Source organism: Motacilla alba, chromosome 28 (assembly GCF_015832195.1).
Source record: "Motacilla alba alba isolate MOTALB_02 chromosome 28, Motacilla_alba_V1.0_pri, whole genome shotgun sequence".
Taxonomy (NCBI): domain Eukaryota; kingdom Metazoa; phylum Chordata; class Aves; order Passeriformes; family Motacillidae; genus Motacilla; species Motacilla alba.
The window spans coordinates 2,998,164-3,064,075 of NC_052043.1; the positions used below are offsets into that span (position 1 = coordinate 2,998,164).

The 65,912-nt window shown below is 47.2% G+C and overlaps 1 protein-coding gene across 5 annotated transcripts; it reads right to left on the bottom strand.

Annotated features, from left to right (window-relative positions):
• Positions 1-711: 711 nt before the first annotated feature.
• Positions 712-33,728, bottom strand: RFX2 (regulatory factor X2). Of its 5 annotated transcripts, none has more exons than XM_038164004.1 (17): positions 33,511-33,728; positions 29,466-29,555; positions 28,436-28,515; positions 26,353-26,455; positions 21,500-21,574; positions 15,112-15,293; positions 11,743-11,862; positions 11,123-11,238; positions 9,851-9,969; positions 9,464-9,576; positions 6,920-7,071; positions 5,885-5,982; positions 4,768-4,917; positions 3,074-3,282; positions 2,627-2,780; positions 1,053-1,095; positions 712-903 (listed from the first exon to the last, which is right to left on the bottom strand). In XM_038164004.1, the coding sequence occupies exons 1-17, from the start codon at positions 33,613-33,615 to the stop codon at positions 809-811; spliced, it is 2,004 nt and encodes a 667-aa protein (XP_038019932.1). In that variant the 5' UTR covers positions 33,616-33,728; the 3' UTR covers positions 712-808. The 5 variants fall into 5 exon arrangements, with proteins under 5 accessions (XP_038019932.1, XP_038019928.1, XP_038019930.1 ...); XM_038164000.1 differs by having other exon boundaries at positions 26,179-26,455; XM_038164002.1 differs by lacking the exon at positions 33,511-33,728 and adding an exon at positions 30,714-30,909 and having other exon boundaries at positions 26,179-26,455.
• Between the last annotated feature and the right edge of the window lie 32,184 nt (positions 33,729-65,912).

The window sequence follows — 65,912 nt, forward strand, 5'->3', positions numbered from 1 at the left end:
GACAGCTTGTCTGGAAAGGCTGCAGGAGAAGGGCTGGGTGTTTTTCCTTCTTCTTGGGCACTGATTGGTTCAAGTTTGTATCACAGTGAAGTCTGAGACGTGAGGAAGGAACCCAAAGCACCTTCCCTGACCGAGAAAGCCTCGTTCGTGCTTCAGCAGGAGAGCCAGGACAGCTCCTCCAGCCAGGCACATCCCACCTGCTGCTGGCCACAGAGCCGTCCATCCCTTGGGAGCAGACTCTGGAGCTTCTCCCTCCCCTCTGGAGGGACACTGGCAGCCAAACCGGCCCAGCCCATCCTCAAACACAAGTAAACATAAAGAGAAACTAAGAGGCACTATAATAACGCAGATCCGGGGAGGCCCGGGCTTGGCACGCCCCGCCTGGCTGCGGATGGATGGCTCGGCCCAGCCCCGGTCAGATGTCCTGCAGGGAGTGGCCAGGTGCAGCCCGGGTCAGATGTCCTGCAGGAGTAGCCAGGTGCAGCCCGGGTCAGATGTCCTGCAGGAGTGGCCAGGTGCAGCCCGGGTCAGATGTCCTGCAGGAGTGGCCAGGTGCAGGAGTGGCCAGGTCCAGCCCCGGCTCAGATGTCCTGCAGGAGTGGCCGGGTGCAGCCCCGGGTCAGATGTCCTGCAGGAGTAGCCAGGTCCAGCCCCGGCTCAGATGTCCTGCAGGAGTGGCCGGGTGCAGCCCCGGGTCAGATGTCCTGCAGGAGTGGCCGGGTGCAGCCCCGGCTCAGATGTCCTGCAGGAGTGGCCAGGTGCAGCCCGGGTCAGATGTCCTGCAGGAGTGGCCAGGTGCAGCCCTGGCTCAGATGTCCTGCAGGGAGTGGCCGGGCTCGCTGCGCTCCCGTTTGACCAGCGGCTCCCCCGGGTCCCCCTCCGTGCCCAGCTCGCTGATGTCATCTGCAAAGGACAGGGCTCAGAGCAGGGCACAGGGCCACTGGGGCTGCTTGCCAGCAGAGCAGGCTGCAAGAGGCAGCACGAGGCTCCCCAACCCTCCCACAGCCATCCCACCCTGAGCAGCAGAGCTCCCCGGCAGGCAGGGCAGGTACCTTTGTCCAGCAGTGTCGGGGACAGGGATGTGAGGTCACCAAACTGAAAGAAAAAGGAGTTATGGGGTCAGCGAGGCTTTGGGGAGCTGAGGTGCCAGACAATTTCAACCACCCAGGAGAGATGGAGCACCAGTGCTGGTGGTAGAGAGCAGAAATGAAAACCAACCACAGCTTTTGGGAGAAAAGCCTTTTGTTGCCATTTAAACCTCTGGGCAAACACCACACACAACAACCCAGGGCAGGATTTAGCTCTGGAATGAAGGGAGAATGAAAGGATGGAAATTTTTCCATCTCCCAGGTGACGACCAAGCGCTGCCACAGGCCAAGGTGGTGCCTTTTCTCCAGCCCTTTCCACCTCCCAGGCATTTCCCCTGTCCTGGTCTCCACCTTCACCCCTCTGCAAAGCCTTTGCAGCGATGTCTGAGAGAGCTGGGCCAGCCAGGCCGTGGTGCCAAGTGGAACCAGAGAGCTCCTTGGCTCTGGAGTTGTGGTGTCCCTCTCAGTGACGAGGCCTGAGACACCAAATTGCTGCAACAACAACGCTGGAAAGTCATGGAAAGCTGGGCAGGAGCTGAGGAGAGTGGGAATTGCAGAGTTCAGTGGGAGTGGGAGGATGCTTCATCCTTTGCTGGGAAGAATCAGCCTCCTCCTGGAGACCAGGAACATTGCAAGGCTTGAATGAAGGAAAAGCCTGAGGGATGGGAGCCTCCCCCAGCTGGGCTCTGCTGGGAGCCAGTCTCTGCCTTTCCTGTTCCTTTAATATCACTGAAGGTGGAGGTTTTGCAGGGAATAGTGGGAACTCAGCACTGCAGCTGGAGCAGTGTGGGAGGGCGAGGGAAGGCAGAACCAACAGGCTTTGGTTTGCCTGACTCCTTGCATGAGCTCTGTGGAAGCTTCAAGGAGCAAATGAGATCAGTGTTGAGCACGTGGGCTCAGTTTTAAACTCGCAGTAGTTCCAGCATTGCTGTCACAGGTTCATCTGGGGCTTTTAACTCTGTATTTCAGAGGGAAAAACTGGATGTGGCCTCAGCTAGGCAGGACAGGACCTGCCTGCACGCCAGGCACCAGCCTTACTGTGAACAAAAAAACCCCAAACCCTCACAAACAGCCCAAACAACACCATCATCCTCTTCTTCACCTCAAAAATGGAGGGAGTGGCTGACTGTGTGTGTAATGCTGGAGCTTGTAAAGGCCTGCAGAAGTTCAGTTGCTGAAAGCAACTTCTGGACCGTTTTTGCTCGGTTTTGATGGACTTTGCCCTGTCCATCACTCCCACTTTGCCTTTTGGGGGTCTCAAAGTCAGGGCTGGCAGTCCCAGGTGGTGCAGAGAAGGGGGGAGATCCTTCCCTCCCTCCTGCAGGCCTCCAAAGCCCAAATGATGCTCAACCCCCCCAAACCCCAAGCCCCCCAGCACAGGGAAGATGCTCCATGAGCTCTATCCTTGTGCCAAAACAACTCAATAAATAATTTTTGTTGTAAAACAAGCCGAGGGTGCAGTGCGCTTTGTGAACCAGCGGTGTCTTTTGAGGAGCTGCTTCTTTTGGGTTGGTTTGTGGGGAACAAAGGGCTCTCACCTCTCCCATGACAGCAATTGGGGTCTCCCCTGTTGCCTGGGCCACACGATGCTCCACCAGGTAGAACATGTACTCGTCGTAGAGCAGGCGGATCAGGTGGAAGGAGCCAAAGCTGGCGGCGCTGCGCAGGGTGAGGTCCCGGATCACCATGGAGCTGGGAATGGGCAGCAAGCAGAAATTTGGGGTCAGTTTTACACCTGTGATGTGAGTTCTGGACCCTGGTGATACTGTGGGATCCAAAACTGTCTCTGCCTCTGACCCGAAAGTACCAGAACACTTTAAGAAATTGGTTTATGGAGCATCCTATCCCCATCCTGAAAGGACACCAGAAGCACACTTAAACAGAGTTTAATGGGAGAAAAGAACTTGGCCTTGGCTTTTCAAGGAGCTCCTTACATGCCCCAAGCCTGATGCAGAAATACCCCCAAAATGGGAAAGAAGATGTACCTGTAGAAAGACCACTTCAATAGGAACTGCCTGGCTGCCTTGGGGAAGCTGGGGCTGCCCTCGTGATGCTTCAGCACTTGAGTGACCACATTGTCCAGCCAGCTGGCCCACTGGTCCAGGGAGCTCTGCTGCTGCAGAGTCAGCTTGAAATCCTGCTCCAGCTTCTGTACCATGCCCTCCTCACACTGGCACACCCACGAGGCCTGCTCCTGCTCGGGAGGAAGGGCTCACAGTTACTCATGCTCTGCTCCTGCTTGGAACAAGGGCTGACAGTTACTCATGCTCTGCTCCTGCTTGCAGGAAGGGCTCACAGTTACTCAGGCCCTGCTCCTGCTTGCAGGAAGGGCTCACAGTTACTCAGGCCCTGCTCCTGCTTGGAGGAAGGGCTCACAGTTACTCAGGCCCTGCTCCTGCTCGGGAGCAAGGGCTCACAGTTACTCAGGCCCTGCTCCTGCTTGGAGGAAGGGCTCACAGTTACTCAGGCCCTGCTCCTGCTCGGGAGGAAGGGCTCACAGTTACTCAGGCCCTGCTCCTGCTTGGAGGAAGGGCTCACAGTTACTCAGGCCCTGCTCCTGCTTGGAACAAGGGCTCACAGTTACTCAAGCCCTGCTCCTGCTTGGAGGAAGGGCTCACAGTTACTCATGCTCTGCTCCTGCTCGGGAGGAAGGGCTCACAGTTACTCAGGCCATGCTCCTGCTCGAGAGGAAGGGCTCACAGTTACTCAGGCCCTGCTCCTGCTTGGAACAAGGGCTCACAGTTACTCAAGCCCTGCTCCTGCTTGGAGGAAGGGCTCACAGTTACTCATGCCCTGCCCCTGCTTGGAGGAAGGGCTCACAGTTACTCCTGCCAGGCCTGCGTGGTGTTGTACCCCAACCCAGGAATTAATTTCTAGCAGGCAAGGGCTGCAAACCCTGTGAATCATGGCCCCTCTGATTGGTCTGGACCACAATATTTTTAGAACTCCATAATTGTTGGTAGCACTTGATTCTTCACTGGAAAAGTGGTGAAGCATTGGAATGGGGTGCCCAGGGAAGTGGTGGAGTCACCACTCCTGGAAATGTTCAAAAAATGAGCGGACATGGCGAGGTTCAGCTGAAGGCTGGACTGGATGGTCTTGGAGGTCGTTTCCAGCCTTAATGATCTGTGAATCTTACAGAAGCTCCTTTTCCACAGTGAGGTGGAAAATTCACCTGGCAAAGCAACACCAAGCCCATCACCTTGTTCACAGCATTCCCAGAATCACTGGGTTGGGAGAGACCTTCAAGGTCATCGAGTCCAGCCCAGCCCCAGCACCTCAACTCAACCCTGGCACCCAGTGCCACATCCAGGCTGTGTTAAACACACCCAGGGATGGTGACTCCACCACCTCCCCGGGCAGAACATTGCAGAACTTTGCCACCCTTTCTGTAAAAAACCTTTTCCCCAATATCCAACCTAAATTTCCCTTGGGGCAGCTCGAGGCTGTGTGCTCTGGCTCTGTCAGTGCTGCCTGGAGAAAGAGCCCAGCCCCAGCTGAGCACAGGCACCTTCCAGGAGCTGTAGAGAGTGATAAGGGCACCCCTGAGTCTCCTTTTCTCCAGGCTGAGCACCCCCAGCTCCTTCAGCTGGGGATTGACCAGTGGCTGCCAGCAGAGAGCCTGGCTGTGGAGCCCCACCTGTGGGGCAGGTGAGGAGCAGGGGGGGTCCGTGGTTACCTGCACGTTGGCGAAGTCCACGCGGTTGAGGTCGCTGAGCATCTGGTTGATCTGGGACGTGTTCTGCAGCACGGCGCGCGCCGCCTGCGCCAGGTGGTTCAGGGACGTGTACCTGCGCAGGGTCTGGGCAAAGGCACTCACCACCCCCACCTGCAACACAGCACAGGGGCTGCAGGGCACGCTCTGCTCCCTGCCCAGCCCTGCACCCACCAGCACGGGCAGCGCTGCAGTGACCAGCCGTGGAAGAGCTCAAAAAACGTCTGGAGGTGGCATTTGGGAACATGTTTTAGTGGTGGCCTGGGCAGTGCTGGGCTTGTGGTTGGACTCAAATCATCTTAAAGGTCATTTCCAGCTTAATGCTTGTGCCAGGCGCTTGGAATAACTCAGTCAGTCCTTGGGCACAGGTGGTTGTAACACATATTGAGGACACGGAATGGTTTCTGAACCAATGGTGTCTCTTTAGGTGCTGCTCAGTTTGGGTTGGGTTGCAGGGAATGAAGGATTCTGACCTCTCCCATTGCATCTCCCTGGTTGCCTGGGCCACACAATGCTCCACCAGGCAGAACAGCAGTGGAAGGACCTAAACCTGAAGCTACCAGGTTTTCACACTCTGCCTCCAGCAGAGACCAGCAAGGTGGGAAGAGGCAGCAGGAATCCCTGGCTTTAGGAAAGCAGGAGCCTTGGGGCAATGCTACTCCTGTGCTTTCCAGGAGGACAGCCTCATTCCAGGGCAGAGATAACAGGGAATGCTCCCGGCCCCAAGGCTGCCAGAGCTCCAGGAGGGTTTGGACACTGCTCCAAGGGATGCTCAGAGGGGATTGTTGGGGTGTCTGTGCAGGGCCAGGGGTTTGTGATGATCCCTGTGGGTCCTTTTCGGCTCAGGATGTTCTGTGGCTCAATGATTTTCTCCCACAAAGCTTTATCTGCAATTTCAGGGCACGGGAAAGGCTCCATGGACAGAGCACCATCAGCTCCTGGTACAAAGGAACTGCCCCCCCCGTCCTCCCACTCCTGGCTGATTTGGGGTCACAATCAACCAGTGCACCATGCCAGGTGGCCAAACCCCAGCAGGAGCTTCTGCAAGATGCAGACACACACTGGGCCCATCTCTGCTCACCTTGGTCTGCACGACCTGCGGGGGGAAGTCACTCATGGCGTTCATCAGCCACCCTTCCAAGCTCTTGGCAAAGTTCCGGATTGCCTGGGTCAGCGTGCCTGCAAAGAAGGCTGCAAAGTCAGAAAGGCTGCTCTGTAGCATTTTTGGCTAGCATTTTCTAGCTTAGGACTGCTGGCAAAGCTCAGCCTGTGCTCTGGTTAGCTGAGATGTCAACTCAGCATCAAGGAAATCAGCTGGGTTGATGCACCCAAATTATTCTTGGATGTTATTACTCAAACTCTTCTTATTAATCTTTTTCTTCTTCTTTTTCATTTTTCTTTTTCTTTTTTTTATTCTTACTCTTACTCTTACTCTTATCCTTACTCTTATCCTTTCTCTTATTCTTATTCATTCTTATTCTTACTCTTATTCTTATTCTTACTCTTATTCTTACTCTTATTCTTGTCTTACTCTTACCCTTATGACAATTGGACTTAATGATCTTAGAGGTCTTTCCCAACCTAAACATTTCTATGTTTTTTAAAATTATTTTTATTTTCTTTCATCCTTTTCTTACTCATGGCTCTTCTGAACATTTTTCAAGCATTGAAATTTGCTCTTCAGAGACGCCCTCGTGCCCCAGCTTGTGACAGCCCTCAGAGGGACATTTGGGAATCTAAATCAAGAGAGAAAACTCTCAATATCCCATTATTAATCTCCCAAAAAGTTGACCCCAAATTTCCATGACTGCAGTCAGGGACAGAATGGTCCTGTGCAAACAAAGACCTCTGAGGAGCCACATCCCAAAGAGCTCCCATATCCAAACTCCTGGCCAAAATCAGGAGATGTGAAATGCAGCACACCAGATTTAAAAGGCAGGGGAATTCCCAGGGGGTACAAAATGTCCCCCCAGGGCAATGCTGCAGGAGGAACACTGCTGTTGCCATTATATTTCAGCCAAGACCAACACCTCCAAGTGGGATTTTACAGTGGGAATCTTTGTGGCAAGCGGTAGCCAGAGTGAGATCAGACCCAGCTGGGGCTGTGGGTACTCACTGGGCACGGGCCTGAGCACGTCAGGGATGAGGATCTCCACCAGGGCCTGGTACAGGATGTGGTCACAGCTCCTCATCCACTTGAGGATGGGCTCGTACTTGCACAGGGTGATCAGTTTGTCCTTTGGGAGGCTCCCTTCGGGTTCCTCTTCACTGCAGGAGGAGGAGGGAGGAGACAGAGTTAGCAGCAGGTTTGCATTCAGTGCTTTCCCCCTCTCTTTGCATTTCTAACTCAAATTTTCAGCAAAAAAAACCATGTTTGTGCGCCTTGCAAAAGGAAATGTTTGACTGCTCGTACAGGTCTTGTCTCTGCCAGCACCTCCCTGTCCTCGGGGCCAGAGCTTGGAGCAGTTTTCCTTCAAATCCACACTCCTGGTGCTCGGCCTGCCTTTCCCTCTTCCCTTTTTAACTGCACAGCCTCTCACAGCCCCTGCTCACGCGGGAGCTGAGCTCCAGCTCTGCCATCTCAGCCAGCAGAGGCTCGGCTGGATCCTCCCTACAGCCCCAGCTGTTCCCAAACCTTCCCTCTCCTCTCTCCTCTCTCTCACCCTCCTGGGCCACAGCACTGGGGACAAAACCTTTGCAGCCACTGCAGGGGCAGGTGAGCTGACATGGAGAAGTTTTCAAGGTGTTTAACCCCTCCAAATGCTGAATGTTTCCAGAAGGAAGGGACTGAATGGATGAGAACAGAACATATTGTCTGTAACTGACTGGGGTCAATCCAGTCCCGTTATTTCACTTTGCAGATGTGCAAAGGCACAAGGTAATTGTTACACAGCAAGCAGAAAGAGCTGAAACCTGAATTCACTGCCAGAGCATCACAGCAGAGCTGCTCACCCACACATTATGCTGGGAATTGGGAATTTGGAAGAGTCTTTCTCCATGAAAAGAGTGGTTTTGCCCATGAAAATCATTAAAGCCAAGCCTTGGACGTGCTCTAAAGGGAACTTTGAGCCTCAGCCTGCAGAATGTTAGTGGTGAACTCCATGGGCATAACTCCTGGAAAATCCCACATGGAGAAAGGTCAGGAAACCTGCTGTGAAGTTCATCCATGTTCTGCATCTTCTCATGCTTTCAGTGTGCCACCTCCCTAATGTCTGGGGTTTGTATTTACATTTATATATTAAGAAGGGGAGGGAGTGTGTTATTTACCTTTCTGGGTTAGTGGCAGAGGTGTGAGAGCCCTGCACAAAAAACTGCCTCCAGTTTCCCCTGTGTACCTGGAAACAGCTCCTGGGGTGTTGCAATCTGCCTGGGAGCTGTTCCCTCAAAAAAAATGAGATTTTAAACCAAGCAAACACAGCTGCAGTGACTCCTTGCAGGAAAATACCCCCTGGGCAACATCTAGAGGGCCATATTTTACTGATTTTTGAGGGTTTTTCCTTATTACTCAATGTTTTACCATTTTTCTTCTGAATAAAAAACCTTCATTTTTATAGCCTCGGTAAGACTGGACAGATTTGTGATAGAAATTTTAAGAAGAAACCTTCACTTTTTCAATTTTCTCTGTTTTCACTGATTTCCATTCTCCTGGCAGCAGCTCCCAATGCATAAAGGACGAAGAAGAGGCACAGCAACGAGCCAGGCAGGAGTGAAAAGATTAAAGCAGCTTTGTTTGCAATGATCTGCCTCAAAACATGAGGCACTGACAGGTCTGGGCAGCCAGGCAAGGCAGAGAGTCAGTCTGGATATCCCAAAAACCTCAGAGAGTCCCTAAAATCTGAGCAAGGAATCAGCACTGGGGAAAGCAGGAGGTGCAATGTCCAGCCTCAGGATGAGAGAAATCAGCCCCAAGTCACCCCAGGGGAGGTTTAGATTGGATATGAGGGAAAATTTCTTCACTGAAAGAGTGGTCAGGCATTGGAACAGGTTGTGGTGGAGTCACCATCCCTGGAAGTGTCCAAAAAAGGTGTGGATGTGGCATTTGGGGACGTGGCTGAGTGGTGACCAGGGCAGCGCTGGGTTGATGGATGGACTCAGAGAATTCACAGAATTCACAGAATGAGCAGGTTGGAAGAGACTTTAAAGATCAACAAGTCCAACCCAGCCTCAACATCTCAAGACTGATGATCCTGGAGGGCTTTTCCAACCTCAGTGACCCCACAGTTCTCTAATCAGAGCAGAGCCTTCCCCAGAGCTGCTCTGAACTTTGCATTACAATATTGAACACTGCCAGCTCTCTTTGTCACAGCTCTGCAGGGCAGAAAATACTCCCAGATTCTCCAAAGCACTCATTTATGCTGATTTTCTGCTAGTTTATTTTCAGATTCCAGCAGGTGTTTTGGAATAGCAAGTACACAATCCTATAGCTTGCTTTTCTTTTTATTTGGTCTGTCTAAAAAACGCAATGACTGAACATCTCAGAGAGGATTTTCTCCCCACAGTAAGTTTCACTCGAAGGGCATAGATTTGTACCTGTAGGATCATCTACCTAAAATCTTGGCACTGAAGAAAAACAGGCTTTAGGTTCACAAAGACTGAAAAAACTTCATGCACGTTAAAAAGAGATCATCTGCAAGAAGTGGAGCAGGGAAGAGGGGAGTACCTGGAGGGCAGAGCAGTGGGGCCATCACTAGGGGGTGCCTTGGGACTCCAGAAGGATTGCCACAGCTTCTCGATGTAGTGGAACTGGAGGTGCATCACGACATCCAAAGTGGCCTGACAGCAAAGAACAGCACGGGGTGAGCACTCAGCTCGAGTGCTGCCACTCACAGTAAATAATTTACATGAAAAACAACGGAATTGGCACTGTTGTAGTGACCAACTTAACATAAAACTGATCACACGGTGGAAAAAAATCAATATTTGAGTTGTAATTCCTGGCAAATGAAGCACTCCCAGCTTTTCCTAAGAGCTGGGAACTTGAATGGTGTCCCATGTCAGTTAATAAATCAATTACAAATAATCCCCAACGAATAGTGCAAACAATCACCTCACAGTGCCTCCTGTAGAGAACCTGCAGAGTTTTCACGTCGTTCAAGGTGAAACCTTCTTGTAAGAGGACATTGCCAAGATCAGGGGCTGGGAACTCAGGAAAGACATGGGTTACATCTGGGAACAGAAATTGGGAGAGATGGTGAGGGTTAGGAAAGCTCAGAGTACAGGTGAGCACAAGGTGCTGCCGTCACTGGAGGCTCTTCCATGCTCCAGCTGGGATGAGAGAGGAAAAATGAGATAATTCAGTCCTTTCCCTGATTTGTGCTGATACTGAGAAAAAGCAAACCACCACAGCCCAGTGGGTTCAGTGGGGAAAGGACAATGGTTCCTTTCTGTTTGTAACAAAAGAAATAAGAAAATATCATCCTCATCTACCATCCATTAGAATTTCCCTGGAAATGTCTCTCTGGTATTTAAGGAGTACAGTGGGGAACAGAATTGGGGAGCAGAGGTGTCAGGAGCTGGGATTTGTGATGGAGACACAGATCCAGGACCAGCAAATCCAGAGGGTCTGCTCCACAAGGAGAAGGCCAATATGGATCATCTGCACCCAGGTCCCCACTGCAGCCTTGGCAAGGAAGGGAATTGCTTCCCCCCTCTGGCCAGGACCTCCAGTCTTCCATGGAATTTAAATAAACCAGATGGAATAAAAAAATACTGTGAGCACCCAACAGACCCATGGGGCCAAGGGAAAAACCCTCCTGGGGAGATAGGAGTCAGCAGGTAAACTTAGCAAGTGTGACACTACAAAAACCTATAGAACACATCCTATATATATAAAATATACATATCTGTAAAAATAATTTAAATATATATAAATTTTAGATAATACATATTATATATACTATTATATACATAATCTTTATATAGCATAAAATTAATATAATATTTAATTAAAAGCTACAGCATATAAAATATAAAATATATATTTTATATATATACTATTCTATAATATAGGATATATTATAGTATATATTATATATTATATCTTTTTATATAGTATATATATAGTATATATAGTATATATAAAGTAAATATATATATACACATATATTATATTTATACTATATATAGTATATATTTATATATATCTAGATATAGATATATATAGATAGATAGAGATATATATAGATATATATAAAATCTATAGTATATACATATATACACACACATACTGCAGATTTTTTAGGACCTGCTGGATAAAACCTTCCCCTTAAAGCCCAAATCCCTGATGTGGAATAACTGATCACCAAAGGAGTGTCCTCACCTATGAACTGCTGGTGGTGCTGGCACTGAGCAGCCACTGACTGCTCGGGGGTGGTGTGGGGGGTGCTGTTGGATGCACTCTCTGCCATCCCATCCATCTTCTGGGCTGCTCTGTACCTAAATTCCATCAGAATTAGGAAGGGTTAGGATCCACACAGACAGGAGAAACGCCTCTGTGTTATTTACAACACACATCGGTGACTTCCTGGAGTGGTTGGTACATTCAAGGCTGGTAATTTATGCTGTGGACTCAAATGGAGGGGAAATGAGAAGCTCCTTTTGAAAAGCTTCCCCAAGACAGAACTAAAGGGGCTAAGAAGTTTGGTGACACCAAAAAATCAAACAAGAGCAGCAGAGCTGCAGTGGGGTCCAGGGCAGAGTCTGTCTCAGGCATTGACTTTTGCATTTACTTTCTGTTTGAGAGCTAAAGAAATAAATTCTGCTCCTTCTGCACTTCAGCAACTACCAGAAGTGTCCATGCTTGCAGGAGGCAATTCCAAATGCCTTTCCACCCAACGTGGGGCTCGAACGCACAACCTGAGATCAGGAGTCTCCTGCTCCACCAACAGAGCAGATTCTTACAGCTGCTGAGTGTTCTGGGCAGGGCCTGGGGGCACCTACCTTTGCTTCTGGTGGATGGGCTGCTGCCTCATGGCCATGTACTGCGTGTCCTCCTGCAGGCGGTTCAGCGGCGACTCCGGCTTCAGGCGGATCCCGTAGTAGTGATACTTGGAATTTCCCCTGGAAATATCAACTCAGTCACTAAAAGGGCATTGTGGCCCTGGTTGCTTGGACAACACACCCCACTTCGTGCAGCACAGGGCTGCCACACACTGTTTGAGTGGCTGAAGGGATGAACTTGGTGCCTCAGGTTTGAGCTTTTCTGTTTTTCAGATTCTGTGCTGCTTTAGTCTGTGGGTCTGGGCTTCACATGAGGGGATGCTGAGCTCTCTGCACAGAGCAGGGACACAAAACAATTCCTGCTCCAGCTGGGCACCAAGGACAAATGATCCAAATCTCAGCCCAAGAGCACAAACACCATGGAATGAAGAGAGAAAAGCAAGCAGGATGGGACTGCATGGGCTGGGGCTGGAATTGGACAATGAACTGCAAGGTGCAAATGGAGCAGAACTGATCAAAGTGAGAGACCCCGTGAGTGGTTGTGCATTTTGTGACCATTTTGGGTTCACCTGGGGTGTAGCCCTGCTGGGCTCTTGTGCTGCCCAAGGTGGATCCATTAAGGATATCCTTTTAATAAATCCCTACTTTATTAATAAACTCTGTCTATTCTCTGTTCTGGATCAGCCTTCACAAGGCATCAAATATAATGAAATGCCATCATCCCCTAGAAAATTTAAACCCACACGTGGCCAGGTGCAGTGGCACCCACACCTAAACCTGGCCAAGTTTGTCCCAAGCAGCCCATGGTGACTGGGGAAGGGAGGAGGGAAGTGCTACAGTAAAAAATGTTATTAAACAGAGTGGCTGAAAGACCACAGGGGACACTCTGCTATTTGATGAGGGCTTAGGGATTTGTTTTTTCCATAAAAACAAGCGTCCATCTTTATCTAGACTTGGATAAAACTGACTGAGTGGCCCACTATGAAAAGAAAAATGTCTTTTGGTTGCCAGCACTTCTGCAGCAGCAGCACCAGGCTTTGATGTGGTTTTGTCCTTGGAGCTGCTCATTTTTGAAGGTTTTGTAAAAAATGAAAGCTTTCTCCAAGCACAGGGAGCTGGAATTCTTTCTCCTTTGCTGCTGTGCTGCTCCTGAGGAGGGCGTGATCCCACCACACTAGACAGAGATGTGTCAGCTGAAGTTTTTCCACCAAACTGGAATTTTTTTGGTCCCAGTGGGAGCTTGGGCAGTTCTGCAGCCATGGACATGTGGTGTCCAACTTGGCTTCAGCCCATTTGTCACCATAAATTGGTGAATTGAGTCCTCAGAGGGAGAAGAGACCGAGCCAGGGAAGCACCAACAGCATCTCCAGAGCACAGAGTAGAGAGGGTTAAAATTCCTTTGCTGTGTCACTAAAACTGGGACTGGAGGCACCTTAAATCCAAGGATGCTTCCCATTGGAAAATTGGAGAAATGTAAGAGAGGAGTATTTATCAAACTGGGTTCTTTTCTGGGGGGAATTTGCTCTTTTCAAGGGCCCAGTTGAATTGTTGGGTCTTTGTCACTGCACCAAAGGATTTTACACACACAGCCCATGTTCAGCCCTGTCCTAAGTTATTTAAATGCCTGCAAATTAAATAACAGCTGCCTTTATAACCTAAAATTACAATGAGTAGGAAAATAATGGGGGTCAGCTCTTTCCACAGTAATTGAGGTTCACTGTCCCCTTCCCAGCCTGCACATTTCCAATTTTCAGTGCTTTTTTTTTGTTTTTTGCTCACTTGTTTACTCTTTAATCCTTGATGGGATTAAGAATTTCTCTCCTCCAAAGAAATTACTTCAGAGCTTTTGCATTTGACCCAATCTAGAGAAATCCAATGCTCCCCTGCTCTTCCTACAACTGTTACCTCCACATTCCAGCTGTGGAATGCCCTGGTCACATCTGGTTTTGTTCTCATTTAAAAGCCCAGATATTTAAGCTTGAATTTTATGCAATGACTGTTTTACAGGCAATATATTACCCACTTTTAAAACATTGTAAGTTGGGATAAAGTCCACACTCAGAATAGATCATCCCTTGAAGGACATGTCTGGAATTACAGGAGTTCATTTTCTCATGTCACACTTTCCTTGTAACATCTTGCAGATCTTTGACAGTTTAGAAGAAAAAACCCTCTGCAAGATTCAGCCTGATGCTTTGGGTATTTTAGAAAGAAACCATTTAATAACTTTACACCTTGTCTGCATCCAAGCTGTGAGCACAGGTTCTGTCATGGGGGATTTTGTCATGGGGGCACAGGGACAAACGGCTTCAGTGACCCAGAATTTTAGGCTCTGCAGTGGAAATTGTGAGGATGAGTCACTGTGGAAACCCAGGGCACCGGGAATAATTCTCTGTCTGCTCTGGGGTGCCCTGACCCCCAGGGGAGCACTGACTTTGGCCCTCATTCATGGAGAAAGTTTCCCAGATTTCAAGATAGACTGGAATCCACAAAAGTGTGAAATAGATTGTAGAGAGTAGTGTGGGTGTATCACTTGCTGAGAAATTTAGGTTCTGGGGTTTTTAGTGTGTTGTGGATGGAAGCAAGGTGGGGGGCACAGGGTGTCCTCCTGGGTTTCTTCTGCTTGGGTTTGGGTGGCATTTTGTAATTGGGCAGAACAGTCTGCATTGGGGCTCTTAGGGATCAGTTATTGTGTTAAAAGGGGAAATAATCTAGGTGCCAGCTCTTAATTGGATAGTTTAGTCTTAAAAGACCTTGTAACCAGAGATTGTTGGCCATTTTGTGCCCTCTGATGAAAAGCTGCTGAACTCACAGTAACGAGACTGTTTTACTGATAAGAAATAATAAACACTTGAGTTCGAACATGAACTACTGTCCCAAGTGCTTTCAATCCAGGCCCAGAGAAACAGACAACTGGGACTCCCACAAGTCACCTCATCTTTGTCAGACAAACAGAATCCCAGAATATCCTGATGGGAAGAGACCACAGTGATCAGTGAGGGCCTGCAGAGACACCCCAATGATCCCACCCTGAGAGGGGTGCCCAAACACTCCTGGAGCTCTGGCACCCTTGGGACCATTCCCTGGGTAACCTGGGCAGTGCCTAGCACCCTTGGGGGGGAAAAACCTTTCCCTGAGCTCCATGCCAACCCCTGGCACATCCCCTTGGGGTAATGGGATCCTTATGAGATGAGGACCACTTTAGGTTCACACAAAACCCATTTTCCCACCGGGCCGAGGTCGTTTGTTCCCGTAGATCCCAGAAGAGAAACACCTGAACCTCCTAAAGATGTTCAGCAGCTTCTGAGTGCACCAGAGATGCTGCAGCAGGGTTGCCTTTTGTTTCTTTAACTGCAGATTGGCACCAACCTGGTGCCCAGGCGCCGGGTCCTCAGCCCCATGAAGACGGAGCGGATGAGCTTCCCGAAGGAGGCGGCGTTGACGGGGTCCAGTTTGTGCTCCTGGCAGTGCCTCAGGTAATGGTTGTACAGGGAGCTCCGGGGCAGGCTCACACCTTCTGCTGTCTCGTAGTTATCCAGCAGCCACTGCAGCTTCAGGCAGGGAAAAATAAAAAAACATGCAAGTCTGAAGAGGGATGGGATGTCAGGCGAGGTCGGTGCTTAAATGTCCGGATGGAGAAATTCAAGAGAACTGAGTAATTAATTTATATGAGTTAATTAACATAATTTATGATTTATATAACTTTATGGTAGTTTATAGGATGGCAAAAGCCAGTTTATAGGATGGTAAAATCCCCCAGCACAAACAAAACCAGTCAGATTTTTCATTAAAACACAATCCTGCTGCCACCTCAGTGTCCACCTCGGGTTCGGATGAATTCCTGCAGAGCCAAAATAAAGCTGTAAAAATTCACATTTTCCAAGGAAAAGAGATCTTGAGATACTGCCTAAGAGAAATAAATTTTAGGGGAAGCAAATTGATGCAAAGTCTTTATTAATTGAAAGATTGGCATGTCTGCAACTGCTCCCTCAACAATAAAATTAATGGTTGCCAAAGCAACCTTCAAAATCTGAGGGAATCCATCTACTTTGCAAAATTTACTGTCTGAACTTCTGACATGGCTGTTGATTAAAATTTGCAATTAATATAAATTATTTATACCGAGATAGTCTGAAAGGGCAGGTCCAGCACGTGGTGACAGCACAGGAATTCAAATGCAACGCCCCCAGTCTCCTTTAATTGACTAAATGACTTCAGCATCAATAAAATGAGTGTTGTAATAATTGAATTTTGGAAGGAACTGGATGTACACATGGACTAATATCAACAGGGTGGGTAAGAGCCCTTTCACTGTCATGAGGGATGTCTGGGATGAACATTTTGCAGGCTTCCCCCTCCCTCCAGACCTCCATCCCTGCGCCAGAACCAGCTGCATTCCCACCAGAACAGGGCAAAACAGACTTGGGTTGTGGAATCCAAATATCAGCCACAGCATCTCCATATAACTGAGAGTCCAAGCAGTTATGGGAACTGAACAAGGATTTAGCCAAGGAATCAGTGGGATTTGCCAAAGCCCATGGATCTGCACCCAAACCCTCTCCACTCCCACCATTCCTCTCTTTTCTCCCATTTTCTCTTGGTGACACTGCAAGGTCCCAGTTCTCCACAAGGCTGGAGTTTTACATCAATAATTCTCTGAAAGACAACCTGAGCTGTGTGGAGACATCTCTGGCACCTCCACTGAGCTGTTCCTGTGTCCCACCCTGCTCTCACACAGAGCCTTGCAGACCCTCAGTGTGTGCTCTGTGGGTCTCCTTCACACACCCACCCTTAAACTGCTGCTGCACGAGCCAGCTGCATCCAAAACTGAAATTAAAACTATTCCTTTCAGCCTGCAGAGGAGAAGGCTCCAGGGAGAGCTCAGAGCCCCTGGCAGGGCCTGAAGGGGCTCCAGGAGAGCTGCAGAGGGACTGGGGACAAGGCCTGCAGGGACAGCACCCAGGGAATGGCTCCCACTGGGAAAGGGGAGATTTTTGTGGGATCTTGGGCAGGAATTGCTCCCTGGCAGGGTGGGCAGGCCCTGGCACAGGGTGCCCAGAGCAGCTGGGGCTGTCCCTGGATCCCTGGCAGTGCCCAAGGCCAGGCTGGACAGGGCTGGGAGCAGCCTGGGACAGTGCAAGGTGTCCCTGCCATGGCAGGGCTGGCACTGGATGGGCTTTGAGGTCCCTCCCAACCCAAACCATTTCATGATTTGTCAGCTGATCCAACCACAAATTCCCATGGCTGCACCCTCAGCTCTGGTGGACTTTGGAGCTGGAAGGAAGAAAAACCTCCTGGCCACGTGTCCCTCTGTCCTGCTTTTCAGGAGCCTCTTCTCCCCCTCCCACCTTCCCCCAGCTCCTCTCCACCCAGGGCACTCTCTGGGGTGATCCCTTCTAAGAAGTTCCCTTCTAAGAAGTTCCTTCTAAACAGTTCCAAGAGATGGCTTGGTGATGATCCATAATGACCCTTCCTGCTCCCACCTGCAGCACAGACAGCCCTGGAAGCCCCAAAAAATCATTCTGTGGCCCTGAGCCTCCCCCAGGCATTCAGTTTCCTCAAGCAAAAGTGGACCCCGGTGGTTTTGCCACAAAGCACCAGCAGGAATTCAGTTTTTAAGTTGTCCACATTAATTTTGGCCCATCCCCTATGTTTAAGAGATTATTGCTTAAGATCCTTTCACATTTTTAAAGCAGGTATTTTACTTATCCAGTGGAAGATACTGAATGTGCATCAGCTATTTATCCCCTAAATCTTAAGCCTTAAGCCTTAAAAAAAAATATTAAAGTTGTGTATTGCAATGGAAAATCCAGATACAGATAAACCCTCTCATTTAAACTTGATCCTGGGCATTTTTATTCTAATCTCTGATATTTCTAGAAGATTCCCTTCATCTCCCAGCTTCCTCTTCCTGCAAATGTCTTTTTATATTCCCTCAAACATTGCAGAGTTTCACAATATGAACTCCCACTATTGAATTAGAAATTTATTATGAAGAACACAAAAGAGCTTGAACCAGGGATCTGTCAGAATATAAATAATTTTCCAAACGTGATTTTTGTTCTTCCTGCACAACTAATAACACACCGGGCACTTAAAATGAGAAAATTAAAAACTTTTTTCCATTTGAATCTCTTCTGTTTGCTGTCTGAATTTTGTTCAGTTGTGACAATCAGATATTCCCCAGTTTATTTCTGTTTATGCCACAATCAGGTTCAATAAAATCAATCTCAGCCATATGCTGCTGTGGTTGTAATTGGCACTACAGGGGAACATTTAATTTTCATTTCTACCTTAACTTTATTTCTATCTGACTGTTTGAAAAAAAACACTGGCAAAAACCTTATCCTGGTTTGATCCAAGGGTGGGAAAAGCCACTCATGGGGCTGGCTGAGAAAATAAAAACCTTTATTTGGAGATGTTCCCTTGTGGCCCCTCTATGAAATACAAAACAGAAGCCATTTGTGGGTCACATTTAAGGTGTTTTTAGCTGGGACCACGAGCAGCAGGCTCCTAAATTTCCACTCAGTCGAGCTCAGAGTTAGGACAGAGCCATCCACTCACAGGAAAGAATTCCAGTGAGGGTTATCTGGTGGTTTTTGGTATTTCATTTTGCATACAATGAGGAAAAATGACATTTTCTCCTCCTACTCGTGCTGTGGACATCCCACAGCCACAGGGCCTCAACTCCTCCAACTTCAGGCTCTTGTGTACAAAAACTGCAAAAAATTATTTTTCTCCGATTTCTTTGCATCATCTACAAGCTCATAACTGGCAAAGAAATAATCCCAATCCCAAAGAAATAATCCCAGAAATAATGCCACTGTCAGCTGCAGTCACACACTGACGTGGTTTCATCAGAACCAGCCTGCAACTGGGGCTCAGCAGGAGCTTCACCTCCCCACTGCATCTTTCAAATGCACTTAAAAATCCTCCCAGGGAGGTCTGGAAGCCAAATTCAGTTATCAAGCTCCATTTCATATTGATTTTAGTTAAATTATGTGAAAAATTCCCTCTGGGTTGAGATACCTTTAATTGTCCTCTTATTTTTTTTTTTTTAACCCCAAAGATTCCTGGCATGAACCATCTGCTGATGGCAACAAAATGAACCTCATCATCCCAAGAATTTGCACATTTCCAGAAAGCCAGATTTAAAACAAGGGACAGAAGACAATGAAGAACTCTGCAACCTCAAGACTCAAAGCAGTGAAGTCACAACTAAGTGCAACTGGCAGCACCTCCCCATTTGCTCTTGCTTTTGTCAAGCTGGAATTTGCTTTCAGCCTTGACAAATTGCAGTCCCCTGCTCCTCCAGCACAAGCCTGCCAATCCTGTGTGCCAGCCATGGGGAAACTGGGATGGGAAAAGCTCTCCCTGCTGTTGTGGTTCTGTTCTTTGCCATGAAGAGCTGGGAACTGGAACATCCTGGAGAGCAGAACCCTTTCGGACCACAGCAAGAGCTGGGCTCAGCACTGGTGGTCACTGGGATGTCCCACAGCTGCACTGGGAGCCAGCTCTGGCCACCTGCAGTCTCCAGGTGGTGGCTGCTCCATCCCTGGAGCATCCAAGGCTGATTGGACAGAGCTCTGAGCATCCCTGGAGCATTCAAGGCTGGCTGGACAGAGCTCTGAGCATCCCTGGAGCATCCAAGGCTGGCTGGGCAGAGCTCTGAGCATCCCTGGACCATCCAAGGCTGGGATGGGCAGAGCTCTGAGCACCCAAGGCTGGTTGGGCAGAGCTCTGAGCATCCCTGGAGCACCCAAGGCTGGTTGGGCAGAGCTCTGAGCATCCTTGGAGTACCCAAGGCTGGTTGGACAGAGCTCTGAGCATCCCTGGAGTACCCAAGGCTGGTTGGACAGAGCTCTGAGCATCCAAGGCTGGGCTGGGCAGAGCTCTGAGCATCCCTGGAGCACCCAAGGCTGGTTGGGCAGAGCTCTGAGCACCCTGATCTGGTGGAAGATGTCCCTGCCCATGGCAGGAGGTTGGAATTAAACGAGAATGAGCTTTTAGGTCCTTTCCAACCCAAACCATCCTGGTCCAGCTCCTGCTCACATCAGGGTGAGATTCCCTTCCATGGGCTCAGGTCGCTCACTGCAGCCCAGTGCCTCACTCAGAGGAGTCCTAAAAGAACCTCCCCATGCAGAGCCTCCCTGGGCAATGGCACTGCAGCTCCTCCAGCTCTGGAACTGCCTGATCTGGCTCCCCAGGGTGCTGTGTCCCTTCACTGCTCATCCCCCTTTTTTATTCCCACATGTCCCCAGACACCTCCCTGAGCAGGGACACTGGGGACAGCAAGGACCTGTAGTGTTCCTCAGCCCAGGACCTGCACCTTGTGCCTGGAGCAGCACCTTCAGAGGGACCAGCTGGGGGTGGATGTGTCACTCAGGCTCAGGAAACAAACAAACTCCTCAGGAAGGAGTTTGTTTGCTCCACAGTTTGTAAGAGCACTTAAACCTCAGGCCAGACTATGAACCACGGCCTAGAACCAGGGACACCAAGGACCTACAACCAGGGACATCAAGTTCTGCTCTTCTACCCTGCAAGACCAGGGTGGGGCAGGTCTGATCAGGGGCTGGATGAGGCCCCCACTCCATCCTGCACAGCTTGGGGTCAGTGAAATCTCTTTTCTACCTTTTGCTCTCTTTCCTCTGCCCTTTCCCTGATTTTTTTTCAAACCTTGTCCTCGATGAACAAGAAAAATCCTGCAGAGCAACACAATCCTTGTGCAGCACTTGAGGAGTGCCCAGCCTGGGGTGGGAGGGATGCTCAGAACAGGAACTGCCTGATCCTGCAGGTTTGTGTTTCCCCAGGTACAACCAGAAACCTTCACTCTCCACCAGCTGAAATAAAGTTTGAGCTCCCCCAGGAGCCCTGGCCTGGAGCTTGACACCAGAATCAAGAATCAGACTGGTTTAAAGTTCCTTTTGTTGTCTCAGGATATTTATCTAGGGTGAAGAAGCCAAAGATTTTTATTTTTTTGCCCTAAGAATGACAACAAACCAGCCCCTAAGCCCAGAGAAAACCTGCTAGAGTAGAGAAACACCACTTTGTGCATGACATTGATGGGTGCAGGACATGCTTGAGCTTCATCCAAACACAGGGAAACAAAGTCCAGGGACTCCAACGTGACCTGGATCAACCCAAATCTCACCCAAGCATGTGCTCATCCCTCAGTGTTCCTGCATGGGAGCCACAAACCAGGATGCAAAGGCCCAGCAGAACAGTGGGAATATCACACAAAGCAGGGAAATCGCTGGCAGAGTGAGAGAGGCCCAGCACATGGATTTAGCACAGCATTGTGACAGGAATGGGCTTCCTGAGGCACAGAGAGAAGGAAAAAAAGGCATTCAGAGGCTTTTGGTGTGTGCTGGCTGAGGGGCATCTGTCACAATTCACACCAAGTCATGGCTCTGGATTTACAAGTAATTTTCCAGCCACGTTTCAGTTCCAGTGAAAGGAAAAGAACTTCCTGCAATGTGTTTATCTGATTGCCAGCAATTTCCATCGCAAGGCAGACGAAATAAATAAACACATATTTCTATTTATTATAAATAAATAACAGACTCCTGAGCATCTCAGCAGCAATCATTATCATATGGCACTTTTTGCAGCCCATTTTTCCTTGGGAATGGGCTGGCTTGGGCAGCACAGCTCAATCACAGGCTGCTTTTGAGTGCCTCATGCTGTTGAATACACCACAGAAATAATTCTCCTACCAAAGCAGGGGAAAAGGTTGTAAATTCTGATTGTAACTTACATGGCTGTTGAGCAAACTGCTTTTGTGTGATGTAATCCCTTCATTTTTTTGTAGGTTTTCAATCGCCATTTCAAGCTAAAGAAAAACGTGCACAGGAGAGAGAGAGAGAAAAAAAAAAGGAAAAAGAAAGGAAATCAGATAGTTAGCAACAGCCAGGATTATTGTTTCTTTATTATTATTTGAATGATTAATGCTTTATATCAACAAGCTGATGAAAAAGAGGCAAACAGATGTGGATGGAGCTGCAGAGGCGTTACTGGGACATGCAAATGGACACACAGCAGGAATCCCCACAGGGGTGACAAAGCAAGGCCAGGGGGGTTTATCTTCCACTAAAAGCACTGCCTATTTATTTAAAAAAAGCCATTTTCCTCCTCTTTTTCTCTTCCTGCTGAGAGCAAACCATCACCAGGCAGATCCACTGCAGAGACTGGCTGCAGAGCTGGACCCAGGACTTCCAAGGAAAGCTGGCAGTAATGACTTGGTTACTGTCACCCCTTCATATTTTGTCAAAAAACCTAAAAATTAAATAAAGCTGGGGTGCAAGGAGAGTGCATGAACTGGAACGGTCAGAGGCTGGCTGCAGAGTTGTACCCAGGCTTTCCAAGGACTGCTGGCAATAATGACTTGGTCGCCTCTTCCAATTTTGTCAAAAACCCTAAAAAATTAAATAAAGCTGGGGTGCAAGGAGAGTGCACAAACAGGAATGGATGAGGGCTCTCTGCTGCTGAGAGCTGCAAAGGGAAGAAGGCAGGAGCCAGCTTTCAGTTGGGTGAGTTCTCCCCCAGAAGCCAGGATGGAACATTTGGTGCTGCCTGAGCTGGTTTCTATTGATCTCAGAGCAGCCAAGGTGAGGCCTTCTGCCTCCTGAGGAGCCCCTCAGCCCCTGGCTGCCTCCTGCTCCCCTTCAGCCCAGCTGTGGCTGCTGCCTTGTCCCTCAAGCCTCTCCTGAACCCTTCTTGTCTTCATTCTGCTGCTGGGGCAGAACCTGGGAAGCTCCTTCAGCAGGTGGCTGCTGGTCCCAAAGCTCCAGCGCTCCTCTACAAGCTTTTTTTGAGGAAAAAAAAAATCCTCAAACCTCCCCAAACCCCACATTAGAGCCTGGCAGGAGCAGAACCTGTTTGTCTCCAGCAGATGTTCCCAAACCTCCTTTGGGGTGTCCCAAACCCCGTTATCTGTGCCCTGGCAGGACAAGCACACAGAACCTGCAGCAGAGCTCTGCTCCCTGTCCTCAGTTAACACCTTGTGGGCACACCCACAAAGATCTGCAGATGATCTGTCCGTGGCCTCCTGCCCACGCTGACAGCCTGCACTGACTCACCCCACACTGGAGATTAGGGCTGAGATAAACCCAGCCCTTCACAAAGCCAGGCTCTGTCACAGCGGGGTGGCAGAGCAGAACAGACCAAACCCAGCTTCTGAAGGGACATCCAGCCACCACAGGCACTGTGCCACATCCACTGTGAAGGTGGCACCACCTCCAGCACACTCCTTTGGTTCCCACCCCGAACTGGAGTCACTTCTGGAGGGGTTCTCACCCAATTCAGGCTCAGATTAGTGGGGTTTCAGTGCCTCACACCTCACCCAGTCCAGGCTCAGATTAGTGGGGTTTCACTGCCTCACATCTCCCCCAATTCAGGCTCAGATTAGTGGGGTTTCAGTGCCTCACACCTCACCCAGTCCAGGCTCAGATTAGTGGGGTTTCAGTGCCTCACATCTCCCCCAGTCCAGGCTCAGATTAGTGGGGTTTCAGTGCCTCACATCTCCCCCAGTCCAGGCTCAGATTAGTGGGGTTTCAGTGCCTCACACCTCACCCAGTCCAGGCTCAGATTAGTGGGGTTTCACTGCCTCACACCTCACCCAGTCCAGGCTCAGATTAGTGGGGTTTCACTGCCTCACACCGTGATGGACCATCAGGAAGCACAGCCTGAGTGCTGACACAGCCTTCAGGAAATGAGTCAGAGGCAGAGGGAGACCCAATTTCCTTCCTCTGCTCAGGGGCTGTTTGAGCAGCAGCTCTGAGGCAAGCACAGAAATGCTGCCTGGCCTTTTGCTGCTGGCAGCTGTCCCATCCTAAAGGACACCTTCATCTGCAATAAAAACTGCTACAGGGGAAAGACCAAAAGCTCTTCGGCAGCTCTGCAGGAAGGTGAAGAGCTCTGAGCACCCACTTGTGGGAGGTCTCAAGGATTTCCTCTCTTGGTCCAGACTAATTTAGGTGAAGATTAATAGTGCTGCGTTGGCACAGGTATGGAATGTTCCCTGTGCTGTTTCAGCCCATCTGGTGGAGCAGAACATTGGTGTTCCAGCAGAGAGGGAAGGTTTCCTAAGAGGTTTCCTGAAGTACCTGAAGATTTTTCTTTAGTGCACACACAGACTTTACCAAACACCTCTCAGCCTCCTGAGGCAGCTCTTGGACCACCGCTAATCCTGAAGTATTCCCTTGTTTCCATTCTCCTCTGGAGGTGCCCTCCAAGCCCTCAACACCTCCAATCCCTCTCCTTCCCCACCACTGACCACTCTGATGTCCATCCCCAAGGCCAGGGCAAACCCTTTGGCTTCCCTGGCTCCATCTGCACGAGCTCTGCTTTCCTTTCCTCCCACAGAGCTCCCAATCCTGCCCCACCACGTTCTGCCAGAGCCCCTCTGGCCTCTTTAACACCTTTCCCAGTCTCTCTTTAGGCTGGACACTAAAACAGAAAATAAAGTTCCTGCCCATGGATTTGATTCAGTCCCTGCTCTCCTCAAGCCCCCCATTCCTTCTGGGGGGTGCCCAGAGCAGCTGGGGCTGCCCTGGATCCCTGGCAGTGCCCAAGGCCAGGCTGGACAGGGCTTGGAGCAGCCTGGGACAGTGGAAGGTGTCCCTGCCATGGCAGGGGTGGCACTGGGTGGGCTCTAAGGTCCCAAACCAAATGACTCCAGGATTAGTTCCAAGCAGTCCAGGCTCTGCTCCATCCCCCTCTGACCCTGGTCTGAGCTGGAAGGACTGAGAGCCACACGCAGCCACAGCCCTGGACTGCCTGCCAGGCTCTTTCCCCCCTTTTCCAGCCCTTCCTTAGATTTTGTGTTAAAATATCTTCAGAAAGCTCATTTGGACATGCAACAGAGGGGATTTATCTCAGACATATTTCCATAAAGGTCACTTTCTAAGGTCTGGGGTTTTTTTGTTTGGTTTTTGTTTGTTTGTTTGGGTTTTTGTTGTTTTTGTTTGTTTTTTTTCTGAACAGCCTTATCTCATGTAATAACCATCAACTAATTCCATTCATGGGATATTTCTACTGACATATTTTCCACTTGGGCTTTTATATTGTGCTCATCACCATGGAAATTACAAAAACCCCAAACCACAACAACACCAAAAAAATCCCCCAAAATCCAAGAGTAAAATTGTGCAGTTTTGTAAGATGCAGTCCCACACAGGTGATGCTTCCAAATAACAATTTTGAGCAAAAACCAAATGGTCCAGTGCTAATTTTTAACTATGAGCAGTGAAAATACACACAGAGACAAAATTCTCACCCAAGGAAAGAACCTCAGCATCTGTCATTTTCTCTTCCACCCAAACCAAGGACTTTTCCCCTATGCCTACTCAAGGCAGAGCACATTTACTATGGGACCAGAACAACCTTTCAAGGCACAAAGATTCAAAAAACATAAAATTTATATTCAAAAGCTCAGTGGAAAAAAAAAAGCACAACTTAACAGGCCAGATTTACATGAGTTCTCAGCAGCAACAGCTCCTGTTTTTCTCCCTAGTGATGCTGCTCACATTTTAAATTCTGGCTACATACCCTGAATTACACCTACACCAGTATTTATATTTATATATGAATGCATAAACACACAGAAGTCTGCAGAGGGAGGTGAGCAGTGTCCCAGGAAATGAGCTGCAAGCTCTCCTGGCAGCTGCTGAGGGCTGGGAGATTCCCAAATCAAAGCCCTTACTGCAAAAAGGCTGTTTTGGGTGAAGAGCTGTGAGCCCTCAGTCCCACACAGCTGTGCTCCCAGCGCCTGCCACCTCAGCTGGCAGCTGGAGGGACACGACTGAAAGAAATCAGAACTTTAAACCGTTTCTGTTTGATCAATATCACCCCTAAAAGACATTTTCTAAACATATGGCAAGGACAGAATACACAATGGTGTAGGAGATATACACACAAAGGCTTTTTGATCACTGTGCACTCAGCATGATCAGCTTGACATAACTTATGTGCTAATTATCCAATGGGTTAAGGAAGAATTTCTCAGGCCTCTTCATAATTGAAGACATATTTCAATCTTTTGGGTAAGCACGTGCGAGATGTTTGACTCAGCAGAAAATGTAAATAGAGACAAATTTACAGTAGAAAATGTAAACAGAGACAAATCTTTAAAAACCAAAATATTTTGTTTGGGAGGGGAAAAAAACCCAAACCAAATCAAATGCTTTATTAATATTTGCATGATTAATGCTTTCTCTTTTCCAATGCTGCTGATCATTTCAGTGAGCTGAGCGAGAGGGACAATCCAAACTGAAGAATTAGTGTAGTACACCAGTGTCTATTCTCCCCCTTGCACTCATAGCAGGTTACAGACATAAACAGTGATAATGCCAGGTCAGTTTAATTTGCTGAAGGCTTTTCAGTTCCCTTGGGAATCATTGCTGGCCCCCGAGCTGTGGTGCCTGCAGGGCTACATACCGTTGCTGGAGAGGAGCGTGAGGTGTGTGACAGAGAATGTCTAGAGTTCTCCAGCCCCCCATGAATGAGATAGGCGCCCGAGCCGGAGAGGATCTGACTTCCCCCAATGTCCATGGTGATGCCCACCATGTTGTGAGAGGGAATGGCTGTAGGAGAGGATGTCGCTGTAGTCACCTGAGCTCCTCCTCCTCCTCCTCCTCCCTGCGCTTCGAAATAGGGCGCGGCGCTGGCGGGGGCGTAAATCTGCGCCTCGCTGCTGTAGGAGTAGGCAGCTCGTCTGTGCAGGGGACAAAAGAGAGGAGCTGGCAGAGGGAACCCTGTGCTGGACAGCTTCAGAAAGCTGGGTGAGTGTCAGAAAACCCCGGGTGTTATAGGGTAGCCCCTGTGTTCACCACTGAGATGATTCTTGTTCGTAGGCATGGTAAGGTGGGAACAAGAAACACACCACCTCCATCATCCCTCAGTTGTTTCTCAATCCAACAGAGACTAAAGAGCAAAACCAAATTAACCTCTGTAATCCCATTTTGTCCATTTCCAAATAAAAATTTTCCTGTTCCCACTGTAAGATTATTCTTGTTGTTCGTGACCCCATAAGCATGGTAAGGTGGGAACAGAAACATACCACCTCCATCATCCCTCAGTTGTTTCTTAATCCAACAGAGACTAAAGAGCAAGACCAAATTAACCTCTGTAATCCCAATTTGTCCAATTCCAAATAAAACTTTTCCTGTTCCCACTGTAAGATTACAGCCCTGCTGAGGGTGGCAACCCCAGAGGCATAGGTAAGTGGGAAGAGAAAGCCACAAAGCTTCTCTGTGCAGGGGACAAAAGAGAGGAGCTGGCAGAGGGAATCCTGTGCTGGACAGCTTCTGAAAGCTGGACAAGTGTCAGAAAAACCCCAGTGTTATAGGGTAGCCCCTGTAAATTATAGCCCTGCTGTGGGTGGCAACCCCAGAGGCATGGTAAAGTGGGAACAAGAAAGCCACACCACACCTCCATCATCCCTCAGTGTCTCTTAATCCAACAGAGACTAAAGAGCAAGACCAAATTAACCTCTGTAATCCCATTTTGTCCATTTCCAGATAAAATTCTTCCTGTTCCCACTGTAAGATTATTCTTGTTGTTTGCAACCCCATAGGCATGGTAAGGTGGGAACAAGACAGCCACACCAGACCTCCATCATCCTTCAGCTGTCTCTTAATCCAACAGAGATTGAAGAGCAAGAACCAATTGGCCTCTGTAATCCCATTTTGTCCATTTCCAAATAAATTTTTTCCTGTTCCCACTGTCCTCGCCCACATCAACAGATGCTGGTAAAAATTATTTTCATTTCTTTTTTTGAGAAGTAAGGGTAAATGATCCAAATCAAAAATAAGAGTTCATTGTTCGAGCCAAATGACTTACAGAAAAGAGGGTTTGTTACAGATAAGTAATGTCATAGCTAGCTCTCATAATTAAGAGATATTTTGTAAATGAGCCACGTGTCTGGTAGTCATGGGGACTCCCAGTGCTGAAAACATTTTCCTTATTCAAAAAATGAATTTAAAAATTATTTTAAAAAATTATTAAATTCCTTATTCAAAAAAAAAAATCTTTGTTGTAATTTTTGTTAAGGTTTAATAAACCTTTGAAACTGTAAAAGTGAGCAGCTGTTTCTCACAGAGGGGTTTGCTCTCTTGGAATGGGATCGATCGGCCCCGCAGCACCAGCTCACAGGGAGGGCAGTTCCTTGTGAGGAACTGGGGTGAAGAAGGCCAAAAGGAGGCACAAAATGGGGCACAGCAGGCAGGAGGAAGAGGAAATTCTAAGAATGGAGAGGCCTGGGCACAGCTGTGGCTGCCCCTGGATCCCTGGAAGTGTCCAAGGCCAGGCTGGACCAGGCTCGGAGCAGCCTGGGAGGGTGGAAGGTGCTGGGGAGTTGGAAGGAGATGGGCTTGAAGGTGTTTTCCAACCCAAGCCATTCTGGGATTCCTTGACTCTATAAAATCTTCCAACAGCCCCTTTTTCCTCTAGAAGTTCCACTCCTAAAGCTGCCCACGTCACCACACAAAGCCCTCAGCACGGGGAGAGCCAGGCCAGGATTCCCTGGAGAACAGCCCCTCCATGAGGACAACACCCCCAGGGCTGGAAACCACCCTCACACCCACCACAACACCTGAAGCAGCTCCTCCTCTTCCTCCTTCCACGGTGGGGCTGGGGTGGAAGGAGCCTGGGGGAGGGAAGGGCTGGGAGTGGGGCAGCTCAGAGAGGTCCTTACATGGTTCCGTTGGTATAAACAGCTTCTCCTCCTTCCACATACTGCACCTGGGCTGGGTACACGTGCTGCACAGACTGCACCTGCAACGGGCAGCAAGAGGTCAGGGATTGCTCAGGAACTGCTGGTTACACTGCACAGCTCCAGCCTTACCTTAAAAAAAAATAAAAACTAAAAAAACAATGCAAAAAACCACACCCTCCCCTCCCCTCCATGCTTAGGAATGCCCAAGAAAGGAGGGTTTTATTGTCAAAGGTCAAGTTAAAAGAGATAAAAAAGTGGTTGCTGCATGAGAAGTGGAAACAATGGAGCTGGGTTTCCTCTGGACACGTGTCTTGGGGCTGACTACCAGGGGTGAGCTCATGCTGCAGCCTTTCCTTCAGAGGGGAGCCTGGCAGCAGTGTCAGGCTGCACCCCAGCCCCTTTTTTGTTGCTCTGGGAGGGAAGGAATTGCCCTCTGTCAATTTTTTCTCCCACTAGAAATGGGGAAACCAAACAAAAAAATCACTAAAGGAAAAAAATTAAGAGGGTCAGACTTGCTGTTCACATGGAGCAGCACCACATCTCCCTGGTTTCTTAGGAAACAAGCCCTGGAAAAGGCAAAGTTCAAACAAATAAAAACACTTGCACATCTCTCTGGCACCAAACCTTTCTATGGAGCCACGTGCTGGCAGTAAATTTGTTTAAATTAAAAAAAACCCAAACATTTTATCTCTAAAAAACATCTTTACCAAAGGATTTAATTTTAATTTAACTTTGATTTAATAAATGCTTTTAAATTAAAGTTGAAAGCATCCATCAAATCTTCAAATACATGAAAGGCAACTGCTACAGCAAAGGTTCTTCCTAAACTTCAAATATCTTGAGAGTTTCTTTTGTCATCAGTCTAAGAAAGGAGAGAGCTGGAGAAAGTGATGCCAGCCCTCTGACTGCCCACAAGTCTTTAATTAAGATTTTTCTAGATGTGGCACAGTTTCAGAGGTGGGACTGGGGACCTGTTGGTGCAGGGGTGTCTGTCCCCAGGGTTCATTACCTGCTGTGGAACCTGCTGGACTCTGGGAACAGAGATTTGCTGCATCTGTGCCCCTTTGGGAGCGGAGCCCGTGGCCTGGACCAAAACCCTCTGCAAGAAGAAGATACAGGAAGAGACAATTTCAGTCCATGGCACAGCTGAGCCAGGTGTTCCCTGCCCAGATTTCATGGCCAGCTTGCCTCTGACACCAGCAGCAGCAGTGGCATCCTGTGATTAGTGTCCCTGTGGTCCCCACCCTCCCCGTGGGGTGCACCAGCCTGACCTCAGCCCCCTGAATTTGGGCAAATTTCTGACAGGAATCATCTTCCCATGAAAGGAAGCAGCAGTTCATTGATAAGCTCAGCCACAGCTGAACAAGAATCACTCCTCACACTCCACATTTGGCCGCCAAGTTCCTCCTCTAAGAGCTGCTCAACCCAAGCACACTCTGCCTCCTGCAACAAGAAATCCCAGCCAGCTTCTGCCAGCACCAAAGCTCAGGGGTTCTGCTTCTCCCTGCAGTGCCACCAAGGGCACAGGGACATTCCTGGCACGTCCATCATCCCTGCCTTACACTGCCCTTTCAGTGTGAGGTTGTCAGCACATCTCAGAGTGCCCAGCACCTTCAGGTGCAGCAGCACAAACCTGGGGATGTGGTGGATGGAGAGAAGGGATGCAGTGGGAGCAGAGCCAAGCATCTCCATGGCCTCTCAATCCTTCTCCAAGGAGACACATCCTTTAAAAACACCCAGGAGATTGGGCCAACAGAACAAAGAGCCAGAAAACAATCCCAGAAGCAACCTTGAGAACTACTGGCTACCTGGATATTTATGATAACCATCATAAATAACTTCCATGGATAACTACCATGATATTTATGATTTTTAGCCCTCCCAACATATCTATGTAACAACCAGAAATCCAGTTCCAGCAGAATTACAGGTTTATGACAATTGCCCAGACCTCCAGGCAGCTGCTCCACCTGCAGTCCCCAGGCTGCATTCCCTGGAGATCCTGCACTGAGCTCCTACACTTATTTCAGCCATCACCTGGCCTGTTTTCCCTCACCAGTGCAGGGTGGACACATCACAAGCCCTTTTTGAAATCAGACCTTGGCAGTGCCACCTACATCAAAGACTCTTTCCTTTCTCCTACTTTTTTCCCATCTTCTGGCACTGCTTTTGCCAAATGCCACATCCCTGGCTCAGCTCACTGCCTGTCCTGTGCTCTGCTGTCACCTTCCAGCCAAGATAAGGAGTCGTCCCCAACCTGGAAGGTGAGGCCATCCTGCTCAAACCAAAAGGGGCACCAGTGCTCAACGACCCCAAGGGCTTCAGCCTCACACCATTCCTGCTGGCAGCAGCTCATTCCCAGGGTTTTCTTTGTCCTGCTGGGGAGAAGGAAGGCTCTGGCTGCTCCTCCTCTTCAGCAGTCTTCACTATCCCCTGGATTTTCCTCAATCCATGCAGTTCCACTTGGTTCTCCAGCACAGGCAGAAGCTGGGTGGGTGATTTCATAATCCAAAGGTTTTCCAACCTTTGCTCACAGCCAAATCCACACTGTGATCCTGGGGACACCTGGCACTGCAGGGCACTGCTGTCCCCACCCCTGCCACAGCAGCAGGGAGCGCTCTCCATGGGTGGGAAGGCTGGGAGGTGACAGCAGCACTCTGGATCACCCCCTGGGAATGTCCATGGCTCCTGGAGAGTCCAATATTCCTTCAATTCCCAATCTTTAATTGCTCCTTTCCATCAGCATCCAATGGCAGCTGCTGCCGCTCACTTGGGAGCTGGAGAAGGGTGAGCTGAGTTACACCCACCCATCCTCTCATCCCTCCAGCTTCCTGAGCCAGAAATTTCTTTTGCAAGTTCCCCAAAAGGCAGAAAAAGGAACAAAACCAAACCAGTTTCACTTAACCCTTCCCATTTTGCACTGGGTGGTTCCTGTTCATCCCTTATCTCCTGTTGGGCCTCCCAAGTGCAGCACATTCATGGGCACTACCCACAAATGCCCCTCTGCAAATTAAAATGCTGAGATCTGCCTACCCGAGGAAGAGACCATGGAATGGTTGGGCTGGAAGGGACCTCAAAGCCCATCCAGTGTCACCCCTGCCGTGGCAGGGACACCTTCCACCGTCCCAGGCTGCTCCAAGCCCTGTCCAGCCTGGCCTTGGGCACTGCCAGGGATCCAGGGGCAGCCCCAGCTGCTCTGGGCACCCTGTGCCAGGGCCTGCCCACCCTGCCAGGGAACAATTCCTGCCCAAGATCCCATCCAGCCCTGCCCTCTGGCACTGGGAGCCATTCCCTGGGTGCTGTCCCTGCAGGCCTTGTCCCCAGTCCCTCTGCAGCTCTCCTGGAGCCCCTTCAGGCCCTGCCAGGGGCTCTGAGCTCTCCCTGGAGCCTTCTCCTCTGCAGGTGAGCAGCCCCACCTCTGCCAGCCTGGCTCCAGAGCAGAGGGGCTCCAGCCCTGGCAGCATCTCCGGGGCCTCCTCTGGACCTGCCCAGTCCTGTCCATGCCCTTCTTGTGCTGGGGACCCAAACCTGGCCCCAGCAGGGCAGGGGAGGCCAGGAGGGCAGAGCAGAGGGGACAATCCCCTCCCTGAGCTGTGGCCACTCCTCCGTGGGGGCAGCCCGTTGCTCCTGCATCAGCTCTGCCCTCACCTCTCAGCACTGTTCCACCTTCCCCTGCTCTTACTGCCACCCCAAACAATGACAGCAGGAAATTCACCCAAGCAGACACCCAGCTGGCACAAAGTGACTCCTTTGGGGACCTAAACTAAACCCCAAACCCCAGCTTTTAAAACTTGCAGCACTCAAACCCACAGGACATCACCTTTATCAACAGGTTGTGCCCACCACCTCAAGGAGCTGATTCAAAACCTGCTCCCCACTATCAAAACCTGGGATTAAAATAGGCTGGCACAAAGTGACTCTTTTGGGCACCTAAACTAAACCCCACACCCCACCTTTCCCATGTGGATTGGCAGTGCTCAAAGCCACAGGACATCCCCTTTATCAACAGGTTTTCCCCACCACTTGAAGGAGCTGATCAAAAACCTGCTCCCCACTATCAAAACCTGGGATTAAAATAGGGTGGCACAAAGTGACTCTTTTGGGGACCTAAACTAAACCCCAAACCCCGCCTTTTAAAGCTTGCACGTGGATTGGCAGTGCTCAAACCCACAGGACATCCCCTTTATCAACAGTTGCCCCCACTACCTCAAGGAGCTGATCAAAAACCTGCTCCCCACTTTCAAAACCTGGGATTAAAATAGGGTGGCACAAAGTGACTCTTTTGGGGACCTAAACTAAACCCCAAACCCCGCCTTTTAAAGCTTGCACGTGGATTGGCAGTGCTCAAACCCACAGGACATCCCCTTTATCAACAGGTTTTCCCCACCACTTGAAGGAGCTGATCAAAAACCTTCTCCCCACTATCAAAACCTGGGATTAAAATAGGCTGGCACAAAGTGACTTCCTTGGGCACCTAAACTAAACCCCAAACCCCAGCTTTTAAAGCTTGCACGTGGATTGGCAGTGCTCAAACCCACAGCACATCCCCTTTATCAACAGATTGTGCCCACCACCTCAAGGACCTGATTTAAAACCTTCTCCCCACTATCAAATCCTGGGATTAAAATAGGCTGGCACAAAGTGACTTCCTTGGGCACCTAAACTAAACCCCAAACCCCAGCTTTTAAAGCTTGCACGTGGATTGGCAGTGCTCAAACCCACAGCACTTCACCTTTATCAACAGGTTGTGCCCCCCACCTCAAGGACCTGATTTAAAACCTTCTCCCCACTATCAAATCCTGGGATTAAAATAGGCTGGCAAAAAGTGACTTCCTTGGGCACCTAAACTAAACTCCAAACCCCAGCTTTCCCATGTGGATTGGCAGTGCTCAAACCCACAGGACATCCCCTTTATCAACAGGTTGTGCCCACCACCTGAAGTAGCTGATTAAAAACCCTCTCCCCACTATCAAAACCTGGGATTACAATGCCTCTGCCAGGGAAAGCAGGGCTCTTCTCCATGGCAACAGCATCCCCAGCTGTGCATACGTTACCTGCTGCGAGGCTGGCACCGCCTGCACCACTGGTGCCTGCGCCGGGGCCGACGGGTGAAGAGCCACAGAAGCTGCTGAGTCTGATCCACCCTCTGGACTCTGCATGCTCCCTGCTGGGGACAGCACAGGGACATCAGAGGGGACAGCGCAGCACAGCCACACACCCCCGACCCATTTAAAGCAGGGGTAAAATCCCTGGGGAATATCCAGAGGGAAGGGAGGCAGCTCCCGTCCCACACACAGGGCTGGTTTTAGTCCCTGGAGCTGATTTTAATGCAGAATTATGTGAAGGAAAATGAAAGTTGCACAATTGTTTCACGGAGAGGAGAGGGAAGGAACAGAAAATGCACTTCTATATTTAACTGAAAAGCGGTGTTGGAAAATTATTGTGTCACAGTGAGCATCACACATGATTGGGAAGAGCAGGGGCATATTTTTAAAATAATTTCTCCCCCTCTGCCTTATCACGTTTAACTACTGCCAAAAAAAGCTTTTAACCAAACCTACATTTCACTGGAAAGTGGGGTGGCCAGCTCGGGTTTATAGCCAGAAAAAATCAAGGATGAAGAGCACAAGAACAGCAATTCACCATCATTTTGGACCCCCTGAAGCAGCATCTCCACCCTCCCATCCCTGCCCTTGCCCCAAAACCTCACCAAGGTCCCCAGACAGCCACAGCATCACCCTCCAGTGCCACACAGCCCTGCAGAGCTGATGGTGCCCTCAGCATCCTCAAATCCTGAGTGCCAGCTCTCCCCCCTGGCACTGTCCCAGCCCTGGGGACACCAGGGGATGCTGAGACAGCACACAATGGCATTTTCAGGGTTTTTTTGGGGTGGGGGAGCCTTTTTTCCTCGGTTTCTTGTGAAACTTCCTGCTTAATAAACTATTTTAGGAGGGTTTCTGCTGTCACTTCAAAATCAAAAGGTTAAAAACATCCAGATTTTGGGCAGTGCCATTTCTGCTTTCCTGGCCTCACTGCTGAGCTTCTAAACAACATTATGATGGCTTTTATTTCCCTTCTCCTGCCATTATTTAAACTTTTCCCTCACCTTTGTGCAAGTTAGGAGGAAAAAGGAAAAAAATGAGGAATTGAAGGACATTGGACCTGCTAATTTGTATTCAAAAGAAATGCAAGGGGGGGTGAAGTTACAGAATTTACCTGAGTATTCATTCAGCCACCAACAAAACCCCCCAAATATTAAAATTCTCCAAAAACAGGGGTTTTAAGTGTTTTTTTCCCAATAGTCCATACTCTCATTAGCAAATTACAATTACTGTCCCAACCTTCCCAAAATCCCAGAGCTTGCAAATAATTTTTCTCCCATCTGGGAGAAAAAAGTAGATACAGAACCCACAGAGTCACAGCTACCAGATTAATCCAACAGGCCAGAAAGAAGGGAAATTCAATCAATATTTATTCCTGTGTCCCCCCAGGCCCCTGCAGCTGCCCTCAGCTCCCCCATCCCTGCAGCTCTGCTATAAAAAGGCAGCACCTGCCTCTCCCCATCACTGCCTCTGCCTGGGTTTTAGCCAAAACCTCCCTGGGAGAAGATTCCAGTTGCAACAGCGCCGTGGGATCAGGAAAATAAAAATTCTCCCAGTAGATTCCAGCTCCTTGCCTGCTCCAACCCCAAATTATCTGCAATCAAACATTCAGGCAGCTCTGCTGGGTTTGGAATGCTCAGGTGGAGATGCCTGGGCAGGAGAGGGGGGCACTTTTACCACATCTAGTCCCCTAACTTTTCCAAAAGTGTTGATTTTCTGTCCCTTGTGCCCTGGGCTCTGGTTTGCAGCTCTCCAGGGTTTTCTGAGTAGCATGGTGAGGTCACAGAAGAGAGGTGGGTGAGCTGACAGAGATATTTTAATCATCTATTAATGGTTCTGGCAGGGTCAGCTCTTGGCATTTTATGTCTACACAAGGTCTCCTTTGAAGTGCAGCTATAATCAGAAAAGAACACTTGGAAAAGATGGACTTTGATGATCCTTGTAAGTCCCTGCCAAGCCAGAATATTCCCTGATTCTCTGATTCAAATCACCAACAACTCATCTTTGCTGGCACTTCTTGTCTTCTGCTTTCCCTCAGTGGCCACAAGAGAGCAGAGAGACGTGGGCAGGGTGGAAGGTGAATTGTTTGCTGCCAAAAGAAACCCCAGTGTGATTTTCAGGTTTGTTCCACGAGGCAGTGATGACAGCCATGCCAGACACAAAGGCTCCCAGCAAATCTGCAGATGGCACTTCCAGACAAGGTAGACAGACAGAGAAGTCCTGGACTGCCAAGCCACAAGTAACAGGACTTGTTATTATTTTATTTATCAGTGCAACATCCTGGAGAAAGAATAATTCACTCCTCATTAAAGCCATCCTGCACTTCCTGAGAACTGCATTCAGATCCGTGTGTGCCATCTGCTCTGGGTAATTTGTGCTGATGAAAAGCTGACAGCACACACAGAATTCCTGTGCTCCCAGAAACCAGCACGAGGTGCTGCAGAGCTCTGCTGATGCCCTGGCAGCACGGCTGCCAAGCCAGCTGGCACCTGAGCCAAGGCTCCAGAGGGTGGAGAAAGCATCGGCGGGCAGGGAGGAGAGGAAATGTGGCACCCAAAGCCTTGATCTTTCCCCTTCACCTTATTTTTGTTTTTTAAGAACAGGTCAAATGAATCAGAGGTGGGGCTGGCATGGGTGGTTCTCATGGGGTATTCACAGAATCCCAGAATCACTGGGTTGGGAGAGACCTTCAAGGTCATCGAGTCCAACCCAGCCCCAGCTCCTCAACTCAACCCTGGCACCCAGTGCCACATCCAGGCTGTGTTAAACACACCCAGGGATGGTGACTCCACCACCTCCCCGGGCAGAACATTGCAGAACTTTGTCACCCTTTCTGGAAAAAACCTTTTCCCAATATCCAACCTAAATTTCCCTTGGTGCAGCTCGAGGCTGTGTGCTCTGGTTCTGTCAGTGCTGCCTGGAGAAAGAGCCCAGCCCCAGCTGAGCACAGGCACCTTCCAGGTGTACCTGAAACCCTTCCACGTTTCAGGGAGTTGTAGAGAGTGATTTAGGTCTTGTATTTCCATCATAGATTGGTTTGGGTTGGCAGGACCTTCGAGCTCATCCAGTGCCACCCTGCCATGGCAGGGACACCTTGCACTGTCCCAGGCTGCTCCAAGCCCTGTCCAGCCTGGCCTTGGGCACTGCCAGGGATCCAGGGGCAGCCCCAGCTGCTCTGGGCACCCTGGGCCAGGGCCTCAAACCATCACAGCCAGGAATTCCTTCTTCATTTCCAATTTCTAATCTAAATCTGCCCTCCTTCACCTTAAAGCCATCCCCCTTGTCCTGTCACTGCATGGCTTTATGAAAAGTCCCTCTCCAGCTCTCTCAGAGCAGCTTTTGGACATGAAAAGCTGCTGCAAGGTCTCCTCACAGTGCATTTATTCAGTACATTGGCATGTGCCAATGTGAGAGCACCCAGGGCCAGCTCTGGCATCAGCCCCTCCTTCCCCAGGCTCTTTTGGGGTGCAGGGGATGCTGCTCCATCCCCTCCAGGTGCTGATGGTGGGACTCGATGATCTTAAAGGTCTTTTCCAACTGAAATGGTTCTAAAAGTACATCCTATAAATACATCTATAAATAAATCTGATTTAACATTTCCTGTACCTCTAGCCAGTCATTTTGCTGTTGGATTTTTACGCCCCACATTTAAATCCCCTTTGAGGAGAAGTTGTTAAGCCCATTTAGGAATGGCAAGGACAGGGCCAGTGGATTTCTTACCCATGGAGGTAATAACACCCACCAGGCTTTACTGGGAAGCTTAAATCTAAGTAGCTATAAAGAAAAAACAACTTTATCCCAGAGGTCAAATAACTGATTGTTCTTAAAACTAACAAAAAACTCACTGAGGATCTTTTCCTTTCCCTCATTTATATCACAGTATAATATTCCATTTCAAAAGTCCTGCCAGAAATAAAAGGATGTAATAAAGGAATTTTATCCTTGAAGGATCTCCTCCTTTCCCCCCACTCCCCCTGCAAATTTGAACATAGAAAATATTTTGAAATGCTCCTCTTATCTCTGTTTCCCCAGTGTTTTGGAGCTGCTTTAGGCAGGAGAGATGAACAAAGGCAAGGCCATTTACACGGAGGCAAGGCTGCCTTATGAATGAAACACAGTTCATATTGTTTCCATGCTTACCAAAAACTGTTAAAAGCAGGCATGTAAGAAGAAATAACTGCTCTTTTTTTTTTTTTTTTTTTTCATAGCTTGCTGTTGCCACCTTAAAGGATGGAGAATTCCATCAACCAACAAGGGCAAAATCCATCCTAGCCCCTCAGGAAAGTCTCATGTGTGACAGATCCAGAATCCCACCCCATTTATTTTGATTTAATCTCCTTTTCACTTAGCAAATTTCTCTTTGTCATTAGCTACCCCTCTGCCCTAGCGTCTCTGTGTTTTTACCTTTCATTTTTGCTTCCTTGTCCCCCATCCCAGAGGCTGCCAGGATTATGGGATAGATGAAAGGTTCATGTCCCTGAATCCCCTGCACAGGCAGGGACAGGAGCATCCCCCTCATTCCAAGGAGTGTCCAGGGGCCAGCTCTGAATATGCAGGTGCTCTGCGTGCTCACAGGTGGTATTTTCACCCTGCCAAGCTGAGTTTTTCTCAGCCCTCAAGGCTTGTCCTGCTCCTCCTTGTCCTTCTGAAAGGCTCTGACAGAGATCAGTGCTTGAGAACCACCTTGCCTAGGGGAGGATTTGTGGCTTTTTTAGGAGTGGGAAAATTGAAGCACAGGGAAAGGGAAGCATCCTGTTCAAGGTCACGGAGCGAGCTGGTGGCAGCACAGAAATAGCACCCAGAAGTTATTAGGTTTTTTTTTTCCTGAATTTCCTTTCCTGTCCCTGCTGTTTGCTTGGATACCCAGCTAGCTGTGTGTAAACAGAAGGTTTCCAGAGGCAGCAGCCTCCTTATCTGCCTGATTCATTCAGTGATGATGCAACCTGGAATCCAGATGTCTCTGATGCCTTCCAGGGCCCTGGTGGCCCCTGTGACATCACCAGCCACGCCGAGCAACTTGAAACTTGTCTCTCCCTGAAATGCCAATGCACTGAATAAATGCACTGTGAGGAGACCTTGCAGCAGCTTTTCATGTCCAAAAGCTGCTCTGAGAGAGCTGGAGAGGGACTTTTTATAAAGCCATGCAGTGACAGGACAAGGGGGATGGCTTTAAGGTGAAGGAGGGCAGATTTAGATTAGAAATTGGAAATGAAGAAGGAATTCCTGGCTGTGAGGGCAGTGAGGCCCTGGCCCAGGGTGCCCAGAGCAGCTGGGGCTGCCCCTGGATCCCTGGCAGTGCCCAAGGCCAGGCTGGACAGGGCTTGGAGCAGCCTGGGACAGTGGAAGTGTCCCTGCCATGGGTATTGGAACAAGATGAGCTTTAAAGTCCCTTCCCACGTAAACCCTTCTGGAATTCTCACCAGGGTTTTGTTCCTTCTGCATGGTCAGCCCCATCTGCTCACTTCCCCACAAAAACTGATTTTTTTTTTTTTCTCTTCTTCCCCCAGTGAGGAGCCCTGGAACTGAGAAAATAAACGGTGGATGCTGCTGATCCGTGTGTGACTCACCAGAAGCTTTGTTAATCATTAATTAGCTCCTCAGTTTGCAAAGTGCCCAGCGCCAGGGGCTGCCAGAGGCCACAGCCACCTTTGAATGGCTTCTGTCACCCCTCCTGTGACAGAGCTGCAGGTGGGATAAACCTCTCTGTCTTAGGCCAGGTCTAAGAGGAGGAAGCAAAGCTTGGCTCTGGGGGAAGCAGGAGGGCTGGCTTTTGAGCCAGGGAGCTTCTGCTGAGAAGATGCTGCAGAACACTGGGAAACTCCCTGGCACAGGGCACCCACGGGCTCTGCCGTGCAGGAGATGGATTTTATACATTTTCCCCTTAAAGAAATAAAGATATGTAAATGGAAGTCCTAAACATCCCATGGGAACCAAGGCTGTGCCAGTCTCACCTTTGATTTATGTAATCTGCTCTTTAAAAAGTTAAAAATAAGGTGGGGAAGAAGTCCTATCCCTGTCCAGTGATGTCCTGGAGAATAAAAACCAAAAATAATAAAACCAAAATTGTAGTGGCCACAGAGTTTAACAGGAGCCATCAGCTCCTGAGCCCTCAAACGCAAATAATTTTGAGGCCTCAGATGTGGAAGGAGTTGTGATCTGAGCCAGAACAGGGCTCAGGGCAATGCTTGGTGTGTCTGCCTTTGCTGAGCTGGTCCTTGCTCTGTGGCAGAGCAGCCATCCATCCATCCATCCATCCATCCATCCATCCATCCATCCTTCCTTCCATCCATCCATCATCCATCCATCCATCCATCCATCCATCCATCCATCCATCCATCATCCATCCATCCATCATCCATCATCCATCCATCATCCATCCATCCATCCATCCATCCATCATCCATCCATCCATCCATTCATCCATCCATCCATCATCCATCCATCCATCCATCATCCATCCATCCATCATCCATCCATCTATCATCCATCCATTCATCCATCCATCCATCATCCATCCATCCATCCATCATCCATCCATCCATCATCCATCCATCATCCATCCATCCATCATCCATCATCCATCCATCATCCATCCATTCATCCATCCATCCATCATCCATCCATCCATCCATCATCCATCCATTCATCATCCATCCATTCATCATCCATCCATCCATCCATCCATCCATCCATCCTTCCATCCATCCATCCATCCTTCCATCCATCCATCCATCCATCCATCCATCCATCCATCATCCATCCATCCATCCATCCATCATCCATCCATCCATCATCCATCCATCCATCATCCATCCATCCATCCATCATCCATCCATCCATCCATCCATCCATCCATCCATCATCCATCCATCCATCCATCCATCATCCATCCATCCATCCATCCATCCATCCATCATCCATCCCTATCCATCATCCATCCATCCATCCATCCATCCATCCCTATCCATCATCCATCCATCCATCCATCCATCCATCCATCCATCCATCATCCATCCATCCATCCATCCATCATCCATCCATCCATCCATCATCCATCCATCATCCATCCATCCATCCATCCATCATCCATCCATCCATCCATCCATCCATCCCTATCCATCATCCATCCATCCATCCATCCATCCATCCATCCATCCATCCATCCATCATCCATCATCCATCCATCCATCCATCCATCCCTATCCATCATCCATCCATCCATCCATCCATCCATCCATCCATCATCCATCATCCATCCATCCATCATCCATCCATCCATCATCCATCCATCCATCATCCATCCATCCATCCATCCATCCATCCATCCATCCATCCATCCATCCATCAATCATCCATCCATCCATCCATCCATCCATCCCAGGCAGCTCCAATCTCCAAATTAAAGCTCTTTCACGGGCACCTTCTGGACACTAAAAAGCTGCTCCAAGGCCTCCTTGCAGTGGAACACATTGGCATTTCAGGGAGAGACAATTCCAAACTAAAGGGGAATTAAGTCCCTGCCTTCCTCAGGCCCAGGGTTGCTGTAATTGTGGCCACTACAATTTTGGTTTTATTATTTTTGTTTTTTCTTCTTCAAGTCACCACTGGACATGGATAGAACTCCCCCTCCACCTTGTTTTTACTTTTTAAGAGCAGGTCACATAAATCAGAGGTGAGACTGGCACAGCCTTGGTTCTCATGGGGTATTTAGGTGTTGTGTTCGCAGATTTTATTCATGTAAAATATTTTATTTATGTATTATGTAAAATAATTTATGCACGTATTTCCCCTTTATTTCTTTAAGGGGAAAATGTCAAACCTATGAGCTACCCTATAGCAGCAGCCAACTCAGAAAATCACGGAATATGGAATATTTAGGATGGGAAGGGATTTTAAAGCCCATCCAGTGGCACCCCTGCCATGGCAGGGACACCTTGCACTGTGCCAGGCTGCTCCAAGCCCTGTCCAGCCTGGCCTTGGGCACTGCCAGGGATCCAGGGGCAGCCCCAGCTGCTCTGGGCACCCTGTGCCAGGGCCTGCCCACCCTGCCAGCCAGGAATTCCCTCCCTACAGAATCATACATTTCTATTAGTGCTGCTTTCAAAACATTAAAATTGTTGCTGTTCCAGTGAATCACTTGCTCATTTAAAGACAAAACAGATCATGAACTATTTGATTCAATTTGCTTTTCAGAGCTTACTTGCTTGGTCATCCTTTGATCTTATTTAAACTTTTCAAATTCCTTTATTACATCCTTTTATTTCTGGCAGGAGTTTTGAAATGGAATATTATACTGGGATATAAATGAGGGAAAGGAAAAGATCCTCAGTGAGTTTTTTGTTAGTTTTAAGAACAATCAGTTATTTGACCTCTGGGATAAAGTTGTTTTTTCTTTATAGCTACTTAGATTTAAGCTTCCCAGTAAAGCCTGGTGGGTGTTATTACCTCCATGGGTAAGAAATCCACCGGCCCTGTCCTTGCCATTCCTAAATGGGCTTAACAACTTCTCCTCAAAGGGGATTTAAATGTGGGGCGTAAAAATCCAACAGCAAAATGACTGGCTAGAGGTACAGGAAATGTTAAATCAGATTTATTTATAGATGTATTTATAGGATGTATTTATAGAACCATTTCAGTTGGAAAAGACTTTTAAGATCATCGAGTCCAACCACCAGCACTGCCAAGTCCACCACAAAATTCCACAGCTTTTAGTTCAAATTAAGACCTAAAGGTGGGAAAAGTTTATTTTTCCAGGTGAAGCTGCTCTAATGAGGCTTTTTATTTCAGGTCTTCTTCAAGCAGGGAACAAAGGCCCACAGCCTTGGGTCTCCAGGTAAACCCAGGCATCCTGAATTCCTAATCTTCACCTGTGCAGCTTGTCAGACATCTCCTGTTGTGAGAATTGAAAATAAACCTGCAGCTAAAATCTCTACAGAGGCGGGAGAGAGACAAGCTCAGCTTCATCAAGATTTGTATTCATTGGACTTGATTTCAGAGGGTTTTTCCAACCTCAAAAATTCCATGGGAGAACTAAAGCTGTTCCATGCACCAGAACTGCAGGAAACCTGGAGGTGGATGGGATTGCCAAAGGCATTTTAGACAGGAAAATTCACCTTCAATTAATACAGCAAATAACCTTTGTTCATCCTTAATATTATCAGGAATTAATGAGGTTTAGTGCAGCCAAGAGCCTCAGCTGGCACAGTTTGTGCTCCACGTTTTCCTTTTGCTGAAAGAATCTCTGGCTCACCAGAGGGTGAATTACCCAGGGAATATCATCCAACCCCCAGATACAGCCACAAATATTTAATAAAAATATCCTGATAGCTGTTATTTTGCTGAAAATAATGGGAAGACTGCAGTTTAACTAAAAAAATAATAAAAAAATCAAACTACTTCTCATTCACAACACTGACCTGCAAGGATCCAAATTGAAATCCGGGTTTTTCCTTGTTTTTTGGTTGATTTTGTGCATTTTTTTTTGCAAGGTTTGAAGGGAAGGCTTACATTTAGAAATAATGATTTGGTTATTGGAACATTTATTCAGGTTTACTTGGCTTGGGGCTTAGATAAATGGGAAAACCAGAACAGCAGCAATGGAATGCAGGAGAAATAAAAATGCTGTTTAACCATCATGTTCTAGATGGGCTCCAAATGGTATTTTCTCCCCCGACTGCAGAAAAAGGAACCAGGGAATTTACATTCAATGGTTTCACTACTGAGAATTCTCAACACTCTCAAAACAGACTGAAAATAATGAAAGTAATGCAAGGAATGGCTGATTTTGATTATTTTCTAGCAGATGCAAGTATCCATCTAGTTCATCCACCACACTCTAGGCCACAGTTATTTTACTAAAGAAAACTTCCTTAAATATTTTCCATTTCATTCAATATTTCTGGCTCAGTCTCGATGTAATAACTTGCCCTGAAAAGGCATTGGTTGTGCTCGAAGCAGGGCACAGAAAGGAAGTGTTTCATTCTTTGGAAGAAAGAAACTGGTTTATTTGATGTGAATGAAAATGGATTGAGTGACTTCTCCCTCCTCTGAGGCAAATATTTGTGTTAAACCCAGGCTGGCTCCTGCCTCACGCCCATCCTTCATCCCTGCTGCTCATGTCTCCAAAGCATGAGACCTCCAAGGAACACCAGGCTGTGTCACAGTTTAAAAAAAAAAACCTTTTTTTTTTTCCTCTTGTAAAGAAATCTCCATAACCTCAACAAGAAGGACTTCTCTCCCTAAGGGAACTGAAAAAAGACTATTTGAAAGGTAATAAACTGACTAGAAATTTGAAGTTTTATGCCTTTACATTATCAGTAGAAAAGAAAAAGTTGTGGGGGGAGGAGAAGTAGTCTAAAGGGTTTGTTTTAATTCTTACAACTTTTTCCCTTTTAGTTAGTGATAATAAAATTTTCTTTATACCCTTTTAAAGTTTTGAGCTTACTTTACCTTTCTCCTAATCCTATCCCACAACAAGAAATAAGTGCACAGGTAATTAGCCAGCACTGAAACCCACCACACTCATCAGTACATTAATTAGGAAACCTCAAAATTAAGAAAATCTTAAATTAGCCAACCAAAACCACGACGCCCTGAAATCCCAATCAGGAAAACACCAATTTCATTTTTTCCATTGCCAAAAAAGCTCTCAAGGGGGAGGAGCACAGGAGCAGGACACAGCTCCCAACCAAGACCACGGGGTGCCCCCATCTCTTTGGAAAAACAAATTCCAGCTCCCTCAGATGGGAAATCTAAAGGAACTCTTTGCTTTTGCTGCCTGGGCCAAGGAGAGCCTGCTCTGCCCAGCATTCCCATTTAGGAATTATCTTTTTCTCAGACTGCTGATTCTTTGATTCTTTTTGCCAGGGTCAAGATTAAATGCCTGAGATAATATTTCTTGTTGGGACTCAGATGTTTATTTGTTCTTATCTGTCACTGCCTCACAAACCCTGAGTTCTGCAGCACTTCACTCTAACAAACTAAAAATGGGGCCCCATCTCTCTCTCTACAAGGCCTTTTAAGGATAAACTGTCCAATTAAGCAATGACACCTAAATTATTTTTGCTTTTAACCCAATAACCAACGACCTGTGCCCCGCAATGTGGACTTTTTAATCCAATTACACAAAACCACCCAAACCCCAAACCCATGGAGGAGAAGGTGAAGAAGAAAAAGAAGATGATGATGAAGAAGAAGAAGAAGAAGAAGAAGAAGAAGAAGAAGAAGAAGAAGAAGAAGAAGAAGAAGAAGAAGAAAAGAAGAAGAAAAGAAGAAGAAGAAGAAGAAGAAGAAGAAGAAGGTGAAGAAGAAGGTGAAGAAAGTGAAGAAGGACCAGCCTCCACCCTCAAACCTCCATCTTGCTTTATATATATTACTTTTTTCTAAAACTTTCAACTCTAAGTTTCCCACCCTGTGATGTTACACACTTCTATTCACTCTCCACACCCACAATCCCAGTTCTGTCATTCCATTTTGGAAGCTTCTCCACGGCCCCAGGTCAATGCAGTGTTCTCTTGGGGGTCAGTGCCTGTCAGCACAGAAAGTCTGAAACTCTCAGCAGCCAGGGCTCCAAATCAGACCACTCAGAGATGCTGAGAGAACAAAGCTCCCACCTGGGCTGCGAGCAGTGGCTGCAGCTCAAAGCTTTTGGGAGTCTGCTTGCTCAGCACCTGAACTCAACCCCTGTCCATGGTGTTTGTCCAGCTCCAGTTGTGACATTCCCTGGGCTGGGGAGAGCAGCTGGGAACAGCAACTCCTGGGATCTGAACTGCTCTGCAAGGCCTGGAAGGTGAGCTGTGGCTTTGAGAGGGAACCAGGAAATCTCACAGAATCGTGGAATGGTTTGGGTTGGAAGGAACCTTAAAGCTCATCCAGTCCAGGGACACCTTCCACTGTCCCAGGCTGCTCCAAACCCCATCCAGCCTGGCCTTGGGCACTGCCAGGGATCCAGGGGCAGCCCCAGCTGCTCTGGGCACCCTGTGCCAGGGCCTGCCCACCCTGCCAGGGAACAATTCCTGCCCAAGATCCCATCCATTGCTGCCCTCTGGCACTGGGAGCCATTCCCAGTTCCTGACAAAGGGCCCCTCTCCAGTTTCCTTGCCAGCCCCTTCAGATCCTGGAGGGATCAGGTTAAGACCAGACAGAGCCTTGGCTCATCCAAACCTTGACCTCAGCACCAGAACTCTCCATCCCACATTGAGGTGACACCGAGCCACCCCACAGAGCCTGGGACAGGGTAGGACAGTGCCCAACGTCCCCACAGCAGCACCAGCCCTTGGGGACTGTCCCATGCCAAGGGTAGGGCACCATCCACCTCTCACAGCCAGCCCTCCTCACCCATGGGGAGAGCTGTGGGCCATCTCTGACACAGAGGACATGTCCTTGTCCCCTCCCAGGCTGGTGGAGCTGGCAGCTGGAGCAGCTCAGCCACAGAGTCCTGAACCACGTGTGGCAACCTTGCCCCTTCCCCGAGTCCTGGTGAGAGGAGGGGAATGCAAGGGGGAAGCCAACCTGCCAAGCAACTTGAAAAGAAGCTTTCTGAAGAGACTCCTCATGACACTGCTTCAAAATTTTATAAACAAGAGAAGGCACCAGACCCTGCCACTGATTAGGTTAAATTAATTTAAACCAGAAGCAAACACTGCTTGTCGACGAGCTCCAGTTACCTGGAAACACAGATAAACCCAAAACACACTTTTCAAGGGCAGCAGGCACTATAGCTGGGGTTGGTTTTTTTTTTTTTTCCAGAAAAAAACCTGGTCCTCATGGAAAAATACAAATCTGGAAATGGCTTTTATTAGCAAGTTAATAATATACTGAAATACAAATATACACCCAGTCTTTAATTAGATTTCACAGAATTAAGTCAAGTAATATATATACACACACATAACTGTTGTGTAACAGCTGTTCTCTCATCTCTGCTGTTTCTTTAAAAGTAACTTTGAGGACAGAAAAGAGTCAGGAATGGATCTGTAATTTGGAGTTTCCTTAAGAGCCAGATGAAATTGAAGAGCAGAAGCCACAATAGTTTGGGAGTTGTTGGCAAAACTGAAATTCCATGTGCAGGAATCTCAGACATGAACAGAGGCAAAGTATTGTTGGGAACATCCTTCCCATACAAAAACCTGGCCTGTTTTCTTAATAACCTGACTGAAGGGTCATACTTACAGGAAAATTGACATGTGGTCAATGAACCAGCCTAACCTTCTGGAACTAAAGAACTAGGTCATCTTTGTAATCAAGCTGCATTCTTCTTTGTAGAATAAAAAGCTGATGTTGCAAGAAGAAAGGAGCAGCAGAAAAGTTGCTGACAGTGGGCAGTGCCCAGCACCCTTGGGGGAAGAACCTTTCCCTGAGCTCCATGCCAAGCCCTGACACAGCTCCAGCCATGCCTGGGGTTCTCACAGTCTCACCTGCCACTCACAGCTGTTTATTGGTAAGAAAAGTCAAAGAGATTCCAGATTTTTAGTGCAGCACAACCCTGTCAACAAGGGGAACTCCTTATTTCTTTCCTATGAACCACCTAAACCTTGACTTCAGAAAAGTCTTGCTGCAATGATGGCAAATGTTAGCTAAGAAAGGACATCTGGGTATCTGCTGAGCAGTGAGGATGATTTCACATCTGGAAGAGGAACCAAAAGTCACATTCTAGTGCTCTCCATGTCCAGGCTGGAACAAACACATTGGTGCTACCTGATGAAAACAAGCACAAGTTCTGATTTTGAGTGAGTTGTTTCCCATATTTTTAATATCTGCACTGTAGGGGGCTGCCCAGGACTGTGATTCAATGGGGGAAACACAATTTCTGAAAGTAGAAATATTCTGAAACAGAACCCCAGGATGGTTTGGATTGGAAGGACCTTAAAGCCCATCCAGTGCCACCCCTGCCATGGCAGGGACACCTTCCACTGTCCCAGGCTGCTCCAAGCCCTGTCCAGCCTGGCCTTGGGCACTGCCAGGGATCCAGGGGCAGCCCCAGCTGCTCTGGGAATTCCATCCCAGCCCCTCCCCACCCTGCCAGGGAACAATTCCTGCCCAAGATCCCATCCAGCCCTGCCCTCTGGCAGTGGGAGCCATTCCCTGGGTCCTGTCCCTCCACAGCATCTCCAGAAAAAACCTGGCACAGCAGCATTGCCAAGGTTCCTTTCCAGGACACATCTAAAAGTTTCCATCACCAGCCAAAGCAGAGTCTCTGGCTCCTTGTCCCCTGCAGGCTGTGGCTGCTCCCAGGACAATCCCAGAGCCTGGCTACAGCTCATCCCCCTCTGCCTGAACTGGGCTCATTTTGGAACAAGGAGCTGCAAACCTTGGTGCTGTTTTTTTATAGCTTGTCCTATGGCTTTTATAGCTGGTCTGACGTCAGGGCACTATGGAATGTGTCACTTATTTGAAATGAATCCCCAGAGATCAGTTTAACTCACACCTGTAGCTCACCAGCCCTCATTTTTCACTTGCTTGGACTAGACAACCCTTCCCTGGTTAGGGCCAAGCAGCCTTTTGAGAATTTCAGTGGGAAGCAGGAGATTTGCTGCAGGATTCCATGGGGGTTGGCTGCAGTAATCCACGGGGATTTGCTGCAGTAATCCATGGGGATTGGCTGCAGGATTCCATGGAGAATTGCTGCAGGATTCCATGGGGATTGGTTGCAGGATTGCATGGAGAATTGCTGCAGGATTCAATGGAGAATTGCTGCAGTATTGCATTGCTAATTGCTGCAGTGCTGCATGGAGAATTGCTGCAGGATTCCATGGGGATTGGCTGCAGTATTGCATGGAGAATTGCTGCAGTATTCAATGGGGAATTGCTGCAGGATTGCATGGAGAATTGCTGCAGGATTGCATGGAGTATTGCATGGAGAATTGCTGAAGTATTGCACAGGGATTGGCTGCAGTATTCCATTGAGAATTGCTGAAGTATTCAATGGGGAATTGCTGCAGGATTCCATGGGGATTGGCTGCAGGATTGCATGGATAACTGCTGCAGGATTCAATGGAGAATTGCTGCAGTATTGCATGGAGAACTGATGCAGGATTCCATGGGGATTGGCTGCAGTATTGCATGGAGAATTGATGCAGGATTCAATGGAGAATTGCTGCAGTGCTGCATGGAAAAGTGCTGCAGTACTGCATGGGGATTGGCTGCAGTATTGCATGGAGAATTGCTGCGGGATTCCATGGGGAATTGCTGCGGGATTCCATGGGGAATTGCAGCAGGATTCCATGGGGCTTGGCTGCAGTATTGCATGGATAATTGCTGCAGGATTCCATGGGGAATTGCTGCAGTATTGCATGGAGAATTGCTGCAGGATTCCATGGGGCTCGGCTGCAGCATTGCAGGGGGCTGTGGGGTGGCTGCAGCAGCTGTTTCCATCCAGCCCAGCAGAACTGCTGCCAGCACAGCCCTGGGTGTTGCTATTTATTCACACAGCGCCACTCGCAAGCCTTGTGGTGCCTCACAAAGTGGAGCAGAAGAAGCAACAAACACAAACTGGGGCTGTTTGGACAAGAGATGACTTTGTCTCAGATTTTGCAGCATCAGTGCAGTCAGGGCTTGGACCTCCAGAGGATCCCACCGTGGGGTGAACTGTGGCACGAACTGGGGGTTTGTACCGTGCGAGGCAGAAGAGGAGGAGGAAAAGGAGGAAGAGGAGAAGGAAGAGGAGGTTCCAGGTTGTCCCAGCTGAGCACAACACAGGGAGCACTGCCCTGAGCAGGAACTGGTGTAACTGGGAGCAACCACCAGGAAAACCTGAGCTCTGCTCCTGCACTCCACGGAAAATGGAGCCAGGGAGAGGACACCTGGAGAAGGGCTTTGGACAAGGGCCTGGAGGGACAGGACAAGGGGGATGGCTCCAAACTGACAGAGGGCTGGGTTAGATGGGATGCTGGGAAGGAATTCTTCCCTGGAGGGTGGGGAGGGGCTGGAGAAGCTGTGGCTGCCCCTGGATCCCTGGAACTGTCCAAGCACTGGGCGTGGGGCAAGCTGGGCTAGTGGAAGGAGTCCCTGCCCGTGGCAGGGGTGGCACTGGATGGGCTTTGAGGACCTTTCCAGCCCAAACCATCCCATGATTCTGTGATCTCCAGCCACTCCTCAGCCACACGGGGTGGCCCAAAATTAAACTCCCAGCAGCTCTCCAGCCACTCCATGGCTGTGTCCAGTGCACATTTCAGCGAGTGCAGGGAGATCTGCAATTGCTTCCCCACCACTGCACGGCTCCAGTGAGGAGGGGGAAGGAGACAGGGATTTTTCTGTGGGAATTTAAAGTTCCTAAAGCTGCTGGTGACTGGCACAGATTCCAGGACTAAACAAAACCCCAAATAGAAGATAGAAACTATCTAAAGACAGGCAATTCTCCCTTGAAAGGCAAAGAGAAAGCTGCTGTAGGTGTCCTAGAAATGCAGTTTGGGAATATGGATTTGAATATTCTGCACTTGGAGAACAGCACTGGTGGATTTTTGGTGAGGACAGCAGGAAGACAAACTGTATCCTACAGGAATGGGAGGAGATAAAGGCTTCAACAGCTTCACACTGCTCCAACAGCTCCCACTGTCCCAAAGAAAGAGAACTGGCTGCTACAGAACTGGAATTAACCGAGCAAGATCATTTATCCAGGCAATAAATTCCTGTGGGCAGAGTTTCTGGCCTGCAGAACGAGTGGGTGGCTTTGTGACAGGCAGCTCACCCCAGTGACCTTTCTGTCTCTGCTCTGGCTGGACAGGGACTCTGACGACCCCAAAACCCAGCTCATCCCACTGCCCCCAACCTCATCTCACCCTAACATCCCCAAACCCACCTCATCCCAAACCCATCTCATCATCCCTAACCCACCTCATCCCAAACCCACCTCATCCTATCATCCCAAACCCCACCTCATCCCAAATCCACCTCATCCCACCATCCCCAAACCCACCTCATCCCAAACCCATCTCATCTCACCATCCCTAATCCACCTCATCCCAAACCCATCTCATCTCATCATCCCTAAACCCACCTCATCCTATCATCCCAAACCCCACCTCATCCCAAACCTCATCTGATCCCAAACCCCACCTTATCCCAAACCCATCTCATCCCACCATCCCCAAACCCACCTCATCCCAAACCCATCTCATCCCAAATCCACCTCATCCCAAACCCCACCTCATCCCACCATCCCTAAACCCACCTCATCCTGTCATCCCAAACCCATCTCATCCCAAACCCACCTCATCTCACCATCCCTAACCCATCTCATCCCAAACCCACCTCACCCCATTTTCCCCAACCCCTCCTCCCCCATCCCCACCACGGGCTGGCTCGGTCCAGAAGCCCGTGATGGACGAGGACGAGCGGGGAAGCTTCAAACCCATTTGAACCCTAAACCAGGGAAACTTCAAACCCTTTAGAACCCTAAACCGGGGAAGCTTCAAACCCTTTTGGACCCTAAACTGGGGAAGCTTCAAACCCTTTCGAGCCCTACACCGGGGAGCTTCAAACCCTTTCGGACCCTAAACTGGGGAAGCTTCAAACCCTTTTGGACCCTAAACCAGGAAAGCTTCAAACCCTTTTGGACCCTACACCGGGGAAGCTTCAAACCCTTTCGAGCCCTACACCGGGGAAGCTTCAGACCCTTTTGAACCCTAAACTGGGGAAGCTTTGAACCCTTTTGAACCCTACACCGGGGAAGCTTCAAACCCTTTCGAGCCCTAAACCGGGGAAGCTTCAAACCCTTTAGAACCCTAAACTGGGGAAGCTTCAAACCCTTTAGAACCCTACACTGGGGAAGCTTCAAACCCTTTAGAACCCTAAACTCTACACCGGGGAAGCTTCAAACCCTTTCGGACCCTACACCGGGGAAGCTTAAAACCCTTTTGAGCCCTAAACCAGGGAAGCTTCAAACCCTTTTGAGCCCTAAACCAGGGAAGCTTCAAACCCTTTTGAACCCTAAACCGTGAAAGCTTCGAACCCTTTCGGACCCTAAACTGGGGAAGCTTCAAACCCTTTAGAACCCTAAACCCTACACCGGGGAAGCTTCAAACCCTTTTGAACCCTAAACCGGGGAAGCTTCAAACCCTTTTGAGCCCTAAACCGGGGAAGCTTCAAACCCTTTTGAACCCTAAACCAGGGAAACTTCAAACCCTTTTGAGCCCTAAACCGGGGAAGCTTCAAACCCTACACAGGGAAAGCTTCAAACCCTTTTGGACCCTAAACCAGGGAAACTTCAAACCCTTTCGAACCCTACACCGGGGAGGGGAAAACCTCCCGTGCAAGCCCTGAGACCGCTCGGAGGCGTTCCGGGCAGCCCGGGCGGAGCAGCGGGGCCGGGCAGGACGCGGGGGAGGCCGCGATGTTTGGGGACCAACAGCGGTTGCCAGGGGTGACGCGGTCCCCTCCCGCCCTCCTCCCGTCGCCAGGCGACGCGGGGAGCGTTTCCCAAAGCAAACATCCCCATCCCGCCTCACCAACTATGTCAGCGGGTATTTTCAGGAGGCGGGAGGGACAAAATAACGCCTTCGCCATGGCAACTGCGAGGGGGGGGCCCCGCCGCCGCTTTGTTTTGGTTTGGGTTTATTTTATTGAATTGTTATTTCAGAATAAACGGATTAGCGGGGCTGGGGGAGCGCTCGGCAAAGCAGATGCTCAGGAGAGAAATGGTTTTGTTGTTTTTTGTTCGGTCAGGGTTTTTTTTTTTAAAAAAAAATAGTATTAAAGAATGTATTAAATAGTATTAAAGAATGTATTAGCTAATTAATATAGTAAAGAATAAAAAAAAGTTAAAGAGGAAATATTCTTTTTGAAAGAATAATTAGAATAAAAAGAATAAATATTAATAAATATTAAAGAATTTAATATAGTAAAGAATTTAACACATTAAAGAATATATTAAAGCTAATATTAAGCTTTTTTGGAGCTGGGTGTAGATGCTCAGGAGAGAAATGGTTTTGTTGTTTTTTGTTTGGTCAGGGTTTTCTTTAAAAAAATAGTATTAAAGAATGTATTAGCTAATTAATATATTAAAGAATAAAAAAAAAGTTAAAGAGGAAATATTCTTTTTGAAAGAATAATTAGAATAAAAAGAATAAATATTAATTTAATATAAATTTAATTAATTTAATATAAATATTAAAGAATTTAATATAGTAAAGAATTTAATACATTAAAGAGTATATTAAAGCTAATATTAAGCTTTTTTGGTGCTGGATGCAGATGCTCAGGAAATAAATATTTTTGTTCATTTGGGTTTTTTTTTTAATAATATTAAGGAATTAAGCTTTTTTGGAGCTGGGTGTAGATGCTCAGGAGAGAAATGGTTTTGTTGGTTTTTGTTCAGTTGGGGTTTTTTAAAAAAAATAGTATTAAAGAATGTATTAGCTAATTAATATATTAAAGAATAAAAAAAAAGTTAGAGAGGAAATATTCTTTTTGAAAGAATAATTAGAATAAAAAGAATAAATATTAATTTAATATAAATTTAATTAATTTAATATAAATATTAAAGGATTTAATATAGTAAAGAATTTAATACATTAAAGAGTATATTAAAGCTAATATTAAGCTTTTTTGGAGCTGGATGCAGATGCTCAGGAAATAAATATTTTTGTTCATTTGGGTTTTTTTTTTTTAATAATATTAAGGAATTAAGCTTTTTTGGAGCTGGGTGTAGATGCTCAGGAGAGAAATGGTTTTGTTGGTTTTTGTTCAGTTGGGGTTTTTTAAAAAAAATAGTATTAAAGAATGTATTAGCTAATTAATATAGTAAAGAATAAAAAAAAAGTTAGAGAGGAAATATTATTTTTGAAAGAATAATTAGAATAAAAGAATAAATATTGATAAATATTAAAGGATTTAATATAGTAAAGAATTTAATACATTAAAGAGTATATTAAAGCTAATATTAAGCTTTTTTGGTGCTGGATGCAGATGCTCAGGAAATAAATATTTTTGTTCATTTGGGTTTTTTTTTTAATAATATTAAGGAATTAAGCTTTTTTGGAGCTGGGTGCAGATGCTCAGGAGATAAATATTTATTCCTTTTTGTTCTTTTTTTGTTCGGTTGGGGTTTTTTTAGAAGTAATATTAAAGATAATTAATATACTAAAGAATAAAAAGAATGTTAAAGAATAAATATTCTTTTCAAAAGAATAAATAGAAAAAAGAATAAATATTAAAGAATGTAATATATTAAAGAATATATTAAAGCTAATATTAAGCTTTTTTGGAGCTGGGTGTAGATGCTCAGGAGAGGAATCTTTTTGTTCACTTAGGGTTTTAAAATAAATAATATTAAGGAATTAAGCTTTTTTGGAACTGGGTGTAAACTACTCACGGTGTTTCTGCACCCCCAGACATACACAAGTCCCTCAGCAAGTTCTCTTCCAACTTATTTTTTTCCCCCCGTCTATTTGTAGGTCCCTCTAAGTTTTCCAGCAGAATTGAGATCCCTTTCAGCCAGGGTTTAGCTTTCTCAAAACAGGTTTGCTTTTCTTGGTGGTGGCTGTGGATCCAGGCAAAGGCAGCCTGGCTGGAAATGAGCTTTTGGGAGAGGGGGTGTGTGGTTTTGGAGTGTCCTCTGATTTGATGAAGAGGAGAAATTAATCAAAAAGGATGTTTTCTTCTAGTGCCATGAACATGGAAAGCTAATTTAAATTCTCCACATCGATTTTTTTTTTATATTAGAACTTGAGGCAATTAATCATAAGCAAAAAATGTAGAGACACTTGGAGGATTTTAAGGGAGAGCTCGCTCTGGGGAAATAAAGATTAGAGAAAGGCTTTTGTTGGGCTGGTGGAAACATCATTGTCCTGGGTGCTGTGCTCTGCTCTAACACACAAAAGTTCTGCTGTGCTGGCTGATCACCAGTGAGGCCACAGGCTGCTGGCACAGGCTCCAGCAGGAGCTGAGTTTGTCTCTCCAGCTTTTAATCTGAGCTCAGGCAGTGCCATCCCTTCAGCTCAGCTTGGCAGGGATCAATAACAGCTGCTCACGGTGGTTTCCAGCCGTGGGTGCTTTTGGTGCTTCCTTTGGTGCTCCTCCAGGTGTTTTGCCACTGATTGTAGAATGACAAAGTTTGGAAAAGAGCAGACCCGGGGAGCAGGAGCAGAGCTGGGGCACAGTTTGTCTCTCTTAATCTGAGCTCAGGCAGTGCCATCCCTTCAGCTCAGCTTGGCAGGGATCAATAACAGCTGCTCATGGTGGTTTCCAGCCGTGGGTGCTTTCAGTGCTTCCTTTGGTGTTCCTCCAGGTGTTTTGCCACTGATTATAGAATGACAAAGTTTGGAAAAGACCTCAGGACAGAGCCCAGCCTGTGATGGAACGCACAGTCCCCCAGGGTGCTGCAAGCCTGGGCTGAGGCATTCACCTCTCTGAGGCACACGGCATAAAAAGCTGGAATCACTCATCCACTGGATGAAAAATAAAAGCCACAGTCCTGAGCAAGTTCTAAATCAAGTCTTCCAAAATTTTGGTTCTTTAAGGATTTTTAATCCTTAAAGATTTTAAGATTCTTTGGATCTTTAAAGATTTTTCCCTCAGCTGTTGCTGACCCAGCCCCCAAACTACTCCTTGGTCTTTTAGCATTTATTTCCCTCTCAGGAGGGAGAAGAGTAAGCCCAGAAATATTCCCTGCACAGGAAGAGTTAACCCAGAAATATTCTGAAGGAGGCAAATAATCTTCTGGAGATGTTCAGAGCAGCGTTCAACAGAGAGCAGCTGCTATGGAAGACAAGAACAACTTAAAAATGACAACTGGAAATTAAAAAGTCATCATTTAAAGACTCTCCCTGGCTAAGGGATAACACAGACAGCACCTGCAGCCCTCTGAGGCGATCAGAGAGCATTTAAGCTCATTAATGAAAAAGTCAATCAAACCAAGCTCATGCCACCACTGCTCCAGGGCCACCTTCAGCACTGCAGCCTCCAAAGTGAGTGAGCACGGAGAGAAGCTGCTGCAGCACTCTGACATTCAGCCAAGTGGAGGACTTCAACAGAGGATTCTGGCCACGGCAGCAGAAGCAGCAGAGGTGGACGTGACCAAGCTCCTGACAACTCTGGTCTCACCCAAAGCCCAGCCTGTAAACCCAACCTAAACCCCCTTGCTCCTTCCACCAGAATTCCTGCAGGGATATTTTTGCTGGCACTGACCCAAGAGCCATCAGCTCCTCTCAGAGTGTAAAAGAGCCCAGCTGCCCTCACAGACCCACTTTATTTATTCCAAATTAAATCCAAGATGCTTCTCACTTCATTCCTTTCTCCTCAGTGCCCTTTTCTCTGCTTTAATATGCTAAAAATTACTGCTGGGATGAGGAAAACACATTAAAATTGAGAGTTCACACCTCTCAAGTGTGGATGGCAGTGGAGGTTTTAGGATTCCAGTTGCTGGAGTCCTGTAACTCCCACAAGTGCCTGACAAGGAAAAGGGTTTCCAGCTTTCCAACTTTTACTGGAAAAAAAAAAAAAAGTCAAGAGAAGAACATGAATTCAGAAAATCACTATTTAAACTGCCAGCCTTCCTTATTTTTATCTCCTAGAGGGGTTTTAACCCAACTTTATACTTTGGGGAATTTCTGATCTTGTGGGGGAAGGAGTTTATTTGCACTCACAGAGCAGCTCAAACCTCCCCTCCTCCTTTTTTTCTCCCAAAGTTTCTTTCTACTTTTGCTGTTCAGAAGATGAAATGAACTTCTTGCAGGAAGGAGAGCAATGTGAGGAGTGTTAAGTGTGGCTGCAGGAGCTATTTCCAGTCTCTACAGCATTTACTGAGCAGTATATTGAAGAGGCCATGAAATGCTAATGATCTCCAGACTGCCAGAGATATCGTCCTAAATAGAAGGAAAAAATCTCTTTGAGAGATTTTTTTTTTTTTTGGCCTATTCCATCTCCAGAAAAACCACACAAAACTTTAACACCTCCCTTTGGCTAAAGCTCTCCAAGTTCCACTTGAAGGAAACCGAAAAGGAAAACCAGATGGGGGTGGGGGAGTGGATAGAGATGATCCAGAGCTAAAATATCCATTAGTGGTAAATTCCACCATCTCCTCCCCCTCCCAAAAAAACCCCAAACTGGGCTGCATGGGTCAGATTCCACCCTCAGACCCAGGAACCAGCTCCAAACACATTCACTCAGCCCTTTTTATTCTCCTGCTTGTCTAACTGGCTGCTAGGCAACCCCAGCAGCATTGCTGCTCATATGCATTAAGTATTAACTATTATTTCATTCCTTCCCCCATTTCCACAAAAAGGCAGTAAATTCGTGGCGGATAATTCTTTTCCCAAAAGGAAATGCTGGCTGAAAATGGAGCTGTGTGAAGGATGGATATTGCCAGTTTAGTTCCAGGCTGGGATGCATCCACCACCCTGCACTTCCCACCTGGAGCTCTCCTTAGGGCATGAAAAACTCATTTTTGGTACACCAGGAGATGCAGCTGCTCCAAGCCAAGCTCTGGGGGGAATTGCAGTGCTGCCCACACAGGGAGCCAAAAATTCTGGTGTCACTTTGGTGAAGCAGCAACCGCTCCCACTGGTGCAGCCCTCGTGTCCATCTGGAGGAGGGAATTCTCCTGTGGGAATGAGCCCTGCTTTTGCCAGAGAGGGACAGCAGGAAGGATGCTCTGCCCTGCCCAAGGCAGTGTTAGAGCCACAATTCAAAGATTTCTGCTCCCCTCCCTCTGAGAGGCAGTTCTGGGAGCAGCATCCCCCTCCCTGCCAAAGGCAGCTCCTCCAGCCACTCCAGTGGCTGTTTTGTCTGAAGAAATAAACATCAAAATTGGGATGGGACAGAAGAAAGCAGAAGCTGGTGGTGTTTAGAAATGGTTGGGATACTTCAGCTCAGCAAAGAAATTCAGTGATGCTGAATTCAGCCTGGTCCCTAACTTTGGTGACGCTCCTGTACCATCAGCAGGACAACAGAGGAGCAAGGTGCTGCTCAGGACAACAGAACATCAGGAAAATGAATTTTTCACCTCCAGGAAGACTCCAGACTGCTGACAAGCAGAGCCCGGCACTCTTCCAGCCCAGTGACATTTCTGAGTAATTACAAACCCTTAGGATCCATTATAATGTTAATTTACAGGCCAGTTGTTGTGCAGAAGTGTGATTAGATGTTGTGTAGCTACGATGCAGACTGGAAGGAATGCTAAGAATGCCTCCACTCCGAACTGAAGCCAGCAGTATTGGACTAAACCCTTTTCTGACCCAGAGATGGGGTAACTGAGAGGTGTTTTAAAAACTTTTAGTCCATTTTCAGTCTCATTTGAAGGGTGAGAATACAGGTGTTACAATTCACACCATCACAATCAGAAGCCAACTATTTCCTAATTACAATACACCATAAGCTAGGTGTCTACAGGATATACGGAGTTTTTCTTTACTTTCATTCCATAATATATTTTCACTATAAGATAGGTTTCTTGGCCTATCAGCTTTTGCCACACCATACTGCAAATGCCTTAAAACTAAAAATCTAAATTATTCTTTGTGGGTCTTAATACAAAGCATCTTTTATAGTTCTATTTCTCTAAAGTATCTAGTTTTATTTGCAAGGCCATCCTTTGAAACTTGTTTCTAGTTCCATTTCTCTCTCAGCAATGTCTGTCCTATCCCATGGCATTTCTAAGTCAGCATTTCTTATCTCAAGGTTTGCACACTGGGTGAGCTTTCTGTCAAACGTTGAGAATTCCCTACAAATCCATTTCCCACAAGCAGCAGCAGGGAAAGAGCAGGAGCTGGAGCAGAGAGAGGCATCCCACAGAGCCTGGGCAGGAGCACAGGCACAGGGCAGGTCCTGGCAGCACAAGGCTCAGGGATGAGCCCCTCCTCTGCTGCAGGAGGCTCCAGTAAAGCTGCCAAGCCATGGAAATGTTCACACAATCCCGGGATGGCTCAGGCTGGAAGGGACCTTAAAGCCCATCCAGTGGCAGCCCTGCCATGGCAGGGACACCTTCCACAGAATCGTGGTGGTGCCTCAGGTTTGAGCTTTTCTGTTTTTCACATTCTGTGCTGCTTTAGTGGGTGGGTCTGGGCTTCACATGAGGGGATGCTGAGCTCTCTGCACAGAGCAGGGAGACAAAACAATTCCTGCTCCAGCTGGGGACCAAGGACAAATGATCCAAATCTCAGCCCAAAAGCACAAACAACGTGGAATGAAGAGAGAAAAACAAGGATGGGACTGCATGGGCTGGGGCTGGAATTGGACAATGAACTGCAAGATGCAAATGGAGCAGAACTGATAAAAGTGAGAGACCCCGTGAGCTGTTGTGCATTTCGTGACCATTTTGGTTCATCTTGGGTGTAGCCCTGGCTGGGCTCTTGTGCTGCCCAAGGTGGATCCACTGAGGCCTCCTAATAAATCCCTGCTTTATCCTTTAGCTCTGTCTGGCCTCTGTTCTAGCTCAGCCTTCACAAGGCACCAATGGAATGGTTTGGGTGGGAAGGGACCTTGGAGAACACCCTGCCATGGCAGGGACACCTTGCACTGTCCCAGGCTGCTCCAAGCCCTGTCCAGCCTGGCCTTGGGCACTGCCAGGGATCCAGGGGCAGCCCCAGCTGCTCTGGGAATTCCATCCCAGCCCCTCCCCACCCTGCCAGGGAACAATTCCTGCCCAAGATCCCATCCAGCCCTGCCCTCTGGCACTGGGAGCCATTCCCTGGGTCCTGTCCCTCCACAGCATCTCCAGAAAAAACCTGGCACAGCAGCATTGCCAAGGTTCCTTTCCAGGACTCATCTAAAAGTTTCCATCACCAGCCAAAGCAGAGTCTCTGGCTCCTTGTCCCCTGCAGGCTGTGGCTGCTCCCAGGACAATCCCAGAGCCTGGCTACAGCTCATCCTCCTCTGCCACTCGTGTCACTCCTCACATCTTCCAAACAAAGAAATGAGTATTTGCCTCAGCTGGGAGCATCCTCCTGATTTATGTCACCAGCCCAATGCAAGAGTCCAGGCTGAGTGTTTTCTCTAGCACAGGCCAGCCAGAAAACGTTTGTTTTTCAAGTTATGAGATGTTCCTCATGTTCTAACCAATGTCATGTTCTTGTGTTTCTTATTTTCTAACCAATATCAGTTGAGGATTACAAAAACTTTTAAAAAGGTTTTAAAGCACAACAAAACCTGTTAAAAAGGTTAAAAAACTGAAACAAATCTCTTTATACACAATGTCTGCCCATTTTGCAATGAAGAGAAGCAAAACTAGTAATTTGAATTTTTTTTTAACAGTAATGTCACAGCACATTTGGAAGCAGCATCAGGCATAATTTCATTTCTGAAACCTACCCATTAAAAGGGCTGCCAGATTTGATATAAATTTTCCTCTACAAAACAAATTGATTAAATGCAGACCGAACTGGAGTCTCTAAAGCTTTGTCACAGCAAACTTCACGCAGCACTTTTGCAATTTGCAGGTGGAAACACATCAGAACATTCATTTTCAGCCTCATACAAGCACCTCGTTACTCTGCAAAGTAATATTTTTAAGCTATGAATAGGATCTAAATTATTCAGGGATGGAAAAAACAAATCCATCTCCTCTGGAAAGGAAACCAGCAGCTGCTGAGAGCAGAGCAACTCTTCTCCTAAGGCCAAATAATCAGCAATGCAAATACCAGTGGAGAAGTGCAGCAAAGGAAAGGTTTTCTAGGTTTTCTAGGAATATTCTTGCAGGGAAAAAGGGTTTTGAAACATTTAGGGTGGAAGAGACCTCCCAGGCCATCGAGTCCAGGCTGTGACTGATCCCCAGATTGTCACCAGAGTGCCACGTCCAGGTGTGGGCACCTCCAGGGATGGGGGCCCCAAACCTCCCTGGAGACCCTTCCAATGTTTAATCCCCCTTCTAGTGAGGAAATCCCTCCTGATGTCCAGGCTGAAAGGGTGCAGCAGCTCATAAAGTGCTGGTTTTCCTACCTTTTACAGTGATGGGGTAAATTAATTTTAAATTAATTAAAATTAAATTAAAATTTTTAAATGAATTTTTTAAAAAATTAGAAATTAAAATATAAAAATTTAAAATTAAATTTAAATTACATTAAAACTAATAAATTAAAATAATTATGTTTAATATTAATTAATTTAAAATGAATTAAAATTAATTTATTTAATTTAAAGTCTGCAGTGTTTACATATAAACATACAAGACCATATAAACTCTCTATCAGATTTTAAGAATTTTTTTACAAATCCATTTCTCACGTCAAAGGGGCAGAAAAGGCAGAGGGAGAAGGAATCTCCTCAGCATCGCCTGAGGTTCTGACCCACTCACACCTGGAACTGCTTTTTCCATGGAGATTTCAAACACCAGGCTCAGGGAGAGTTGAAATGAGGACAGGGAAAGAAGGGGAAAGAGGGAAATTTGCACAGATTTCATTCTCTGAGCACATGAAGGAAGAAATTTGCACAGACTTAAATTTGCACAGATTTAATTCTTTGAGCACATGAAGGAAGAAATTTGCACAGATTTAATTCTCTGAGTACATGAAGGAGGAAATTTGCACAGATTTAAATTTGCACAGATTTAATTCTCTGAGCACAGGAAAGAAATTTGCACAGATTTAAATTTGCACAGATTTAATTCTCTGAGCACATGAAGGAAGAAATTTGCACAGACTTAAATTTGCACAGATTTAATTCTCTGAGCACATGAAGGAGGAAATTTGCACATATTTAATTCTTTGAGCACATGAAGGAAGAAATTTGCACAGATTTAAATTTGCACAAATTTAATTCTCTGAGCACATGAAGGAAGAAATTTGCACAGATTTAATTCTCTGAGCACATGAGAGAAATTTGCACAGATTTAATTCTCTGAGCACATGAAGGTAGAAATTTGCACACATTTAAATTTGCACAGATTTCATTCTCTGAACACACAAAGGAAGAAATTTGCACAGATTTAAATTTGCACAGATTTCATTCTCTGAGCACATGAAGAAATTTGCACAGATTTAATTCTTTGGGCACATGAAGGAGGAAATTTGCACAGATTTTATTCTCTGAGCACACAAAGGAAATTTGCACAGATTTAAATTTGCACAGATTTAAATTTGCACATATTTAATTCTTTGAGCACATGAAGGAAGAAATTTGCACAGATTTAAATTTGCACAGATTTAATTCTCTGAGCACATGAAGAAATTTGCACAGATTTAATTCTTTGGGCACATGAAGGAGGAAATTTGCACAGATTTTATTCTCTGAGCACATGAAGGTAGAAATTTGCACAGATTTAAATTTGCACAGATTTAAATTCGCACAAATTGAATTCTCTGAGCACACAAAGGAGGTTTGCACAGATTTAAATTTGTAAATTTAATTCTCTGAGCACAGGAAGGAGATGGCAGCGACGGGGAGGAACCAGGGCTCTCCTGCCAGGCTCCCAGCTCTTTCTTGGCCACCCAGATATTTGCAAATTCCCACAAGGAGCCTAATTGCCAGCGCAAGAATTAACTCATTTTTGTTCTGAGCAAGGCCAGCCTCCCTTCCAGCCACACCCCAGCTGACTTCAAAATTGTTGTGCCAAATCCCAAAATCCAGGAGCAGATCTTTGCTGCTGGAACACCAAAGGAGGCGGGAGGATGCTGTCCATGCTCTTGGGCGGGAAATGGATTTGTAGAAAATTCTCAAAGCTTGACAGAAAATTTCTGTGGTGTCTCACCCTTCACGTGAGGCTGAAAATGGAATAGAAGCTTTTAAAACATCTCTCAGTTGCCCCATCTCTGGGTCAGAATTAATCCAACACTCCTGGATATCTGTGTCTCCAGCAGCAGCAGCTGAATATTGCTGAATATTATTGAATACTATTGACTATTGCTGAATATTATTGAATATTATTGACTATTACTGAATATTGTTTACTATTACTGGATATTGTTGACTATTACTGAATATTTTTGACTATTACTGAATATTATTGAATATTGCTGAATATCGTTGACTATTACTGAATATTGTTGAATATTGTTGAATATTGCTGAATATTATTGAATATTATTGGATATTATTGAATATTATTGACTATGACTGAATATTGTTGACTATGACTGAATATTGTTGAATATTGTTGAATACTATTGACTTTTGATGAATATTATTGACTATTACTGAATATTGTTGAATATTGTTGACTATTATTGAATATTATTGAATATTGCTGAATATTATTGAATATTATTGAATATTATTGCATATTGCTGAATATTATTGACTATTGTTGAATATTATTGACTATGACTGAATATTGTTGACTATTACTGAATATTGTTGAATATTGTTGACTATTATTGAATATTATGGAATATTGCTGAATATTATTGAATATTAAGCACCCCCCAGACTTGCCTGAGGCTTTGACCTGTTCCGGATTTTGCCAAATCAGAGTGCAAGGACACTGAACCAGCAGCAGCAGCTTTCCCCCTTATTCTGCTGAGAAGAATCTTGAAGATCTCTCATCACATGAAGCACAGGGAGATCAGTCTGAGGCACTGAGAGCCGAGACCCTGCTCTGAGTGGGCTGGGAAGTTTTCAAAGGGTTTTTCCCACAGGAAAAATGGCAGGGAAGGAAAAATTGAGGTGATCAACTCACCTCAAGCTGACTCTCCTGCCTGAGCTGCACAGCATTCAGGTTTTCCACTGCACTAAGGATTTGCTCTATTTTCCTTTTGAAATGATGAATTGTCTGGTTAGCCCCCCATTATTGCTCTCTTAACTTTGCTGTGTGACTGAATTGCACAAAGCTGTGTTTTCAAAGGTACAACCTAACACCAAGCTGACATTATTATTAATCTCACCCTGTTTCCATAGGGTGAATCCCCCTAAAAATGTTCATGGGATGCTGCACTTCTCAAAGAGGGAAAAAACCCCTGTAGGAAGGACAGAAGGACAGAGCATGAAACTCCACTTTATTTTGTTGCTGAGGTGGTGGGATTGGGGTTTCTGCACATCCACACTCTGCCTTCCCTCCTCTGTGACTCGCAGCTCTGATGGCCACGAGCTGTGGGTATTTATGAGCCAAACGTGTTCCAGCAGCTCAGAGCATTTCAGAAACAGCTTCCAGCAGCTCTGGAGAGCCTCAGAGCAGCAGGTAGCCAGGAAAGACCACGCTGCTGCCAATTCTAACAGCAGAATGATTTGTTCTCTTAAAAAAAAAACAAAAAACCTTCACCTTTCATTGGCTCCTTTATTTACCAAGGAGAGATCTGGGTGGGGAATAGAGGGAAGAGTCTCTTCTGTGCAGCCAGATGGAATTCCAAACCCAGTTAGTTTAGGCCGGGAGTTAAGGGGAAGATGTCAAAATATGTTTTCCATTAACGTAACAGCGGAAAACACGAGGTTTAAAATGCAGTATACAAACAATTCCTGCCCTGCCACCAGAGCCCGTGCCAGCAGGAGGGATTTGATCACCAGAGTCAGCTTAAACCAACAGCAACAGAGTTGTAAGTCAGAAATTTGGTGTTTTATTCTGAAATATTTGCTTGGGGTGCTACTTGCCATCAGACTTCAGTCAAAATAGGCTGTAGCAAATGATATGTTAAACGATCCCATCTGCCTGTTTCAAAGGCAAAAAAGCCAAGTAGATTTTGTTAATCCTGAATTTCCAGTTCAGCCTTCCAACTGAGAAGGGACATTTTTTTGCTCTTCATTCACCATGTGGTGCTAAAATGAATGGGGTTAGTTGTATAGGGCAGCAATCAAGACACTGACAGTGAATTTTAACAATCAATAGAACATTGAATTTTTTTTTTTTTTTTTACTGGAGAAGTTTTACTTTCTGCAGATGGAAGGGAGAAAAGAAAGAGAGCACCATCACCTTCCCTGCATCTGCACTCAGGGGCTGTGGCAGAAAGCACTCCAGAAGGAATAATTCTCATTTTTCTGCACTCACAGCCGAGGGGTTTTGTCTCTCACCATCACTCTGTGCCAGGGTCGGGTGACACAAAGGTGCAGAGGGAGCCTGGAAGGGCACAGCTCAGGAAAGGGACTCGAAGGAGCAACAGAGAGGGGTTGGGAGCAGTCACAGGAGGTGGTGGAGACAAGGGAAAGGGGCAGTGACAGCTGAGAGGAGAGGAGCAGGGAGAGGGGGAAAGAGGAGAGGGGAAAGGGAGATGGCAGAAAAGGGAGAAAAGAGGGAAAAAGGGGGAAAAAGAGGGAAAAGGGGAAAGGGAAGGGAAGGGAGGGAAGGGAAGGGAAGGGAAGGGAAGGGAAGGGAAGGGAAGGAAGGGAAGGAAGGGAAGGGAAGGGAAGGAAGGAAGGGAAGGGAAGGGAAGGGAAGGGAAGGGAAGGGAAGGGAAGGGAAGGGAAGGGAAGGGGGAAGGGAAGGGAAGGGAAGGGGAAGGGAAGGGGAGAGAAGAGAAGAGAAGAGAAGAGAAGAGAAGAGAAGAGGAAGAGAAGAGAAGAGAAGAGAAGAGAGAGAAGAGAAGAGAAGAGAAGAGAAGAGAAGAGAAGAGAAGAGAAGAGAAGAGAAGAGAAGAGAAGAGAAGAGAAGAGAAGAGAAGGAGACATTTAATCACACGGTGTTTGCAGCCTGGCTCTCCAGTCCCACCAGCTCCTGCACTCGTGTGTGCAAGGGCCAAAGCTGAGGCTGGACAGGGGGACAGATTTTTAAAATTAAAATCCTCTGTTATTACATTATTGGACCTTATTACCTCCTATATCCTCTAAGCAGCCTGCACATTCTCCTGTTTTGGGGGGATATCATTCTTCCAGGGAACAGGCAGTAGCTCAACTATTACATTAACTTTCTGATGCAGGAAAAATTAGTAACATTTTTATAAAACTGAGAAAGAAAAAGGTATAAAAATCACTGCAGAGTGGCCACAGGCTGTCAGTTGTCACCAACTTCCACTTCACTGCTGTGCTATGACGGTTATAAACCTGAAGTGTAAAGTGGAAATTCATCCACAGACAATTTACTTTTCCCCAGCAGAATATTGCATGATGCTCTGGCTAATCACATAATTCAATCCTCATGTATTCAGAGATCACTCAGAAATCAGGAGAATGCATTCAAAACGTTCACTGTGTGGAACATTTCGTTGCCCGAACATCACAATATAAATTCAAGCAAGTAGCTGCCAAAAGACAAAGTTAGAACAGAAATTCCTTAATGATTGACTAAGGAGAGACTCATCACCGAGGTATTAAGTAATTCTTAGGGGAAAGTGAATTAGAATCGCAGTGTATGATGTATTTATTAATTATTTGGTGCCAGTTGAAGAAAAAAGCTTGGGTTTTAAGGACATGAGGTTAGAACACAGCTGCAGGAATTTAACCCATTATATAAATTGACTTTTTAAAGTGCAGAAAGAGAAATCTGAGTTTCACTGGGTCCTGCAAACAGAGCAATATTGGAACAAAAAGTTTTACTCATCTGCAGTTTGTTTTTGTTCCAAATTTCC

Coding starts and splice junctions, on each gene's coding strand:
- RFX2 (XM_038164000.1), bottom strand. CDS start 33,615: ATGCAGAGTCCAGAGGGTGGATCAGACTCAGCAGCTTCTGTGGCTCTT. Junction 15,294..21,499: donor GCAGTTTGCTCAACAGCCAT/GTAAGTTACAAT, acceptor CCCTGCCTGAAG/CTGCAGTGGCTGCTGGATAA. Junction 9,970..11,122: donor GCACCACCAGCAGTTCATAG/GTGAGGACACTC, acceptor TTCTGTTCCCAG/ATGTAACCCATGTCTTTCCT.